The 72,089-nt window shown below is 39.8% G+C and overlaps 1 long non-coding RNA gene and 1 pseudogene across 2 annotated transcripts; one reads left to right on the forward strand and one right to left on the reverse strand.

Annotated features, from left to right (window-relative positions):
* Positions 1-2,532: 2,532 nt before the first annotated feature.
* LOC128095658 (zinc finger protein 54-like) lies at positions 2,533-56,562 on the reverse strand (annotated as a pseudogene).
* On the forward strand, positions 23,721-33,203 carry LOC128095659 (uncharacterized). Of its 2 annotated transcripts, XR_008213287.1 has the most exons (4): positions 23,721-23,911; positions 24,153-24,692; positions 30,192-30,293; positions 32,143-33,203. It is a non-coding gene; the product is annotated as an uncharacterized LOC128095659 (long non-coding RNA). The 2 variants fall into 2 exon arrangements; XR_008213286.1 differs by having other exon boundaries at positions 30,192-33,203.
* Positions 56,563-72,089: the final 15,527 nt, after the last annotated feature.

The raw sequence follows: 72,089 nt of genomic DNA on the forward strand, positions 1-72,089 counted from the left end.
GGCCAGTAATTCACAACCTAGATACTGCATCCTCATGGAGAGTTTATTATAATAGAGAGATGAAGAGAAGGATAGTAAAGAGAGATGCTAGGGGATGTCTTTCTGTATGCTGTGAATGTATGTTGCTCCCATTGGTTAATAAATAAGCTACTTTGGGCTATGGCAAGGCAGCTTAGAGTCAGGTGGGAAAGCCAATGAGAGAGAAAGGAAGGAAAAAGGCCGAATCTAGGGAGACACCATCATTGCCAGGAGAAGCAAGATGTGAAAATATGGTAAGCCATGGCCGCGTGGCAACTTATAGATAGATAGAAATGGGTTAAGTTATAAGAGCTAGCTAGCAAGAAACCTGCCATAGGCCATACAGTTTGTAAATCATATAATCTTCTGTGTGTTTACTTGGGTCTGAGTGGCTGTGGGACCAGGGGTGAGAGAGATTTGTCTTGATTACGGGGGAGGCAGGACCTGAGAAACTTTCGACTACAGAGAGAGACAGAAAGTGAGAGAAGAGGAGGAAGAGGAGGAGGAGGAGGAGGAAGGGGCACACACCTCATGGGAGGAAAAGCATAAGAGAGAGGGGAAGGGGAGGAGTTTTTCCCTAGAATGAGGCTTTTACATCAGGATGCAGGGCAGCACCAAGGGGAGGAGTTTGAAGGAGCAGATCAGAATATTAACAGAGGAGGCTGCTGAAAGGTCACCTCAAATGGAGAGCTCCATGAAGGAGTTGCATGGGAACCTATTTTGCACCTCAAGTAGAAAGTATGAAAGGGTGGTAGAACACATGTGCTATAAATGAATGGGACATTGAATAATGTGTGCTGTGGTGATATTTTATTTGTGCTTTAATAAACAAAAGCTTGCCTGGAGATCAGAGGGAAAAGGCCAGCCATTATAAGTAAACAAAGAAGTCAGGCAGCGGTAGCACACGCCCTTAATCCTGTCACTTGGCAGGCAGGATCTCTGTGTGTTCAAGGCCACATTGGAAACAGCCAGGTGTGGTGCCACATGCCTTAAATCCAAAACTAGTTAACAGTGAGGTCTGGAGGTCTGTACAGACAGACAAGAAGTGACAGAACTGTGTAGGAAAAGGAAGTGATGCAGCTGAATGGAGAGAGCAAATCAGATGGCAGAACAGCAAGGCATATAGCCGTGGGTAGACAGGAAGTGACTTGCGTTTGGAAGCTGTAGAGTTGGTGAGGTAAGGTTGGCTGATGGCTTTCCCTATTCTCCTGATCTCTCTAAGGCTTTCACCCCTATATTTGGCTCCGTGTTTTTTATTTAATAAGATCATTTAGAAATTCATCTACAGTGTGCTAGATGTTTAACTCCAGACGGGGCAGGGAGAAAGGAGAAAGAGTGAGTGGGTTAACCAAAAGTAATGATGTGTGAAGAAGCCTTTATGAAATTCCACTCACTCTCTTACAAGTTAACAGAAAACATGAATTTAAAGAATTAAGGAAGTTCTCACATGGGTAAATAATGCTGCTCCCAGTCACCGGGGCTATTAAGTGAAACTCTCTGTACCAGGTACTGGTTATCTGCCTAGGACTGGTCAGGGAGGCCTCAGAGGCACCCCAAACAAAACAGGTTGTTACCAGTGCTCTTGCGTGGGTACCCTAAGTACATGGAGTTGCTGAAGACATCAAACTCTTTGGTTGCAAGATAGAGAGCAATCTTGAACTTACCAGGAAATTCTCCCAGCTGGCTAGCTTTCACAGCATCGCAAAGAAAAGATGTCAATGGTCTTATCTACCCGTAAATTCTGCATCCTACAATATCAACCTACAAGCCAGGATGTGTGCAATGGTGCAATACTAGCACATATGCTTATGGGTATAACCACCTGTCTTGATTGAATTTGAGGCTTGCTCCATAGAGGGGAATTCATGCCTTCTACGATAATCATGGTCAAAGACCATGGCTTTGGAAGCATAGGCCAAGAGCAGAAGCTACTGATGTTTTGCTAATGATCATGCTAAATAGTCCATCTAAATATTTATTTTTATAATGATCAATTTGTAAAACTCTCAGCCTTAGTGAAAGAAGCCTCTTGCAGTTGGGAGTGGAAATGCAAAGACTCCTAATATTTCAAAACGTACTGAGAACAAGCAATTGTGCAAGACTGGGGTAATTACCATTTCATCACAGCTGAGGGAGGGGCCCACACGTCTCCTTTCACTCTATGAGCCTACTGGCAGTTAAGGGCAGCCATATTATTTTAGAGTTTGGAGTGAATACTTCCCCATTTCCCCTCAGTCATCAAAATTAATTTCTGGATGTATGCTTTTGGTGATTTCTTTTTTATTGTTGTTTGTTTGACACAGGGTTTCCTTAGATAGACCAGGCTGGCTTTGAGCTCAGAGTTCAGCCTGCCTTTGCTGGAATTAAAGACATGAAGGACCACACTCTTAGCCTTTGGAGTTTTGTAAGCTGTATGTGAGCATGCCCATATTGTCACAGTCACAGCCTATCTCTTTACAATTCTCACCTTCTTGCAGTTTTTAAGTTTTTACTCTTGTATGAAGATTTGGAAGGTGAACAAAAGATCAGACTTTATTAGAGAATATTCTTGTTTCTTTCATAACAAATTCTTCCTATGTCTACAATTTCAGAACTAGGTAATGATTTACCAAATTGAACACATTTTGGGAGTGGAATTTCCAGTGAACAGCAATACATGGGAATTCTATATGGTATACCTTCATATGGTTTCTCAGAACTATGAATTTTGTGATGAACAACAAAATTAGAGGGCTCTGTCACATTTTTCATGTTACTACATTTTGTCCTCATTATGTTTATGTAGTCCTGGCTGTCCTAGAACTCACTCTGTAGACCAGGATGGCCTCCGACTCACAGAGATCTTCCTGCCTCTACATTCTAAGTGCTGGGATTAAAGGTGTGCACCACCCCACCTGGCATTATTATGAATTTTTGCATATTGAACAAGATGTTTTTATTACAGCATTTTCTGTGGGAGCCCGTTTTCAGGATCCTCGTGGCTTTACCAGCAGGTCTGCATAGAACATGATTAGGGCACGGGCCTGAGTGCAGGTGTCTGAAATGGTCTGCATTTGGCTGTGCTGGGGGAGGAGGTCTTTTGCTCCACCCCTTGGCGTCTCTATAAATACCCTGGGGCAGGGACAATCAGGGCCAATTGGAATACGTTCCAGGCCCTCTTGAGGCTATTCTTTATTTTCTATCTGTTTATATCCACAATCAAAATCGTTCTATCTAATATTTCCTGCTGCTCACACTCAAGAAAACTCTGGGGAGCTGTGGAGTTGGTGGGTAAACGCCCCACAATTTTCCAGGGGCTGCAGATATGGCTCAGTGGTTAAAAGCAATGGTTGGTCTTACAGAGGACTGGGGTTCAATTCCCAACACACACACAGCAGCTCACAACTTTCTGTTAATCTAGCTTCAGGGATCCAATGACCTCTTCTGGCCTCACAAAACAAATTTGCAGTATACAGAAATATTTGCAGGTAAAGCAACCATATACATTAAGAAAAAACTTTTCCCAGTTACTTTTGCAAAATTTTATTTTAATATAAACCCTGTGATATTTTCTAAGATTTAAACCTTCATTAGAGGCATTCACAAGTTTCTCATCTTTATGTTTTTATTATATATACTGTTGAGATTCATAAGCTGAGAATTTCAGATAAATGCTATATCACATTATTTATAAAGGTATTTTTCTCTCTAGTATGAGTTTTCTAATGTCTTCTAAGACTTGCAATATGGATATAGGACATGTCACAAGTCTTTGCATTTGTAAAGTTTCTTTCTAGTATGAATTTTCTGATGTGCTCTAAGATATTCACACCTACTAAAAGATTTGTCACATTCCTTACAACTGTAAGGTCTCTCTCCACTATGAACTCTCTGATGTGTTCTAAGATGTGAGTCCTGGGTAAAGGATTTGTCACATACCTCACATCTGAAAGGCCTCTCCCCAGTATGGATTCTGTAATGCCTTTTAAGATGTGATAATTCAAGAAAGGACTTACCACATTCTTTGCATTTGTTACGTTTCTCTAGAGAATGAGTTTTCTGATGCCTACTCAGTGATGAATAGTGGGGAAAGGCTCTGTCACACTCATTGCATTTGTAAGGCTTCTCTACAGTACGGAGTTTGTAATGACTTCTAAAGTGTGAAAGCTGATGAAAGACCTTGCCACATTCTTGACAACTATAATGTCTCCCATCTGTATGCATTTTCTGATGTTTCTTAAAACTGGAAGAGTGGGCAAAGGATATGTCACATTCCTTACATCGGTAAGGCTTCTCTCCTGTATGCATTTTCTCATGGCTTTTAAGTGCAGACAACTGAGGAAATGACTTTCCACATTCTTTGCATTTGTAAGGCTTCTCTCCAGTATGGAGTCTTTGATGTGTTTTAAGATTTGTGCACTGGGTAAAGGATCTGTCACAAACGTTGCACTTGTAGGGTTTCTTTCCAGTATGTATTCTCTGGTGTACAGTGAGGCTTGAGGCAGTACTTAAGTATTTCCCACATTTCCCACACTGGTAAGGTTTCTCAGCAATGTAGATTGGTTGTTGTAAGAGACCGTGTGCAGAGCTGAAATCGTCATCATCTTCTCCCTGCCTGTGCTCTTTCTTTGCAGTGTAGAGTCTCTGATCTTGAGTAAGGTTGGAACACAAATTTAAAGATTTCTCACAGTCTTTAGATTTGCAAGGTTCATCTCCAGTGTGCATGCTTTCATGTCTGTCTGGGTTTGATGAGTCAATAGAGGCATCCCTATGGTTACTGCATCTGTAGTTACTGGCATTTTCTGTAGTTTGACCTGTTCTATAAAGTGCACATGTGGAGGGGTCATGAAGCACTTTGCCAAGCTCATTACACTGACAAGACTCCTTTTCAGTCTTCACATGTTGATGGACAGGATCACATTTGCCATAGTTCTCTGAAAATGAGTACAATTTAGATTAATAGGGCTTGTTCCAAGACTAAACATTTGATAAATGACTGTCTCCCTAAGTTCTCTCAAGATAAATCAACCAGCAACTACTTAGAATAGAGTTCTCAGTAGTTGACCTTATTCTTACAGTATAATTACATGGATTTTCATAAAAAGGTGATAGCCTTCAAGGAAGTTGAAACAAGTAATTGTAGAATCAGTAATCCAGGCTTGGGATGGAACTTACTGACTGATTATATTTAGAATACATGTCTCTATTTTTAAATAATCTTTTCTCAGATATTGATGGAGGAGGGTTTAATGCAATCCCAGGTTCACAGTGTTTACTTATTAATATACAGCCATAAAGAATACTGTTCAGAAGACCCAATTCCTCTTAATATTAAAAGTTTACTTAAAAGCATCAAAGTTTTTTTCTTTTCCCCTAAAAAAAAAGTTAGATTCTTCAAAAGTAATGGCTGGAAAGCCAGTATTGTGCCAGACATCAGAAGCTCCAGATCAGTGGTTCTCACTCACTCTGTGGGTTCCCGCTATGAAAATACATACTTCTGATGTTCTTAGGAACTGAGACACCGCTTAGTAGCAAATTTACAGTCAGGAAATAGCAACAAAAATAATTTCATGGGGGCGCTTGAGAGATGGCTCAGTGGTTAAGAGCACTGACTGACTGACTGCTCTTCCAGAGGACCTGAGTTCAATTCCCAGCACCCACATGACATCTCACAACTGTTTGTAACTACAGTTCCAGGTAATCTGGCACCCTCACACACACATACATGCACATAAAATAAAATAAATAAATCTTTAAAAAAGTAATTTTATGGTTGGGGATCACCACCACATAAGAAAGTACATTAAAGGTTGTAACATTACCAAGGTTGTGAACTGCTCTAGACCATTTGAGGCAGGGCTGTCATTGGAAATCATTTCTTATTTCTACCCACTATTGACATACATGCAAGGAAGGTAATTACAGAATAATCCCACTTCATGGACTCACATTAGGCTTAGAATCTGTAAAATTATTCCAATATAGTATCAGCATAGTGAAATAAATATCAGAGGTAATAAGGCACAACATCTTCTAACAGTTACAACCGGCAGGATGCATCCTGGGGCCAGGACACTATACTAACTTAAGTGACCAGGAATCTTTCAAGTGGAATTGAAAACACAAAAGCACTTTCAGCTCTTGAGTTCTCTTTCAATTGATGCTCTCACTTGTCCTGCCCTTTCACTAGCCCACCCTAGTTGTGGCTACTCTCTCCTCTCCACATTCCAGGACAATCTCATTTTCTCTGAACAGGCCTACTTTGCATATAATAATCCATGTGTTCTGTGAGGTAGCCCATGACCCATGCTAGTATTTCAAAAAGAATACAGACGTCTAGCACAGTACTGGGCTCAGTAGATTAAGAAAACACTAAGTAGAGGAATCTAAGAATGATTTCCAATTGCTACTTCCTGTCAGAATCTTCAGCATAATTAGGGAGAATTTTTAGTTTACACATCTTGAGTTTTTCTTACAATTAAAACAATGACAAGTGCAATGATGGACATGGAGCTTTAAGATATGGGTGCAAATATTATACGCTACTAAGTTTCCGAAGTTATCATGGAACCTAAGTGAGGAGTACATAACATCTCTAGAATAGAAAATGGAAAGAAAGATATAAAAACCATGAAAAAGTTCCTTTCCACTACTAAAGTTTCCGTAGTCCCCTGTTGTTTCCAAGATTGCTTAACAAAGAGTTTACAACCTATGACGTAGGTACATACAAAGCCTGAGTTGGGAATTCTACAAGCAAAATGTTCTCACCCACAAAGACCAGGTTGTTATAATTCTCCAACATCACATCAATGTACAAAGACCGCTGAGCAGAGTCCAGGCAATCCCACTCCTCCTGGGAGAAGTCCACAGTCACATCCTGGAATGTCAACAGACCCTGAAATGAAAATTTACAGTTAGACCATGTGGTACCAGACAGAGTGCTTTCCTGGATGTAAGGAGACTTAAGGAAATCAGGGATGTAGATGAGTGAAGACCATTACCCAAAGCGATGACTTCTAACATAGTCACATTGTATAGTGTATTTTCAAGACATAGTGTATTTTCTAACTCCAAAAACAGGATGACATAATAGTCTCAAGCAATATACATAAAATAAGACACACATTTAAGTTCCAGACACAGTTATCTATCTGTTATCGGATGCTGTGTTTATGTTACACAGGATCACAGCAGACATGTCTCAGAAGGAAAATTCATGATGAGGAAATGTGCTTTAAATGCTGTACCTGTAGATCATGCTAAAATACTAACACTGAATCATCCTGTGTGTACTTGGGCCTTACATGACTCAGTTCTACCAAGTTCAGTTGGGATGTTTAGACTCTAGGTCCAAAGCCAAATCATTAAATAGCAAAGGAGTAGGTAAGGAAGGCAAAATTTATGATTGACTCAATAATAGTCAAAGAGTTTGGGATTTTTCCCACAGTAACAGGTAGTGTGACACCGTGCACTGTGAATTTAATGCTAGCATATAAGATCAAGGAGTCTATTGAATTAATTTTATGAGACTATTGGGCCACTACCAAGCAGATAGAAAAATCAGCATCAGCCACATTTGATATAATCCAAAGTTTTCTAAAAATATTCAGAAGCTGACTGAGACAATCAATAATTTCAGACTTTTTAAAGATTTCACTCAAAAAGTTATAAAAATATTGATGGGGGACTAAAGAAATGACTCTCCAGTTAAAAGCACTAACTGATCTTCCAGAGCACCCAGGTTTAATTCCCAGCATCCACATGGCAGCTCATAGCTGTCTGTAAATCCAGTTCCAGGGGATCTGACATCCTCACACAGATATACATGTAGGCAAACATCAATGCACGTGATGTAAAAGTAAGTTGTCAAGTGGTGGTGGTGCACGCCTTTAATCCCAGCACCGGGGAGGCAGTGGCAGGTAGATCTGTGAATCTGAGGCCACCCTGGTCTGTAGAGTGAATTCTAGGACAGCCAACGCTGTCTCAAAACCTGTCTTGAAAAATAAAAGAGAAACAAGTAAATAGTTAACAAAATTAATGATAATCCAAAAATACATTGAACAATGTTTAAGTTACAGCTAAGCATGTACAAGTAAGTGTAGTAACTGTGGATGCCTTCAAAGGTGACATAGATTTCATGTTAATAAATGAATATATTAAATTCTGTGAGAATTATAGTCACTTTTCAGTGTTTTGCACATATAATACAGCACAGAAGAATGGCTCAAGAGAAAATTTGAGCTATTGTGTCTGAGTTTTGTAGTCATCAATATGGTCCTTTTTAATACTTATGCTGTACTATGTAACAGATTTTAGGTTAGTGTACATGTAACGGTCTTATTAAATAAAAAACACAGAGTCAAAGGCAGAGTTAAAAGCCCAAGAGGTCAGAGCAGTAGCTAAGAGCTGAGACTAAAACCACTTTCTTTTCCCTCGCTGCCACTGCCGTCCTTCCTCTGAGAAAGAGAGCTACTTCCTGTGTGTCTGTCTTTTTATTGACTTTCTGTTCTGCCTTCTCATTGGTTGTAAACCCAACCACATGACCTCCTTGTCACTGCCTGTCTACAGAGACCTCCAGGTCTCTATGGTTGGTATTGAAATTAAAGGCGTGTGTCTCCATGCAGGCTATGTCCTTGAACATACAGAGATCTGCCTGTCATGTGATCAGGATTAAGGGCGTGTGCTACCACTGCCAGACTTCCGCTATTGCTTGCTATTAGCTCTGACCCCCAGGCAACTTTATTTATTAACATACAAATAAAATCACATTTCAGCACAAATAAAATATCATCATAGGTTAGTAGTGTTTATGATTCTTCCTTTATTTCTCTAGAAATAGAAATTGATGACATATTCTCTCTGAGCTGTGGGGCATTTACCCACCAACCCCACAGCTCCCCAGAGTTTTCTTCAGTGCAAGCAGCAGGAAATATTGGATAGAAGGATTTATATTGTGGAGATAAATAGAAAATAAAGGATAGCCTCAAGAGGGCCTGGAACCTATTCCAATGGGCCCCGACTGTCTCTGCCCCAGGGTATTTATAGAGACACCAAGGGGGTGGAGCAAAAGACCTCCCTGCTCAATACAGCCAAGTGTAGACCATCTTAGACACCTGCACTCAGGTCCGTGGTCCTAATCATCCTCTCTATGCGGACCTGCTGGGTAAAGCCACGAGGAACCCGAGAACGTGCTCCCACAGGTCCCCCTTTCTTAATGTATAAAAAATAACTCATTATTAAGAGTTCACAGCTGCCGGGCGGTGGTGGCGCACGCCTTTAATCCCAGCACTCGGGAGGCAGAGCCATGCGGATCTCTGTGAGTTCGAGGCCAGCCTGGTCTCCAAAGCGAGTTCCAGGAAAGGCGCAAAGCTACACAGAGAAACCCTGTCTCGAAAAACCAAAAAAAAAAAAAAAAAAAAAAAAGAGTTCACAGCAATCTCCATAGCTGTTATAACTCCCAGTATGGGAGTAGAGGATGATAAAGATGGTATTTCTCTTTTGGATTAGGTCCAAGGTGACTACAGCAGTCTTTAGCTGTATCAAGCCCTTTCTAAACCAAAAACTTAATGCAATCACAAACTTAAAAGAATCTCTTAGCTTCATCATTACCTGTAACAGGTTAACATAACTATTGTTATACATAGTCACAATTCTCCCAATCTTACAACTCAAAGCAAACTCTTAGCAGAACCATATCTGGTGCTATATATAGTTAACAATTTTCTTAGTCTTACAATTCTAACTCTTAATCATTTGAATTTTTTTGCTAACAACATAGGAAAAACTTCGATGTATTCACATCAAACTTAAATATTTCCTTAATTCCACAAAACCATGGTGCATTAATATCAATAGGTTAAACATAATTTCTGCAAACATACATTCAACCTTAATTCACTCATAACTCCTCCTTTTCTTTATAATTTTTTAAACAAAATCTCAAACCTAGTTAGAGGAACTCAAACTTACTCAATTCCTATAAATCCATATTGAAATGCAGTATTCTCAATCTAACCATTAACACTTTGAAAACCTTTAGCAAAATATCCAAAAGCAGTTTCATAATAAAACTCTTTACACTTTAAAAGTAGTCTTAGTATACCCCATTTGCATTTCTTACTAACAAAACATGCCATTAGTCCACTCAAACAACAAGAAAATATTTTTTAAATTAAGTAGACTAAGGAATATTATTTCTCCCTTTTCTTTACAAATTTTTTTTTTTTAAAATTTCAAGCCTAGTTAGAAAACGCAAACTTTTCAATTTAAACAGTCCCATTTGTAACACAAAACCAGTTCCATAAGTAATTCCATTTTTACATAAACAGTTCCACAAAACAACTGTATTTTTAACACAGAACAATTCATGAATATATGCATACACATCTTGACTCTAGGTAGAAACGATAAATTTCTTCATTTAAACAGTTCCATTTTTAACCCAATTCCAGAAAACAGTTCCTAGGTCATTACTATAAGTAAACTCAAAATTGTCCCATTGCAATGAAATCTATTGTTCAGTTCATTAAGTCTCAAAATTCAAATGATAAATTCTGGTACTAGCCTTCCAAATACGAAGAAATCCATAACAAAAATCTGTTTGTAATTTTATCTCATTTTAAGTTCAAAAAGTTCAAAAAAGTAAATTCTGGTATCAGGCTTTCACTTCCAAATATAAAGAGACATTTTACAACCAAAACTTTTTGCAGTTAACAATTTTAGTTCAAACAAGCATCTCTGCAACTTTTTATTCTCAATCCAGAGACCTTTTTAGGTGTAGTAGTATTCTAAAAACCACACCGTTTTTGATGTTAGCTCAGGTTTTTCTGTGTTGCGTTGACTTTCCACAGATCTCAGCTGCAGATGCCTTGTGCTGGTTCTGGCGTCTGCCATTCTTAGCGGCTTTTGGAGCTTTTCAAACCATTCAGACTGCCTACTTTGCAGTCTGCTAGGACACTTCCTTCTGTGTCTCAGGTTCTTTCAACCATATACATTAATAGACTCACACTTAACATTTACACTTTTTTACAAACACACATATAACATATTTTGCCTTGCAAAGCATTTAGACTCACATTCAACATTTACACATTTTTACAAACTCATATATAACATTAACATCTACTTATTTATACTCCTTAAGGAAACTATACAACTACTTTAGCAAATATATTTCTTATTTACTTATTATTTTCAGCTTTTACAATTAGAATCTTTACTTATTTACTTCTTATATTTTTATTCAAACTTACATTTACAAATTCTTATTTAAACTTACATTTACAACTAGCATCTTACAAGCTTATTACTACATGTCTTAAGACTACTTTAGATACTTCTTGCAAGCTTATATTCTTAAAGGAACTCTATATAGATCTATTATACAAACTTGTATAGGGCTACCATTAGCATATATTTAACTTAGCAAACACGTGAAGATTTCTTAACACAGATCTAACAAGACAGAATAACTTCTACAAACTCACATATCTTATTTTCATCTTTTTCTACTGCTTATTCTTAATTATCATCACTATCTCTATCAGAAAGATTCTCTTAGCTAGACAGGAAGCACATACATCATTTCTAAAGTTTAGAAGTTTATAGTCAGCTTTGCTATACAACACTGGGATTTAGTGAGTGTTGTCATTATAGAGTTGTGTTACTTGTTGCTAGGGGACTCTAACATTCTCAGGACGAAGCCACACCTCAAAGTTGCCAAGTTCTCTCAGCCGTTCAGGAACCGGCAGAGATGCACTGTCAGCGGTAAATGGTTTTTAACTAGAGGCTGTCCCTTCACCCAAACTCATAATAGCTCCCCTAAGTGCTTCAATTCAGACAAACGTTTCTATTACAGCAGTACTCTTGGTTTGCTCTACTGAAAAACTTCACTTTAAGCTGAGGGTGAAATTACCATATTTAGCTGCTGTAAAGCTCTTGGTCAAATATGCACAGCTATTAGGTGATATAAAGTATTTTTCTAAAGGAGCTAGTAAAGCCCAAAGCAGCACAGCTCAGAACTCTATTTCCTCACTGTTTGCATTAACTAGTGACAAAACCTCAGAAATACTAATCGAGCCACTTTCATTCTGGTTCCTTTATAGGAACGTCATTGGAGCTGACCTTCCTTAGTTCCACACTCCTTACCAGATGCTCCGGTAACTACTCAGCTTCATTCTCCTCTTGTGAAAAAACACAAACATGTCCTCGACCCCATATTAAAACAGGATCAGGATCCTTCCCTAATACTGGGCAGGGATCTTTCCATTTCACTTGAGCAAAAGTCGCTTGGATGCCACTGTGCCAAAATCTATCTGCAGCAGACTGTTCGTAGACATCCATATTCAAAAAGTTCAGAACAAAAAGAGCATGATTTAATGCATTATGTGGTGATTGAGGGTAAATTCTTCCTCTTTTATTTTTATTTTTTGAAGTTGAGTATTTTAAGACTGCTATGAGCCCTTTCTACAATACCTTGTCCCTGAGGATTATAAGGAATACCTGTTTTATGTATGATTTCCCATTGGGTACAAAATTGTTGAAATGCCTTACTACTATATATCCAGAACCATTATCAGTTTTAATAATTTTTGGTATTCCCATATACGAAAAACACTTCAAGCAGTGCATAATTACATGTTTTGTAGCTTCCCCAGGTTGTGCACTAGTATGAAAAATCCAGAATAAGTGTCAATGGTCACATGGACATATCTTAATTTGCCAAATTCTGCAATATGAGTAACTTCCATTTGCCATAGATGATTGGGAAGAAGACCTTGAGGGTTTAACCCTAAGTGAGGGACAGGAAAATATTTTGGACATATCCCACATCGTTTAACTATTTGACGAGCTGCTTCTTTGGTAAGATTGAATTGCTTTCTTAAGCTTTTGCTATTGTGATGATGAAGAGCATGTGACTGTTGAGCCATTTCCACTTAGGATAATGCTACTATCTTTGTTAACTTATCAGCCATTGCATTACCCTCAGCTAAAGGACCAGGAAGACTGGAGTGAGCTCTAATATGGCCCACAAAGCATGGCAGCTTTCTTTTGTGAATAGCGTCTTGAATTTATTGAAACATTTTGAGTTGATTGTTGTTAGTTCCAATATTTTCACCAAAACTGTTACTATTCAAAGGAGTCAAGAACATAGATGTTCTTTCATGAAACATATCCTTCATTAGCTTACTCTGAGAAAAAGCATTTTCAGGATTTAGTATTTTCACTTCATTAGCTTTAACTCCTGATGTTATTAGCAGCTGTAATGTTTAGCATTGATTTTTTTTTTTTTGTTTTGTTTTGTTTTGTTTGCTTTTTTCGAGACAGGGTTTCTCCGTGTAGCTTTGCGCCTCTCCTGGAACTCACTTGGTAGCCCAGGCTGGCCTCGAACTCACAGAGATCCACCTGGCTCTGCCTCCCGAGTGCTGGGATTAAAGGCGTGCGCCACCACCGCCCGGCTGATTTTTTTATAAGGAACTTTCAGGTGAAGCAACTATTTTTTTTTAAGACAGACTTTTCTGAACTTTGTTTCCTATCTCTAAAGTAGTCATTTCTTTTTTGAATGCTTGTTTCCTTGTCTCCTTATTAGATTTGCAAAGGAATTACTCATTACAAGCAGTTTGTTCAAAAGGCAAAGAACTTTAATTTCAACATAAGTTTCTTCATACCTAAGAAAAAGTTCAGAGTATAAACTGCTTTCTTAAGGATTTTAAAGTGGCTAGTTTGCTCTTATAGGTAGCTTTTTGTCATCCAACTACCGTAAAAATTTGCACAGCTATTAGGTAAATAAGACATTTTACCCATGGTGCCCCAAACTGCGAAGCACCTAGTTCCTTATCCTTTCAGTTTTTCATTGGAACTGACACTTAAACTCTTAGATGATTTTCCTCCTTATTCCTTTAAAAGCTGTATTTTAAGTTTACCATGAACGTATTTTCGAGCTGACAAAAGTGTTTCAGGGCAATGTCGCCATCTTTAGCGGAAAAACTACATTTCCCAGAATGCATTTGCCTTATTGCAAGCTAGCTTTTGGACTTCATTTCCCATAGTTCTTTTCGGGTCTGAGAGTCAACGGGTTCTCTTTCACCAGACTTGTTTACAAATTCTTGCCCAGGATGTTTAAACAAAGTTTTTGCTTTTGCAACGAGAGATTTGAACAAGCATTTTACATTTTCAGCTATGGCACATTGGGAGATTTCTATTCTCTCCTCAGCTGGCTTTAACAGGTGTTTCTCCTTCATTTGACCCTGGCCCGGGATGAGAACTGCACCTGCCTCATTAGCGCGCATTGAGGTGGGCAATTTCTGATAGCAACTTTCCCTGGGGCTTGTGTTTGCCTTAGCCAGTGAGTGAAAAATAAATATTTCTCCCACTGATTTTATTTCTCATTTTGCTTGTTCCTTCCCCGCCCCCCCCGCCCCCCCAGATGCAGAGCTTCAGGTATCTGTCTGCAGCTCTGTACCTCTGCTAGCTGCCTTTGGAGGTAGGGGCTTTTTTTCTCCCCCCGAATCTGCCTCAAATTCTAACAGCTTTTTCAGGTCATGCATTTTCTGGGGAGGATTATGTCCCGTCTCTGTTTCTTCAGAGTCCTTCTCCCAGACAGTTCCCAGTTTGGTCTCAATTTATCCCCTCTACCCCAGAAACATTTCCCAAGGTCACAGTGACAGCTTTTTTTCTTCTGAAGGTAGGGGCTTTAGTCCCTTTCTGTTTTCAGGGTCTGAGGTTTGTGTTCATAAATCAAGCTTAGCAAGGGAGGTTTTTGCCATATCTAAGCTCTCATTAGGACAGGTGTTTTCCCCTCAGGCCTTTCACCTGACCCAGTCCCCCAGTGGGTTGCATTTGCTTGTGTGGGTGCTCAAGGACAGAGCTTATGCCAGAGGCAATCACCCCTTTGGGCTATACTCCCTTATCTCACCGGGAGTCAGTTGAAACAAAGCTTTTTCTCTTAAAGATGCTTTCTCTGATAGAAAAGAAAGCTTTACTCCTGGATAGTTCTGTTCTGCCTTGGCTGGGCTCTTTCCCCAGTGTTCTGACTCAGCAGCACAACTGCTTCAGATACAGTTCAGCTTTACTGTTTTCCCAGAAAGGTCCTTTCTCTGATGCTTTTCTCAGATTTCTTTTTGCAGCTCTGGACCTATCAACCCGGGACTTGTAGGAAAGCAGACCACTGTGCCGTACCCACTGGCTTTAGCTTTGTTCGTTCATTAGCAATCTTCCCCTGGGTCCTGCACCTTCCTGCCTCAGCTCTGTGCTCCAGGAAGTTTACAACTGCAGGAACCCTAGTGTCCCTGAAATGCATTTCAAGTCAGAGACTGACCAGTCACCTCTGGGTTGTTGGTCAGAAGCGAGGATACAATGCTAACAGAGTTTGCATTGCTTCAGGGGATCTTTGCATTAGGACGGTTAGGAGCACCTTTTCATTCTATAATGCTCACTCAGAAACAAAACCCTTGATGCCTCAGCTTGGCTGTAACTGAAAAGCTTGGCTTTTTTGCTTTTCTCAGGTAAAGTTTCCTGCTCTTTTGGGCTCTCTGTAGCTCTTTACCCACACTCTCCCAAGCGTTTCCCTCAGGGAATTTTGACCCACTGTCTTTTACTAGCTTGAAGAGACAGAGCTTAGAAGAGAGGTTTTAGGAACCCCATCCCTGTCTCCTGCATTGCAGGGAGGATTTTAAAGCTTGAAAGAACTTAGGTTTTGCTGTCTTAAGAGGTTTGTTGTTTTCCCTTAGAGCTAATCACAGGTGATTCCCATCCTAATATCTTCAGGTGATTCTAATTTTTGTCCTTTTGTTGTGCCCAGATCATGACCCCCAGAGAGACCACCAAGGACGAGCATACCAGAATGCAAAAGCAAGGTTTATTTCCGTTACAAGTCACCGCACAGCGCAGTGAGGCAGGGAGGAGTTCCTCTTTCTTGGGGAAGTTAGTTTTTATAGGCAAAACCCACAAAATGTCTTAGAGGGGAGGGGGTTAGTATGGGTCCATCCTTGATTGGTCCAGTTTTTCCCGGGCCTGGACTTTGTCTTATTTTAGCTTATCTGTTTGCCCTTTCAGGAGTTTTACAACTCATCTCCGGGGTCTGGTCATGTTATCTCCAGAGAGGGGCATCTCATGGTTAATCAGTCACCACCAGACATCCTGACTTTGTTCTTTTGAAAACACCTGTCTTCACCCTCTCCAGGAAGGGGGAACTGACTCATTTTTAAGATATCTCTTTCCTCAGCTCTTTTGGGTTTCTGGGGAAACTGTGTCTGGGTCTTTTATCTCCAGTGCTGAGATTAAAGGCATGTGTCACCATATTCCCATCCCATTTGGTTTTGAGACAGGATCTCTATAGCCCAAGCTGGCCTGTGTTATGCCCAGATCGAGTTCCCAAAGAAGCCACTGGAGACTTTAGGTACAGAATGCAAGGTGTATTCTAAGTTTACAAGCCTAGGCAGGGAGGCTCATTCCAAATCTTACATGCACAACAGGGAGGTTGGAAGGAGCACTCCCCTTTCTTTGTGAGGCTAGTTCTTAAAGGCACAGACCATATAATTCATTTTCCACAATCTGCTTTTTTAGTCTTTTGGTCGAATATCCTGACTCTGTTTTTTTTTTAAAGTCCCTGTGGCTGACACCGCCACCTGGGAAAAATGGGTCTAAGTTCTTATCTACACTTAGGAATCCTGGTTTAAGCTTCTCTTTGCCTGTAGGGGATAGAGTGTGTGTGTGTGTGTGTGTGTGGGGGGTTTAACTGAGGTTTCACACTTTTGATAAAGTTAAAGGTTTTAGTTTTTAATTTTGAGAGCTTTTGAGAAAGATTAAGGCTTTTTAGAGATGTTTTTCCCCAAAATTTTTCAAGAAATGCTTTTAGTTTAAGAGAAAGATTTTTTTTCCCCCAAGAGAGAAAGACCAACTTTTCCCAAAACTTCTGAACTTTAAACTTTTTGGCTTTTTACACCCCCATTTTTGCCTCAGGGAGAAAAAACTTTCTCCTGCTGCTTGGACTTAGCATTTCAGGTGTCCTTAGGCCAAAAGCTTCCATAGGAAACTTCTTCTTCCCCATAAGCGCAGAGAAGAGCTTTTCTACTACCCGTAAAGCTCAAAGAAAGATTTTTTTTCCCAGTTTGCGTTCATAGCCTCCAAAGTTAGAAAATTGAAGAGTTTTTCTGTCTAGTTGCCTTACTTATTTTTTTCTACACGATCTTACACTTCTAAGTTTTTCCTACACTATATTACTACACTATGCCTTATATTTTTCACAGATAGAAATTGAGAAAGGGATAGAAGATAGAAAATTTTGACAGAAGAGAATTTTGTGCTGCAGCATCAGACATCCTTCCAGTCTCTTTCCTTTTCTCTCGAGGATAAAACCCCTGCCCCTCAATAATATATAATATTATATATATTATTTACCTACTGGGTAAAGCCATGAGGAACCTGAAAACAGGCTCCCACACTGAGCCATGAGTCAGGGATAGAAATGCAAACCTGCAGGTCAGAGCCCATTCCCCAAATCTCCACTTTAAAACACTGCAACTTCAGGATAGAGGAGTCGAGCCACGACTCTCACAGGAACTGACTAGAGCAAGGCAATGAGGAATGTTCTTTCTGCATCAAATATGATGGCTTATGCACATCAATCTGTCAATGCCCCCAAGACATTATTTCAGATGTATCACACATAGTGCTACATAATGTGTCCCAGCCAGAAAGGACTGCACAGTACGATCCTGTTTGGGACAAAACAAACAAGCAAACAAAAACCAACCAAACAAAAAAAGACAAATAAAAAATACTGATCTTTCCAGTTTGAAAAGTTACCACTAAGCATCCTAACCAAGTGAGTGATGTGAGCAGCAATTTTCCTGAGACAAACAGATATCAGGTGTCAACAAACACATAGACACATCATCACTGTTGTGATATTAAACAGCAAAGAGAAATAGAAGTAGACTACAATCTGAATCTACACTCAAGAACATCAGTTTCATGGCAAGATCAAGCCACATGTTCCTGCCATGTTCTGCCCTCGATAGTGTGCTTATTTAGTAATAAGAAACAAGTATTATTGCGCTGGGCGGTGGTGGCACACGCCTTTAATCCCAGCACTCGGGAGGCAGAGCCAGGCGGATCTCTGTGAGTTCGAGGCCAGCCTGGGATACCAAGTGAGTTCCAGGAAAGGCGTAAAGCTACACAGGGAAACCCTGTCTCGAAAGACAAAACAACAACAACAACAACAAAAACCAAACAAACAAACAAAAAGAAACAAGTATTATTTAGTATTAAGATCCAAGATATGTCTCTTTTAATTCCACATATTTCTAAGATGTTGTGCCCACTAGTCCATGTGTTTCAATATATTTTTTGTTTTGTTTTGTTTCCGAGACAGGGTTTCTCTGTGTAGTTTTGGTGCCTGTCCTGGATCTTGCTGGCCTCAAACTCACAGAGATCCGCTTGGCTCTGCCTCCCGAGTGCTGGGATTAAAGGTGTGTGACACCACCGCCCAGCCTCATTATACATTTTTTTTTTTTTGAGCTGAGGATTGAACCCAGGGCCTTGTGCTTACTAGGCAAGCGCTCTACCACTGAGCTAAATTCCCAACCCCCATTATACATTTTTATAAACATGATTCAAGGAAATGGGACAGATCCCACAAATGGAGCCTACATGACACATGGACCCTTACTCAACAGTATATAAAGATATAGTCCATTCTCTACAGCAATTGGGCATCAACATTTTGTTGTTGTTGTTCTGTGAGACCAAAATGAGCCATCTTAGAAATAAGGCCAAAATGCTTTCACCCTAAAACTAAGGCCTAAGATTTCTCCTTTTAGGTACAGGCCATGAGTTACTGGAATAGGCCATGAGTTACTGAAACCAGTCAGTCCAGATTCCAGAAACCAGGAAGTGTAAAAGTACAGAGTCACAAGGTAGTAACGAGTTAATGACTGCCGGACTATGGAATGTCCTCTCCCTGGTTCCCTAGGCAACTGTTTGACCAAAGAATGTTCCAACCCTGGTTTCCAGGGTAACTGACATAAAAGTGTCCCCACCTGAGGGCAGCCAATGAGAAATGGTGGCAGGCCACCACCCCCTTAGAAGTAAGATTAAGCCATGATTTCTAGAAAGTCCCTAGAAATGAGCCAATCAGAATTGTACCAAACTAGCACCCCCAAATGATGTAACCTTGTGGTTTTTGTCTTTAAAAACTGAGCTTGCAAAGAGTTAGACACTTCCTCCAGCCTCCACTGCGTTGGATCTGCTGGACGAAGTCCCTGCCTAGGCTTGTTTTGGTTTTGGATATCCAGAATTAAACCTTGCTTTTGCATTCCAGCATGCTCATCTTTGGTGGTCTCTCTGGGGGTCGCAATCTGGGCACAACAGTTCATGTGTCATAGTGGAAATATTTTCAAAATTACAGATCAAAAGTTCATGTAGGATATTTGCCCTAAAAAAATATGTAGAGAGCAGAATTGAGAACAGCATCATAGGAGATGTGGAATTATGGAAATATATTATATAGCTGTAGTCATAAAGATAGTCTGGTATGGTCATAATAACAGACAGGATAACAGAATGGGATAGAGGACCCAGAAAGAAAACCAGGAAGCTATGCCCTCTTAATATTTGACAAAGAAGAAAACAGAAGCTAGAAAAATATGGTCTTTTCACCAAATGGTGCGGGAAAAACTGGATCTGGCAGGAAAATGAAATTAGATTATCTTTCACCTTGTACAGAAATCCATTCAAAATGGATCAAAAACCTTGTTTAAAACCAGAAAAAACAGAAAGTTGGAAAACTCATAAGGATATTGGAATGGGCAAGCACTTATTGATTAGAAAGAACACCAACACTACAGGAACTAACCCAAGTATCAACACATGGAACTACATGAAAATAAAGAGTTTCTGTACATCAACAGAAACAGTCAGCAGAACATACAGACACCCCACAGAATGGGAGAGAATCTGTACTAGCGACACTTTGGACAAGGGCTCATAGCTAGAATTTACCAAGAATTATAGAAATTAAATTTCAAGGAACTAAAACTGCCAATCAACAAATGGGCAAATGAGCTGAACAGACACTTTGCAAAGACAGAAACAAAAATGGCTGATAAATTTTTGCAAAAAAAATTTTTGTGATCCCTAAAATGTCACCATGGAAATGCAAACGAAAACTACTTTGAAACACTGCCTTAACCCAGTGAATGGCTGCCATCAACCAATCTGATAACAAATGTTAGAGAGGATGTGGAGAGAAAGATACCATTGTTCACTGTTGGGGTGTAAGTGTGCATGATGGTGCAAATTAATACAGCCATTGTGGAAATCAAGTTTGGGATCCAGTACTCAGTAGGCAGAGGCAAGGAAGGGGATTTCTGTGAGTTCAAGGCCATCCTGGTCTACAAAGTGATTTCCAGGACAGTCAGGACAGTTACACAGAGAAACCTTGTCCTGAGAAACCAACAATAAATAAATAAATAAAAATTAAAAATTAAAGATAGAATTAATGTATGAACAGCCTTTTCACTATTGGGCATATACTGGGAACTCCACACCCCAATACAGAGATATTTACACCCCATATTTATTGCTGCCTATTCACCAAAGCAAAGAATTGGCACCAATCTGATTGTCTATCAATAGATGAATGGATAATGATAATGATATACATATATAATGGAATACTATTCAGTTGAAGAGACAAGTATAATAAAAATTTGCAGAAGAATGGTTGGACTTAGAATATGTAATATTAAGTGAGGTCAAAAAGTATCAGAAGGAAGAAACCCTTTCTTTCCCTCATATGCAGAATCTAGCCTATAATATATGTTTTTGGAAACAATATATGTGTGGGCACAGTAAAACATAGAGAAAAGAGAACAAGAAACATTAAATATCAGGGTTGAGGTAGACTCAATGCAGGCAATGAACACCAGCTATGAAAAAGGATGTAAAGCTAATTGCTTTTCTAGTTCTAATTCTGTCACAAGTTTTTTGGTTTTTGATGGTAGATAAATAGATCAAAATATACTGGATATTGACACTATCAAATCTCATGCAAGGCTCCAGAGTTTCTGTTCCCTATGACTAACTGTATAAAAGTACAATGAGTTGTATAGTCTTTGGGTCTGGTAAACTGCAGTGTGTAATTTTGTTTGTTCATTTGTAATATTTTTTATAATATAGTTAAAAATTATCAAGAGCAGAAAATTAAAGACTTCCAATGTCTCAAACTATAACATTTCTAGAAAAAAAAGGGGGACATGACCACTGACCTGGGATCGATGAACTGGAGAATCAGCCATTTCTTTCTCTTTTTCTTCTTTAAGTTTCTCTTTCAGTAACAATAAATAGGTGACTTGCTGCCCTTTCATATTAAGGAGTCAAAAAGAAAAAGCAAAAATTAACACTGAAAGCTGTTAGAGAACAGTGTCAAACCACATGAAAGACCCAAGCAAGCAACAGAGTTCTACCAGGTGTCTGGCCAATGATCCCAAAGTCTTGAAGCTTGAAGAGAAAATCACCATTTCTTATTGCACAAAGAAAACTACTCTCTTAAAACTGATGGGGACATAAGTGCATTTAAGATAGTCACCAATTAATTGATTTCACTAAAGTAGCACTGCAGATAATAAATCAGAGGCAAAACATACACAGGAGAGTCAGAGAATCATCCATGAGAACATGGGAAATAATAAATATCATGTGAAGAATAGAGAAATACAGGAGACCTGGAGTAATCATCTATGGGCAAGACAGCAAACCACTATTTCTCAGACGAAAGAAAATTACAGGGGCTAGAGAGATGGATCAGCAGTCAAGAGCACACCGGCTGCTCTTCCAGAGGACCTGGGTTCAACTCCCAGTACCTACATGGCAGCTCGCAACTGTCTGTGACTCCAGTTCCAGGGGATCCGACCACCTCATACCAACGCACATAAAATTAAATAAGAAAGAAAGAAAAGCCACAAAACCTGTGCTAAGCAGAATCTGCATGTGATTCAATAATAAAAGCCTTTAAAAGTCTGTGGATTTGGCACATGGCTAATGGCACTTAGAAAAAGAAAGAAAGAAAATTATTCTCAATAATTCAACCAGCAAAAACATAAAAAATAAAATAGGGAGTAAAAATCATATCAACAAAAATTCTAGCCACTCTGGAAATCATACAGAGAATCCTTTATTAAATACTTCCTCAAGTTAAATAAATCTAGCACATGATCTAGCTGTTCCATTCCTTGGTATAAGCTCAAAGGACTCAACATCCTACTCCACAGACACTTGCTCAGGCATGTTCATTGCTGCTCTACTCACAATAGCTACAAAATGGAAACAACCTAAATGTCCTTCCACTGACAACTGGGTAGTGAAAGTGTGGTAAATATGCATTATGGAATACTATTCAGCTGTAAAGAAAATTGAAATCATGAGCTTTGCAGGTAAATGGATGGACCTAGAAAAGATCATTTGAGTGAGGTAACCCAGACCCAGAAAGAGACATAGCATGTTCTCTTGCATACGCAGTTCTAAATCTTCAGATGTGAGTACACAACCTGGAGTGACTGCAGTAACCAGAAAAGTAAGAAGAGATCACTGTGGGGTGTGGGGGAGTAATAGAGATGGAGTAACAGGGAACAAGTGATCTGAAGGGGGAAATGGGAAAACAGGGGTGAGGATTTAACTATGCAGAAGGGACAGACATGAACAGAAGAAGGAGGGTACAATAACAGAGTTCCTCTGTGTAGCCCTGACTCTCCTTAAACTCACTCTGTCGATCAGGCTGTCAAGGAACTCCCAGATCCCTCGGCCTCTGCCTCCACAATGCTGGGGTTTAAAGCATGTACCACCACTGCCCCTTGGCTTCTTATGCCTTTTCTAGTCATGAAAACACTGTGACCAAACACCATATTGTGACTTTCCAGGCTCTAAATCCCAACATTAAGAACTTAGCACAAGAAAACACATTTCTTTTTTCTTTTTCTTGTTTTTCTTTTCTTTCCTTACCTGTTGTTTTTGTATTTATTTTATGGATTTTTGAGACAAGGTCTCACTATATGGCTCTGGCTGTCCTGGAGCTCACTATGTAGATCAAGCTGACCTCCAACTCACTGAGATCCACCTGCCTTTGCCTCCCCAGTGTTGGGATTAAAGGCCTGTGCCACCAAGCTTGTCAAAGACACTTTTCAGAATGCTGTATTTACATCACAGAGTGCATATGATGAAAAACTAATGGTGGATAAAAGGTTTACTTGTAAATGTTTATGTTTAAAACCTGTGGGACTTACTATATATACATTTACTTTCGGATTCAGTTAGTATTGAGGGCGTTCCTTTCAAGACTAATACCTAAAAGCTGTCCAGGAATGCCAAGTCCTCAGTTCCATGTGACACTCCCTTGAATAGGGAAGTGATATAACACGGAAGTTCGCGTGGATGGCTGTAAATGTGAAGAGCTTTGTCGTTTCCATCACAGCAAAGAAAACTGTCTGTAAATATCAACAAATAAATTCAAATATTCTACAAGAGTATTTTTATAAGAACATTTTGGCAATCAGAAGATAAATGGGAAAAAAAAAAGATTGGTCCAGTTCATATGGTCTAAAATTTATCCACAAGGGAAAGACATCCACAGCAGAATTTCGGAGCCGGCTTCCTTATGAACAGCAGAGAAACTGCTCGCACCCCCGGTCCCTCCCCTCCCGTGTCCCAGCCCCGCAGCTCCTCTGACCTGGGAGGTTCCAGGGCCGCCGGGCTGCGGTTCCCGCCACTGCGCTGCTGACTGGTGACTTTCCCAGGCCGCCCCGCGCGGCGACTGCGGCTCCGGGGAGGTTTCAGGTCCCCGTGAGATTCCAGCGGGGTCCTCAGCACCCAGGTCTGCACCACGTGGTTCCCCACGCTGCAAGCCCCGGAGCAACAACAGGTAACCGGTACTTGGCACTTCTGAGTTTGGTTTCTCCGTTCGGCTTCCCTGTCCTCACTCATCCGGTGTCTTTCTTAGCTTCCCTTAGCATTTCTAACCCCTCCTCTAACCCCTCCTATTCTCCAAGCTTCCCCTATACCTACCTGAAGTCCAACACCTTCCCAATCTGTTTCCGGGTGAGCGGCCCCGCCCCATCGGGGACCCGTCCCTCCCACTCGGTCTCAGGCCGCCTTCCACACAGCTCCAACCATCAGGCTGCCCTGGACCCGCTCTGCGCAACCTCCCCACATGCTCGCTGCCAGCCTAGACCAGAACTGGATCTAGGAGGACGTTGCACCCCGATGTCTGATCCCTACAGTGAGTCTGAACCCTTCAGATGAAAGACAGGCCGCCTAACCTCGACTTGACTACCAGCCTCCCAGGCTACAACTTACACCAAACTATAACAGACTAAATTCAGAAGCCAGGGACCCATCGCTAACACAACATAACAACCAAAACCAAATACCGCAACTGTGACTTGGGGAGGGACATTTCAGCAACTTGGATTTGGAAGGGAACCGGTGTCTCCAGAAGTCAGTGGTCCGCCCATGGCTAACATGAGTTCATCCCGCGCTGTTCTCACCACTAGATGTTGGCCTTGTCATTTTACTAACTCAGAAACACGTTTTTCTTTTGTAACTCATGCTAAAGGTGCTTTTAAGATAAAATATAGATTTTTTTTTTAATGCAATGGTGAATGCAGAGACTTTTGCTGTCCCAGATGCAGAAAATAAGTAAGGTATGTGGTCCAAGCTCTGGAAACGTCAGTTACACGTTCCTGTCTATGTCTCTGCCTAGGACTTACTGGTCAGGGAGGACCCAAAGGCACCCCAAACATAATCCTGTATGGAGAGCCAAAAATGGACATCATATTCTCCCTGTCTGTGCTCTTTCTTTGCAGTGTGGAATTTCTTTTCTTGAGTAATGTTGGAACATGAAATGTTAAGGGACATGTAGGTTGTTTCCAGTTTCTGGGTATTACAAATGAAGCTACTATGCACGTAGTTGAGCAAGTGCTCTTGTGGTAGGATGGAGCATCCTTTGGGTGTATGCCCAGGAGTGGTCTAGCCGGGTCTTGAGGTAGAGTGATTCTCAATTTTCTAAGGAACCACCACATTGATTTCCAAAATTGCTATACAAGGCTTCACTCCCACAAGCAATAGAAGAATGTTCGCCTTCTTCACCAGAATGAACTGTCACTTGTGTTTTTGATCTTAGCCATTTTGACAGGTGTAAGATGAAAACTCAGAGTCGTTTTGATTTGCATTTCTCCGATTGATAAGGATAGTGAACATTTCTTTAATAGTTTCTCAGCCATTTGAGATTCCTCTGTTGAGAATTCTTTGTTTAAATCAGTATCCCATTTTTGGTTGGATCATTTGGTTTGTTGATGTCTACTTTTGTGAGTTCTCTATATATTTTGGATATTAGCCATCTGTCAGATGTGGAATTGGTCAAAATCAATTCCCATTCTATGCACTCCCATTTTTGTCCTATTGACAGTGTCCTCTGCCTGAGAGAAGCTTTTCAATTTCATGAGGTCCCCTTTATTAATTGTTAATCTTAGTGTCTGTGCTATCAGTGTTCTGTTTAGGCAGTTATCTCCTGTGCCAATGTGTGCAAGACATTTTTGTTCTATTTTTTGTTCTATCAGGTTTAGTGTATCTGGTTTTATGCTTAGGTTTTTCATCTACTTGGACTTGAGTTTTGTGCAGGGTGATAGATATGGATCTGTTTGTATTCTTCTACATATTGACATCCAGTTAGACTATTGTTGAAGATGCTTTTTTCCCCATTGAATATTTTTCACTTCTTTATCAAAAATCAGGTGTCCATATGTGTGTGCATTTACGACTGGGTCTTTGATTTGATTCCATTGATCAATCTGTCTGTTTTTACGCAAATACCATGAGGTTTTTATTACTATAGCTCTGTGATATAGCTTGACATAACAAATGGTGATACCTCCAGCATTTCGTTTATTATACAGGGCTGTTTTAGCTATCCTACATTTTTCTGTCCACATGGAAGTTGTGTACTGTTCTCTCAAGGTCTTTCAAGAATTCTGTTGGTATTTTAATGTGGTCTGTGTTGAATCTGTAGATTGCTTTTGGTAAGACTGTCATTTTTACTGTGTTAATCCTGCTGATCCCTGAGCACGGGAGATAGTTTCATCTTCTGCTATCTTTCTCAATTTCTTTCTTCAAAGACTTGAAGTTCTTGACAGACAAGTCTTTCACTCACTTAGTCAGAGTTGCCCCAAGATACATTATTGGTGGCTCTTGTGGAGGGTGTTGTTTCCCTGGTTTCTTTCTCTGTCCATTTGTCATATATATTTTAGTTGGGAGACTTTTAATGACTGCTTCTATTTCATTTGGTGTTATACATGTATAATAAATGAACTGCTGGACCATTCCTATGTCGAACTAAATTACAAAGCTATAGTAATAAAAACCTCATGGTATTTGCATAAAAATAGACAGATTGATCAATGGAATTGAGTTTATCTATCTGATCTTTGTTTAACTTCAGCAAATGATCATATCTATTGAGAAAATTGCCCTTTTTTTTTAGGTTCTCTAATTTTGTTTGATTTCCATGAGTTTGCAGGCTTTCTGTTGTTGAAATTCAGCTTTAGTTCATGGTAGTCTGATAAGATACAGGGGTTATTTTAATTTTTTTAAATCTATTGAGACTTGCTTTGTGACTGAGTATGTGGTTAGTTTTGGAGCAAGTTCCATGAGATGCTGAGAAGAAAGTATATTCTTTTGTGTTTCGGTGAAATTTTTTTGTACATATCTGTTTGATTCATTTGATTCATAATGCCTGTTTGCTCGATTATTTCTGTTTTCAGTTTTTGTCTGGAAGACCTGTCCATTGGTAAGAGTATGGTATTGAAGCCTCCCACTATTAATGTATATATTTCAATGTATGATTTAAACTTTAGTAAAGTTTCTTTTACAAATATGGGTGCCCTTGCATTTGGGGTATAGATGTTCAGAATTGAGACATCATCTGGGTGGATTTTTTCTATAAGGAGTATGAAGTGTCCTTCCGCATCTCTTTTGATGAATTTATTTGAAGTCTTTTTAGATATTAGAATAACTACACCAGCTTGCTTCTTGGGTCCATTTGCTTAGAAAATATTTTTCCAACTCTTTACTCTGAGGTAATGTCTATCTTCAATGTGTGTTTCTTGTATGTAGCAGAAGAATGGATTCTGTTTTCACATCCATTCTATTAGCCTATGTGATTTTGGGGGGGGGATTGAGTCCATTGACATTGAGAGGTATTAATGACCAATAATTATTAATTCCTGTTATTTTGGTGGTGGTGGTGGTAGTGTGTGTGTATGTGTTTGTGTGCGCACGCACACATGCTTCCTTTCTTTTGGTTTTGCTGGTGTGAGATTATTTATTCCCTGTGTTTCCATTGGTGTAGTTAACCTCATTGGATTGTAGTTTTCCATTTAGTACCTTATTAACCACTGAGTCATCTCTAAAGTCAAGTCGACCAGTGAGGTTTATTGGGTTGACTTACAAGAGTGTGGGTGATGGTTTATTTATAGTAGCACAAAGGACTCAGTGACAGCTGGATCACTCTGTGAGGGTGATGGCTAATGAAGCTGGGAACCTGAGAATCACTGCACAGCCTGCAGGCAGCTCAAGGGAGGTTGGAAGTGTCTTTCAAGCCACTCACTACCTCCTCCAGGCAGCTCGACTGGTGTCTACTTCGTGGCTGCTCTGAGCATCTTCTGTGCATCTCAGCTTGTCTGACAGTGTCAGCAGTTCTTAGTGAATATATATGCTTGAGGCAAGAGGGCACTAGTGAATCTCGCCAGTTTCTGCAACTTCCCAAAGCTATTAAGTTGTCTATTTCTGAGTTTGGGAGTTTCTGTGCAGTACTGAATGTATCACCTCCCATTAGAGCATCCTGTTCCTTTACCTTACTTTTGATAACCTGTTTTAAGGAGCATCTTACAAGACAAAAAGTTTAATCTCAGATACACAGTAACCATTCCTGGGCATGAACTCCAAAGACTTGCCATATTACCAATGAGCATTTGCCTATCATGTTCGTTGCTACTTTATTGACAGCATCTAGGAAATGGAATCACCCTAGATGTCCATCAACTGACACATGGTTAAACAAAAATGTATGTTAGAGCTTCAGACTTTTTGTTTTGTGTTAGGGAATACATGTAGAAGCCAGGAAACTAGAAATGCACAGTTATGCAGAGATGCTGAAAGAGAGGGATGATAGTAGAATCTAGGTGATATGAAATTAGAGAGTGGCTATTCTGGGGTCAGAATGGTTCAAATATGTACTGTAGTGGTGGGGAAGACAAGAGGCTGCTGAAAGGTCATCTCAAATGAGATGTCCATGAAGAAGGTACATGGGAACCTATCATTTTGCAACCCAAGTAAAAAAATATAATGGTGATAGAACACATGTGCTACAAAAGAATGGGGCATTGGATAATACGTGCTAAATGTTTCATTAGGGATGGGGGCAAGAAGAAAGGAGGAAGAGTGGGTGGGTTGATCAACAGTAAGGATATATGAAGAAGCCTCATAAAATCTGTCTTACAAGTTAATTGTAATTTAGGTAAATATGATTTTAAAACTTTGAACAGAGGTTCCCACATGGGTAAATAATGCTGCTCCCAGACAGTAGGGATGTTAAATGAAACTCTCTGTACCAGGTACTGGTTATCTGCCTAGGACTTACTGGTCAGGGACGCCCCATTGTCACCCCAAACAAAACAGGTCATTGCTAGTACTCTTGCTGTAAGTACATGGTGTTGCTGAAGACACCACTTTGGCTGCAAGATAGAGAGCAATCTTGAACTTACCAGGGAACTCTCTCTGCTGGCTAGGTATTGTAGCACTCTAAGTTTCTGTGTGGACTCCTGGTAGGGAAAGGATGTCAATGGTCTTACCACTGTAACCCGCTTTCTATGTGGCAACCTACTAGTCAAGATGTGTGTACTGGTGCAATACTGGCATAACTAACCTGTCTCTTGATAGGATTGACACCAGCTGCAGAGAAGGGAATTCTTGCCTGGTATAGTAAACATGGTCAAAAACCATGGCATGGGAGTCACAGGCCCAAGAGCAGAACCTACTGATGTTTTAATGATCATGTTTGTTAATTTGCCATCTAAGTATTCATTGCACTACTCTCAACCTTGGTGAAAGAAGTCTCCTCTTACAGTTGGTCGTGAGTAATCCAGATTGAAATAGCTGTTCAAAAAGTACTGAGAACAAACAATTGTGGAAGATTGGGACAATTACCATTTCATCATGGTTGAGGGAGGGTCCCAGGAGTCTCCTATCCCTTAGTGAAGGTCTACTGGCAGTTACAGGCAGGTATATTATTTTAGAGTTTGGAGTAGATACTTCTCCATTTTTCTACAGTACTTTCTACAGCAAAATGAATTCTTGCATACCTTCAGGGATTTTTTTTTTCCTAGACAGGGTTTCTTTGTATAACCCGGATTGTCTTGGTATTTGCTTTGTAAACCAGTCTGGCCTTGAATTTAGAGACCCAACTTCTACTTCCAGATGTAGGGATTAAAGGCATGTGCTACTATGCCTTGCCATTGATCTTTTGGATTTTTTAAAATTAATTAATTTTATGTGTAGGGTGTTTTGCTTCCATGTGTCTATGCAGTATCTGCAGACTCCAGAAGGCACTAGATCCCCTGGTCCTAGAGTCACCGACAGTAGAGACCTGCCATGTAAGTGATGTGAATCAAACCAGGGTCCTATGGAAGATCAACCAGTGCTCTTAACCACTGAGCCATCTCTCCAGCCCTGACCTTGGTCATTTATAAGCTATAGATGTGCATGCACATGTTGTCACATTCAGTTTAACTCTAGTTTCTCATCTTGATATTTGTATGGTTTAAGTTGATGTGTGTATAGTTTGAAGATTTTAAAGGTGAGTAACAGATGAGAATTTATTGAAGCATTTTGTGTTTTCTTTCATGATGAATTTTCTTTTATGTCTACAAGGTCAGCATTAGGTAAAGGATTTGTCAAGTTGCATGCATTTGGAAGTTGGAACTTCTGATGAATAGCAAGACATGGTGATTATATATGGTATACATTTATATGGTTTCTCAAAAGCATAAACTTTGTGATGTACAGCAAAATTAGAGGGAAAATTAAATGCTTTATTACTTTTTTGGCACTATATTTTGTCTTTATATATATTTTTTCTTTTTGGACAGGGTTTATGTAGTCCTGCCTGTCCTGAAACTTACTATATGGATCAGTCTGGCCTCAAACTCACAGAGCTTCTCCTGCTTCTATGTCATAAGTGGTGGTTAAAGGTGAGCACCATATTTAATTGGAGCGGTTCGCTTACAGTTCAGAGGTTTAGTCCAGTATCATCATGGTGGGAAGCAAGGCAGCCAGGCAGACATGGTATTAGAGGTGAGAGTCTTTACATCTTGATCCTGTTTTAGTGTCAAAAGCCATAAGCTAACACCAAGATATTGCAAGGCAAAAATGTGTTAATGGCTGGGGTCATATTTTCAGTCTCCCATAGTAGGAGAATGAAAACAGCCCAACTTAAAGGCAGAGTAATCTTTTTATACCAAGCAAGCAAGTGATTAAGAGTGGAATTTTGCAGTTGTTTTTATGATCACGGGAAAGGTACATGTTATGGGTTTATGGTCAAAGAGTTAACAAACCACAAAATGGTCAGTCAATTCTCAGAACAATGGATACAATTTATGATGTGTAATTCACAATGTTATTGAGGAAAAACCACTCAAAAAAGTTAGCCTCTAGTCAAGGACATGATCAAAATCTAATATTGTTCAATTAAAAAGAAAATGGAGTCAGCCATCTTTAACAATCCAAAGGCAACAGAAAGTGAATGATCTCACTTGCCATGGCTTGCACGAAACCTCAAAGCCCACCTCCACAGTGACACCCTTCCTCTAACAAGGCCACACCTCCTAACAGTCCCACTCACTTTGGGGGCTATTTTCTTTCAAACCACCACATTCCATTCCCTGGCTCCCAAAGATTTGTAGCTATATCATAATGCAAAAATGCATTCAGTCCAACTTCAAAAGACCCCACAGTCCATAACAGTTTCAACAATGTTTAAAAGTCCGAAGTTCACAGTCTCTTCTGGGAGTCATGCAATCTCTTTAACTATAATCCCCTATAAAATCAAAAAACAGATCACATACTTCCAACATATAATGACACAGGATATGCATTACCACTCCAAAATGCAGGGAAGGGAGCATGATGAGGAAATACTGGACCAAAGCATGACCAAAAACCAGCTGGATAAACTCCAAACTGCATTTCTATGTCTGATGTGAAAAGGCCATTCAGAGCTGTAACTCCCTTCAGTTTTGTTGACTGCAACACACTTCTCTTGTGCTGGTTTCACTCCCTGTCACCAACTTTCCTCATCAGATATCAGATGGCTCTGGCATCTCTAACATCTTGGGGTCTCCAAAGCAATCCAGGCTTCTCCTTTGCAGCTTCACACAATGACCTCTCTGGGCCTCCATCTAGGCACGCCCTTGAAACATGCCTGGCCTCAGTGGGTTTTCTCACTTGAGAAGGAAGATTCCACACCTTTCTATCCTTGAAGCCAGAATTATGAGGCCAAAGCTGCCACGTTCTCTTGCTTACTGGAGCTGGAGCATGGACCCTTCTTTAAATTACATCTTCACCAGCTTTCTGTTTTCAATAGCTTCCTTAACTGCCTAAGGCTGGCTATTCTGGAACTTGCTACTTAGAGCAGGCTGGCCTCAAACTCAGAGATCTGCCTGCTTCTGCCTTCCCAGTACTGGGATTCAAGGCATGAATCACCACATCACCACTCAAGCTTTAATTCCTTTACACAAGTTGGAAATTTTTTTGGGTGGGATCTTGCCCTGAGGTCACCACTCCCTTTGTTCCATTTCTTAATCTGCTTATTCCCTTCAACACAGAGCTTAACTCCATTACACTGAACTCCATTCCTGGTATTCCTTTTCTCCTCAAATTGTTCTACATTGTATATTTTTTTCCTTGCTCAGCTTATTCTTTTTCATTATAAATATTCATTACAGTTATCACTAATAACCACATGACAGAGCTATATACTGGGCTGTTTTGAGATTTCCTCTGCCGACAGAATTAATCCAAAACTCTTCCCTTTATCCTCAGGCAGAACCTTTGGACAAGGGCAAAAAGTAACAATTCTTCACCAAAATATCACAAGAACGATGTCCAGGCTATATACCAATGTTCTTCACCCAATCCTCTTGTTCCAGGTACTCAAAGTTCAAATCACTCAGTATCACTGTCTTCCATGGTCCTACAAGAATGCCCCATCAATCACAACTTAAAGCGGATAACTGCTTTTCTAATCCACAGTCCGAAGGTCCAGATTCCTTCTAACAAAAGCACGTCAGGCCTATCCCACCAATACCACAGTCCCTGGTACCAACTTTAGTCTTAGTTCAGGCTTCTATTGCTCTTAAGAGACTCCATGGCCATTCAACTCCTACAAAGGAAAATATTTAATAGGAATGTCTTATAGTTCAGAGGTTTAGTCATGGTGGGAAGCAAAGCAGCATGCAGGCAGACATAGTGCTGGAGCTGAGGGTCCTTACATTTTGATCCAAAGGCAACAGGAAGTGGACTCAAGACACTGGGTGGTATCTTGAGCATATATGAGACTTCAAAGCCTGCCTCCACAATGACACACTTCCTCTAACAAGACCAAGCCTACTCCAACAAAGTCACACCTCCTAATAGTGCCACTCCCTTTGGTGGCCATTCTCTTTCAAACCACCACAATCACCATGCCTGGCATTATGAAATTTAGGATATTAAACAAGCTAAATATTTTAACTATAGCTTCTCCCAGGGGGTTGGAGATGGCTTAGTGGTTAAGAGCACTGGCTGTTCTTCCCGAGAACTGAGCTGCAATTGCCAACACACACACAGAAGCTCACAACTGCCTATAATTCCACCTTCAGTGTATCTGATACCCTCTTTTGGCATCCACAGGCAGGAAGCATACATATAATGTACAGACATACATTCAGTCAAAACACCTAGGAATTTAAACAAAAAAAGCTTTTCACACAGGTTTGCAGAATTTTAATTTAATATAAACTCTGTGATACTTTGCTAAGATTTAAAACTTCTTTAAAGGCTTTTACAAGTTTCTTATCTTTATGTTTCTATTATGTATACTGTTGTGGTTTATAAGCATAGAACACCAGATAAATGTTATGTCATTTTATTTACTACAGTATTTTTCTCTTCAGTATGAATTTTCTGATGTGCTCTTAGAGTTGAGCACTTAGTAAAAGACTCGCCACATTGCTTACATATGCAGTCTCTCTCGAGTATGAACTTTGTAATGTGTTCTAAGAGTTGAACACTGGGTGAAGGATCTGTCACAGTCTTTGCATTTGTAAGGTTTCTCTCCAGTATGAATTTTCTGATGTACTTTAAGATATGAGTTGCTAGTAAAAAATTTGCCACATTCCTTACAGAAGTAAGGTCTCTCTTTAGGATGAATTCTTTGATGTATTTTCAGATTTGAATACTGGGTAAAGGATATGTCACAGGTTTTGCATCTGTAAGTTTTCTCTCTAGTATGAATTTTCTGATGTGCTTGAAGAGTTGAGCACTTAGAAAAAGATTTGTTACATTCTTTACATCTGTAAGGTTTCTCTCCAGTATGAACTCTCTGATGTCTTTTAAGATGTGAGCTCTGGGTAAAGGATTTGTCACATTCCCTACATTTGTATGGTTTCTCCCCAGTATGAGTTTTCTGATGTATTCTAAGATTTGAGATCACGTTAAAGGATTTGTCACATACTTCACATTTGTAAGGCTTTTCTCCAGTATGAACTCTCTGATGTCTTTCAAGACTTGAGAAACAGTTAAAGGATTTGTCACAAACATTGCACTTGAAGGGTTTCTCTCCAGTATGAATTCTCTGATGTATAGCGAGGTTTGAGGGGGAGCTGAAGAATTTACCACATTCCTCACACTGGTGCAGTTTTTTTCCGACATAGATTGTTTGTTGCATAAAACTGTGTGCAGAGCTGAAATAGTCATCATATTCTCCCTGCCTGTGCTCTTTCTTTGCAGTGTAGAGTCTCTGATCTTGAGTCATGTTGGAACACAAATGTAAAGATTTCTCACAGTCTTTAGATTTGCAAGGTTCATCTCCAGTGTGCATGCTTTCATGCGTATCTGGGATTGATGAGTCAATAGAGGCATCCCTGTGATTACTGCATCTGTAGTTATTAGAGTTTTCTGTAGTTTGACTTGTTCCATAAAGTGCACATGTGGAGGGGTCATGAAGCACTTTGCCAAGTTCATTCCACTGACAAGACTCCTTTTCAGTCTTCACGTGTTCCTGGACAGAATCACACATCCAATAGTTCTCTGAAAATGAATACAGTTCAGATTAATAGGGCTTATTCCAGACTAAACATTTGATAAATGACTGTCTCCCTAAGTTCTCGCTTAAGATAGATGAACTAGCAACTGTTTAGAATAGAGCTCCCAGTACTAGACCTTTTTTTTCTCACTATAATTATATGGATGCTTACAAAAAGCAGTAATAGCCTTCAAGGAAGATGTAACAAATGATTTAAGAACCAGTAATTAGCCTTGGGATGGAGCTCAGTCACTGATTATATTTAGAATGTTCCCATTTTTATATATTTTTTTCCTCAAAAATTGATGGAGAAGAGTTTAATGCAATCCCAGATTCAGTTTTATATTTACTAATGAACAGAAAGGAAGAATAAGTTCAGAAAACCCAATTCCCTTTAAGATTAAAGGCTTACTTAAAATAATCAAAGGGTTTATTTTTCTTTTTCAGAGACCATGAAAAAGTTTTCCTATTACCAAACTCCCTAGTCTCCTCTTATTTCCATGACAGTTTAACAGAGTTTACAACCTATGAAGTAGGTACACACAAGGCCTGAGTTAGGAATTCTACAAGCCAAATGTTCTCACCCACGGAGACCAGGTTGTTGTAATTCTCCAACATCACATCAATGTACAAAGCCCTCTGAGCAGAGTCCAGGCATTCCCACTCCTCCTGGGAGAAGTCCACAGTCACATCCCAGAATGTCAACAGACCCTGAAACACAAAGTGCAGTTTGACCAGATACAGTTCTTTTTGGATATAAGGAGATTTAAGGAGATTAGGGATGTAGGTGATAAAGATAATTATTCAAAACAATGATTTCTAACATAGTCAAACTATAATGAATGTTCTAACTCTGTGAAAACAGGATGACACAGTATTCTCACAAGCAGTATAAACAAAACAAGAAACACATTTAAGGTCTGGACATGGTTATCTCTATCTGCTATGGGTGCTGTGTTTGTGTCACGAAGGATAAGAGTGTGCATGTCTCAGAAGGAAGCTCTGTGATGAGGAAATGTAATTTTAAATGCTATACCTGTAGATATTATGTTACAATGGATCAAAACATGACTGAAAACCAGAAACAGAGAAACATAAGAGAATGTAGGGAAGAGCCGACAGGACACGGTTGAGCAAGAACTTTTTGAATTGTAAACATACCAACAGCACAGGAACGAACCCCAAGTATCGAGAGATAGGACTACATGAAAATAAAAAGTTTCTGTGTATCAACAGAAACAATCAGCAGAGCACACAGACACCCCACAAAATGAGAAACAATCTCATTTTGACACTTCAGTGACACTTTAGATATGGGCTCATAGCTAAAATTTACCAAAAATTACAGAAATTAAAGTCCAAGGACATAAAACTACAAACCAACAAAAGAGCAAATGAACTGAATAGAGACTTTTCAAAGACAGAGACAAATGGCCAAGAAATGTTGCAGAAAGTGTTCAGGTCCCTAAAATGCCATCATGGAAATGTAAACTAAAAGTACTTTGAAATACTACCCTGGCAGAGAAAGGCTGTCATCAACCGATCTGACAACAAATGTTAGAGAGGATGTGGAGAGAAAGGAACCCTCATAAACTGCTGTGTTGTGTATGTGTGTGTGTGGGGTGGGGGGTGCATATTAATAAACTCAAATGGAAATTAGTTTGAAGATTACTAAAAACTTAAAGCTAGAACTAAAAATGACCCCAGCCCTTTCACTCAAAACTTCACAGCCCACTACAGAGATAATACACCCCATGTTTACTGCTGTCATTCACCATAGCAAAGTACTGGAATCAAACTAATTGCCCATCAACAGATGAATGGATAATGAAAATGGGATACTGGGGGCCTGAGAGATGGCTCAGCGGTTAAGAGCACTGACTAATCTTCCAGAGGTCCTGAGTTCAATTCCCAGCAACCAAATGGTGGCTCACAACCACCTGTAATGAGATCTGGTGCCATCTTCTGGCCTGCAAGGACACATGCAGACAAAATACGGCATACATAATAAATAAATAAACCTAAAAAAAAAGAAAAAGAAAATGGGATAACAGTCAGCTGAAGAGAAAACTATAATAAAAATGTGAAAGAAAATGTGTGGATTTAGAATGTGTAATATGAAGCCATAAAGTGTCAGAAAAAAAATCACATTTTTCCCTCATATGCAGAATCTAGCCAATGATATGTGTATGGAAACAACATACACGTGGGCACAGTAGACATGGAGAAAGAGAACAAGAAAGGTTACATATCAGGGTTTGAGGCAGGACTGAATGCAGATAATGAACATCAGTTATGAAAAAGGATAGAAAGCTAATTGCTTTTCTAGTTCTAATTCCGTCACACTTCTGGTTTGGGGTAGTAGATAATTACATCAAAGTATATTCGAGAGTGAAAACATAAAATCCCATGTGGGGCTCCAGAACATCTGTTCCCAATGACTACTCTAACTATTGAGTTGTATAGTCTGGGTCTGGTTAATTTCAGAATGTGAATTTTTTATTATTTGCAACTTTTTTTTTTATAATAAAGTTAAAAAAGTATCAGAAGCAGAAAATGAAAGGCTTTCAAGTCTCAAAATATAACATTTCCAGAAAAATAATTGACTTGACGAATGACCTGGGACGTATATCCTGGAAAATCAGCCATTTCTTGTTGTTTCTGTTCTTTGAGTTTCTCTTTCAGGAACAATAGATGGCTTGCTGAATAGACGGCTTGCTGCCCTTTCATATAAAGGAATTAAAAAGAAAAAGCAAAAATTAGTAAGGAAAGCTTTTAAATAACAATGTTAAACCACATGAAAATCCCAAGAAACAGAATACTACCAGGTGTCTGGTCAATGGTCCCAAAGCCAAAATAGCATGCATCCACATTTAAAATTTATGGAGAAAAATCACTGTGAACCATATTGCTGCACCCAGAAGAATACTGTCTTAAAATTGATGGAGACAAACGTGCATTTGAAGATCGTCATGAATTAATATTGGACAATTCATTTCATAAAAGCACCAAGCACATAATAAATTTGAGGAAATATATACAGAGGAGAATCGGAGGAATTATCCATGAGAACATGGGAAATAATGAATTTCATATGAAGAATAGATAAATACAGGAGAAATGTGAAGTATTCATCCATGGGCAAGATAGCAAACCACTAATTTTCACACTGAAGGAAAAAAAAATACTCCCCAATAACCCAACCAGTCACAACACCAAAAAACAAAATCACAGGGAATAAAAACCCTAACAACAAACTATCTAGGTACTCTGGAAATCAATATGGAAAATCCTCAGTTAAATAAACAAATAAACCCTCAAGTCAAATAAATCTAGCACATGGCCCAGCTGTTCCACTCCTTGGAATATGCCCAAAGGACTCAACGTCTTACTCCACAGAAACTTGCTCAGCCATGTTCACTGTGCGCTACTCACAACAGCTACAAAAAGGAAACAACCTAAATGTCCCTCGACTGACAAATGGATAATAGAAATGTGGTACATATACACTATGGAATACTATTCAGCTGTAAAGAAAATTGAAATCATGAGCTTTGCAATTAAAAGAATGGACGTAGGAATGAATATATTGAATGAGGTAACCCAGACCCAGAAAGACAGACATAGCATGTTCTTTCTCATAGAAAATTTCCTAGCTCTAAATCTTCAGACGTGAGTACACAAACTGGAGTGACTGAAGTAACTAGAAAAGTAAAAGGAGACCACTGTGGGGTGTGGGTGAGTGAGAGAGACGGGAATAATAGGGAAGGATGAAAAGGGACAGATACGAACACAGAAGAAGGAGGGTAAAATAACTGTAAGGAAGTCTAAAAGTCATAATGTATGATATTATTATCAATCTACTAAAAAAAGTCTATAACATATAAATCTGTGTAAGCATATATATACATTTAGAATATAAATAAAAATGTCCCAACTGGGCTGATAACGCTCCACACAAGTGCCATAGATTTTTTAACAAAACTATCAACACCAGCCATGAGATGCCTTCTATTGTGGGGATTTATTAAGGCAACTCCACATACTTAAAAAGGTTTATTTTGGGGGGTAACGTACAGCTAGTAAAGGGGTTGGTTACAGGATCTGGGAGAGGTGAGGTGCAGTCCAGCTGGGTTCTCTGGAGAACTCCACTCGGTCTACCATCCAGCATCCAGGATCACCAGGAACCAAGAGAGCCAGCACATCCGGCAGAGGCAGGTCATAGGTAGGCATGACAGTTACCGGAAGCCTCCCTAGGGGTAGTACTTCCAGGTCAAAGCTGGAACAGCTAGCTACCCACTACAGCCTTCTTTAAAGTCGTTGGTCACAACTATCTAAGAGACTTCCAAACATAGGCTATTGCTGTTGCCCATGTTGGCCTCCTAGAGGTAGATGCGTCCCTATTGCTTAAGAAGCCATGCACTTCAGACACAGATTCCAGAGGACTTGAGATGGAACTGACCTTAAAGCCTCTGCCCCGGGGACTAGCTTTCATGGTACCAGAAGGCAACATGCAATCTTCCAAAGGAGGGAGCTAGTCAACAGACCTACCCAGCTATGACACCTATGAACCACAACAAAGATCTGCACTGCATGATAGCCCGAAGGGTGCAAGAGTGGTACACAGACCTTGGTGGTAACCAACAGCTTCTTATTGCATTAAGACCCTCTCAACAAGAGGGAAATCATGCCTGGTACTGGAAACCTAGCTAGTTTCCCTAGGGCTAGTGAAGTCAGGGATCTTGGAGAATATACAACCACTATTTTACTAAATACACATAATCCATAAATTCATTCTAAATACTTTCCTTATTCTTACAGACAAACATAGTCCTCATCACTCATCAAAGGAAGTTCTTTATGCAATACAGGGAGATTATAAGAAAAACACAATCAGTCAAAATATAGAGTTGTGGTGTTCAGTTCCAACTGACACATAAGCAACACAACCACTGCACCTCACCCTCAAGGATTATCATTTAGAAAGAGGGGATGTAGCCAGGCGGTGGTAGCACATGCCTTTAATCCCAGCACTTGGGAGGCAGAGCCAGGCGGATCTCTGAGTTTGAGGCCAGCCTGGGCTACAAAGTAAGTTCCAGGAAAGGCGCAAAGCTACACAGAGAAACTCTGTCTCAAAAAACCAAAAAAAAGGGGGGGGGGGGGGGAGGGGGGATGGGAATATTGTATGACCCAGAGGAGCAGGATGTTTGCTATGAGATTGTGTGCCCTAGAAATGACAGAGTAACTATATGCATGAAATCTTACATGGCTGCCTAAACATGAGCAGAACAAGGACAAAGAGACATGCTAACGTGGAAAGAAGAAAGCTCACTATACCTCAACACTAGTCAAATACTAAGGGATTATGAGAGTTTGAACAAGTCTTCCCCATAGAAGAATGCACTATTTGGTTATATAATACCAAATGTTCATCACTGAAAACATTCCGAATCAGTAGGTTGTATTTTTATGTATAGGAATTCATACAAACAACAACAATGAACAAAAAAGTTGTTCAATAATAAATGAGCCGAGTGGTGGTCACACACACCTTTAATCTCAGCAATTGGGAGGCAGAGGCAGGTGGATTTCTGAGTTTGAGGTAAGCCTGATCTACAGAGTGAGTTCCAGAACAGTGAGGGCTACAGAGAGAAACCCTATCTTGAAAAACAAAAACAAAAGAAAACAAAGAGGAAGGAAGAAGGAAGAGAAAGAGAGAGAGAAATAACATATGTCTGTGTAAAATCAAGATTTTGGATCATATAAATGAAAAAACAAATGACCAGAATGGCTTCATAATGTTTTCTATCATTGATAGTCATAGAAGTACATTCAGCAGGGTGCTAAAGAAATGGCTCAGTGGTTATGAGTGCCTGTTGATTTGCAGAGATCCAAATTCCATTCCCAGAATCTATACTGTGCATCCAACTGTCCACAACTATAATTCTAGAATGCATATGATATACAGTCATTCATACAAGTAAAACACTCATATATATAAAATATATAAATTTAATAAACTAAACAGTAAATAAAAATTAGGAGAGAGAGAAAGAGGGAAGATGCAAAATAAAAGTCCTGGAGTAAACTTACTAAGCACATGAAAGGTCTCTACAATGAAGGAACTGAAGAAGATGCTAAGTAGAACATGGAAAGATGTTTTACACAGCTGGAAGGGGACATAATACTGAGAAACACGCAGGTTTTTTTTTTTGTATAGTTAGTTGAAATTCTGTTGCGGGCCACAGGAATATATCATAAGAACTCAGCTGGTTATGCAAAGTCACTAATCTGGAGGGAATTCCTCTAGAGGAAGCCAAATCCCAAGGAGTTTTTGGTGTTATTTGGCTTGTTATATATCAGTTGTATTCTGTTATGAAAATCATGTGTGCCTTCATAGTTTTCCCAGTTGACTTTTCCCTAAGAAGGGCCAACAGTGTGGACTGATCACTCTCTGGACATACACATTCCAGGTATTTGGAGAACAGCCTCAGGAAAGGCTTTCTCTGGAATCAGATATCTCCTTTAGCCACTCTCAAGGACTAACAGTAATAACAAGTCTCCTGATTTAAGATAAATTCCACAAGGAGACACTACCTAGGTCAGGTGGACGTTAAGTAATAGCTTTACACAATTTAGCTCGGACCCTCCTTTCTTACAGCCTTACTAACTTTATAGACCTTTAACTGCTTACCTAACCACTTCTAGGAATATTTAGATAACTTTCTGTGCTGACAACTATGCTCAGCCAGAACCCCAGTTCAAGCGTCCCTGTAATTATCATCATTGGCAGCATCCAGCCAGGTCCATCCTCAGATAGAGGAAAGTACCTTATCAGAGAGAGATACCTCTGTACTCTCTAAGAACAGACTTACACATCCAGGGTACCTGTTTGAGAAGGCCTGGCGGATGTGCCAATTAAGCTTAACTGCCCCCTTTCCCAAATCTTACCTCCAATTCCAGATCTCCCTCTAACTATCCCAAGAGCCATCTAGCTGTACACAGGTTGCCTAGCGACTGAGCACACTTTTCCCCACCCTGCAGAAAAATGGCAGATAGCTTGGACAGATATGAGCCACAGGAAAAAAAAAAGACAGTTTTATTTTCTCCCATTGACCTAGCAACTTATAGATTCTTAACATTTTCTACTAATCACGTTTAAGACTATAGTTGAGCACATAAGATCCCTCTTCTTAGATATTACCCGAATTTAGCCTTTAGTTAATTCATTTCCCCATTGGTCACTTCCCTTTGGGGTTGCAAATGATAATTAACAGTTATTGCCTCTCTATGTGGTTCTTATAACCCCTCCGTTTGATCTGGAAGCCTGGCTTTGCACTGCTAAGGGGTCACTTACTGCTTGTAAGTGTATATATACCAGGATTTCCAGGGCACTGGGGGACAGAAAAAAGAAAAGAGAATGGAAGAACTAGATGGGTAAGAACTTGAGAGGAACAAACTGAGATGAGAAAGAACTAGGTTAAAGAGCTAGAAGAGGGTCCTAGAGAAACGAGATGGAAGATGAGGAAGAGTCAGATGGGGAAGAACAAGATGAGGAAGAAACAGATGAGAGAGGAGGAGAGATGGGAGAGGAGATGATTTGGGAAAGAACTAGATGGATGAGAGAGAACCTAGAAGGGGCAGAACTAGATGAAGGAATTAAGATAGAACCTAGAGGGGACCACAGATAAGTGTAGAGAGAAATCAGACAAGAAATGAGCTAAATATGAGAGCAGAATATAAGCTTGTAACTGACACAGAATAATAAAGTATATGGACTAAGGAGTTTTGTGTACATAGATTCATTTCTTTTCATCAAAGATCAATTATCAGCTGGTTGTAGATTCTTCCCGGACCCTGGGAAGGGACTATCAAGGGGCTGGACCCTCATAGTCCCCGATAAAACTCCATTACATTCAATTTCCTACAACATACTTCACAAAAATAGTAAAGAGAAACCTACAATTTAATGGGTAACAGAGGAATCCTAGTAAATGTAATGCTCAAGCTATCCCAGTGTGATTCCAGGTCAGTCCAATGCAATACAGCAGTAGATCCAGAACATGCCCAAAAGCCATGACCAGGTAAATGTCATCAAAATACCATAAACATGTGTTGCAGACTAGATAGCCTCTCTAAACAGTGATATTGGGTAAAGTATCTATCCACATATAAAAACATGATCCTGCATCCAAGTCTCTCCTACCACACAATGACTCATAGACCTTCATGTACAATCTGAAACAGTGAATCCTGAAGAGTAACATAAAGGGCAACACTTGATATAACAACAGGAATGGAGTACTGTGTAAAATTAAAAACATCCAGGGAAATAATAATTAAAATAGCCTAAACAGCAGAAATATTTATTAGCTATCTTTTTATAGTGAAATGGATGAAAACCCATAATCCATCAAAAAAAATTAGAAAGGAAGCAAATGATAATATAATCAATAAATAAGCAAAAGAATGAACATCCCATGCTCAATAGCAATTGAATGGCCAATAGGTACATATTAAAAAGTTCTACATTGTAGGTCATAAGATAATGTAAATTGAGTATACAGAGATTCCAATTCTTCCTAGTCAGTGTCTACACTCAAGTTCCTAAATAATACCAAATGTATTTCTTTCAGTAATTTCTTAAAATGTAAATAGATATTATTCCCTAAGCTAATCATGTAAAAACCAAAATGACAGCTGAATTTCAAATATATTTTCTACCAATAATTCATTTCATATCTAAAGACACAACAAATTGAGAAAGAAGAAATTTTTTTAAAAATGCCATAAAATGGACAGCAGTAAAGATGACTGATGATCATAATTAAACAGAAAAACCAAGACAAAAGCATCAAAATAGAAAATAAGCAGTATTAGCAAATGATAAAATGGTTCATTAGATAGAAAGTCCTGATCAACATGGCTCTATGTCACATAAACCAGAATACAGACATCCACAGCAGACAGAGAACAGGAGAATACATAAAACATGTGAAAACTGGCACATTGCTTCATGTTTTTTTCAAACATAAGACAACCAAGACAGAGGTCTGTCTTCTCTAAGACTCCAAGCAATTCTTATCACAATCCTATTGCATGTTTTACTGAAAGTACCAAGGAACAGCAAAGAGCCAGAAAATACTAAGAGGATCAAACCTAGAGGTGATCTCACCGTCTGTTACAATTACAGCAATGGAAACCACTTGGAACTGTCATGACCACAGACAACAGGAGATATCCATGGGAAGACAGTACAGTTGGAGTTTAACTGTCTGTAACATATACTTCCTGATTCTTAGCAAAATTCTGTTGGCATTACTTTCAGCAACGGAGACATTAACACTAAAAGTTAGAGAAAGTACTTGAATCCCAAAGTTCCAAAATTCTGAAAACAATAAACCTAGAGGTATTAATTTTCAGTCCTTTTATATTAAAAGCACAGAAATGAAAACCATTTAATATTGGTATGAAGACACGACTGGTGATGTGTATGAATATGGAGAGTATCACTCACATGAATACTCAAATAAAATTTTATTTGCCTCCTAGTATCAATTCTTTTGTCGAATATCTCCTTTCTACATACATACCTGTTCTTCATACTTTATAAGTACATTAGGATAATCATGAGATTTTTCTCAGTAGAAATCTCCAGAATTATTTCTAGTGAAACAGAATGTGGCAAAACTGATTTCATGTCCCACTTCCACCCCTTCCACATCTTCAACAATCTCTCTAAATACCTGGATTCTTAGCTACTGTCTCCTCTCTCTCCATCTTCCAGGCCTCTTTGTTCTGCTGCACAGGTGAGCAGGTCTGGGTAATGAGTGAAACCTGCAAGTGAGAGATTGTTCAGGAAGCACCTGGATTTCTAACACAGTACAGTGCTCAGCAAATGAAGAGAAATCGAAACACAGGATTATACAAATGATTTCCCAACTGTTCTGCAGTGTCAGAATACTGAAAACAATTAGAAAGCATTTTTAATTATGGAAACTGGAATCCCACTTCCAGTCACAGCTCAGTGGAAACTCAGGGGCAGAAACAGAACTGAATGACTGGGAAGAGAATGTTGTACACTAGGTAAGGTTCTGAATTTATCATAGACCCAAGATGATGGAAGCCTCACACCTCCGAAAGGGAGACACAGGAAGAAGAGAAAACATTTCATGAAGATTTTCAATGTTCCTCTGAGGATATCACTTTACTTTGAGATTTTGAGACTCACTCACACAAAGCTCACACACTTGCAGATTAGTTTGTCAAGAAAACTGAGGAGGAGCAAGGGAGACTGCAAGCAAACTGTTCTCACCCAGAGAAACCAGACTGCTGCAATTCTGCAACATCCAGTCTCCATATAAAGCCTTTGGAGTTTTATAAGCTATATATAAGCATGACTGTGACGTCATATGCACATCCTATCTCTTCAGAGTTTCTCATTTTCTTGCTTTATTTTATTTATTTATTTTTTCAAGACAGGTTTCTCTGTGTAGCTTTGAGTCTTTCCTGGAACTCACTTGGTAGCCCAGGCGGGCCTCGAACTCACAGAGATCCGCCTGCCTCTGCCTCCCGAGTGCTGGGATTAAAGGCGTGCGCCACCACTGCCCGGCTTTCTTACTGTTTTTACAGTTTGACTCTAGTATGAAGATTTTGAAGGTGAACAAAGGGTGAAGCTTTATTAGAGCATTTTCTTATTTCTTTCATTATGAATTCTTTTTATGCCTACAATTTCAGCACTAGGGAAAGATTTACCAAGATGAACGCATTTGGGGAGTGGAATTTCCAATGAATAACAACACATGGAGATTATATATACATGGTATACTTTTATATAGTTTCTCAGAACTACAGATTTTCTTTTTTTTTTTTTAAGAAATTTTCTACTCACTCTACATACCACCCACAGATCTCACTTCCTCCCTCTTCCAACCCCCCAGCCCTCCCTCCCAAGCCACCCCCATCCCCACATCCTCCAAATCAAGGTCTCCCATGGAGAATCAGCAGAGCCTGGCACATGGAGCCGAGGTAGGTCCAAGCCCCTCCTGCACCAAGGCTGTGCAAGATGTCACACCACAGGCACCGGGCTCCCAAAAGCCTGCCCATGCACCAGGGATGGATTCTGATCCCCTGCCCGGGTGTTCCCCAAACAGTTCGAGGAAAACAACTGTCTCCCATATCCAGAGGGCCTAGTCCAGTCCCATGGGGGCTCCACAGCCACTAGTCCACAGAACTATGGATTTTCTAATGCACAGCAAAATGAGAAAGTTTTGTCACATATTTTGTTAATACATTTTTTCCTCATTATGACTTTTTGTTCTTGTTGAGACAGTTTATGTAGTCCTGGCTATCACAGAACTCACTACATAGACCATAATGGCCTCTGACTCAGAAATCTTCCTGCCTCTCTCTTCTAAGTACTGGGATTAAAGATGTGCATCACCTCGCCTGACATTATTTTGAATTTTTCGATGCTGAAAAAGATAAATGTTCTTATTACAGCATTTTCCAGGGTCTGGAGATAAGGCTTAGTGGTTAAGAACAGTGGCTGATCTTCCAGAGGATGGGGTTCAATTCCCAACAATTTCTATTAATCCAGCTTCAGGGGATCTGATGCCCTCTTCTGGCCTCAGGCAAGGCCACCATACACATTTAAAAAACAAAACAAAACAAAATCAAAACAACAAAAAATTTTCCAGTTACTTTGCAGAATTTAATTTTAATATAAACCCTGTGATATTTTCTAAGATTTAGACCGCCATTAAAGGCATTCACAAGTCTCTTATCTATATGTTTCTATTATATGTATACTGTTGGGATTCATAAACAGAGAATTCCAGATAAATGCTACATCACATTATTTACAAGGGTACTTTTCTCTCCAGTATGAATTTTCTAATGTACTCTGAGGTAGGAACACCGAGTGAAAGACTTGTCACGTTCCTTACTACTGTAAGGTCTCTCTCCACTATGAAACCTCTGATGTGTTCTAAGATGTGAGTTATAGGTAAAGGATTTGCCACATTCCCTACATTTGTAAACTTTCTCTCCAGTATGCATTTTCTGATGTGCTATAAGAGTTGAGTTCAGAGGAAAAGATTTGTCACATACCTCACATTTGTAAGGTTTCTCTCCAGTATGGATTCTGTAATACCCTTTGAGACTTGACTTTTCAATAGAGGACTTTCCATATTCTTTGCATTTGTAAGGTTTCTCTCCAGTGTGAAGTCTTTGATGTCTTTTAAGATTTGAGCACCAGGTAAAGGATTTGTCACAAATGTTGCACTTGTAGGGTCTTTTTCCAGTATGTACTCTCTGATGTACCCTGAGGTTTGAGGCAGTACTGAAGCATTTCCCACATTCCTCACATTGGAATGGTCTCTCTCTAATATAGATTATTTGCTGCATAAAACTATATGCAGAGCTAAAACAGTCATCATATTCTCCCTGCCTGTGCTCTTTCTTTGCAGAGTAGAGTCTCTTATCTTGGGTAATGTTGGAAAACAAATTTAAAGATTTCTCACAGATTTCAGATTTGCAAGGTTCTTCTGCAGTGTGCATGCTTTCATGTCTATCTGGGATTGATGAGTCAATAGAGGCATCCCTATAGTTACTGCATCTGTAGTTATTAGAGTTTTCTGTAGTTTGACTTGTTCTATAAAGTCCACATGTGGAGGGGTCATGAAGCACTTTGCCAAGTTCATTCCACTGACAAGACTCCTTTCCAGTCTTCATATGTTGATGGACAGGATCACATTTGAAATCGTTCTCTGAAAATGAGTACAGTTCAGATTAATAGGGCTTGTTCCAATAATAAACATGTGATAAATGACTGCCTCCCTAAGTTCTCTTTTAAGAGAAGTCAACCAGCAACTACTGTGAATAGAGTTTGCAGTAGTTAACCTCATTCTGTCACTGTAATTATATGGATTTTCACAAAAATAGAGTGATAGCCTTCAAGGAAGTTGACACAAATAATTGATGAATCAATAATTAGCCTTGGGATGGAGCTCACTGACTATATTTATGTGGTGATATACTGTGTACCCTAATAAATTTGCCTGAAGATCAGAGAACAGAACAAGTCACTAGATTAAACATAGAAGCCAGGCAGTGGCGACACACAACTTTAATCCTAGTACTCAGGAGGCAGAGATCCATCCGGTTTTGAGTTCAAGGCCACCCTGGACTACATGAGATTGACTCAGTCTAGGAGAGAAACAGAGCCAGGCAGTGGTGTCACACACCTTTAATCCCAATACTTGGGAGTCACACGCCTTTATTCCCAGCACTAGGAAAGTTGAGACAGGAAATGATATGGGTGGGCAGAGAAAGGTATATAAGGTGTGAGAAGACAGGAACTAAAGTCTTCTGGCTGAGGAAAACTTTTCAGGATGAGGAGTCCTAGAGGTAAGAGGTGGCTTGCTCCTTTGTCTCTCTGATCTTTCAGTATTTACCCCAATTTCTGGCTCCAGGTTTCTTATAAAAAGACCATTGCCTCTATTTTTAAATATTTTTTTCTCAGAAATTGTTAGAGTATAATCCAATCCTAGGTTCACAGTCTTTTACATTAGTTTACTTACTAATATATAACAATGAAGATTACAGTCAGAAGAACCAATGCCTTGAAAGATTAAAGGCTTACTGAAAAAAAAAGAATCAAAGTGGTTACCCACCCCACCAAAAAACGAAACAAAACAAAAACAAAAACCAAAAAAACCCACATTAGATTCTTCAAAAGTAATGGATGCAAAACAAGGATTCTGCCAAGCATCAGAGGCTCAGATCAGTGGTTCTCAACCTGTGGGTCATGACCATCTGAAAGCACTTATTTCCAATGAGCTCAGGAACTGAGACATAACTTGGTAGCAAAATTACAGCTAATAGGTAGCACTCAAAATAATTTTATGGTTGGGGGTTACCACAAGGTAAGGAAGTGCATTGAAGGGCTGTAACATTGTCAGCACTGACAACCGCTGCTCTGGACCATTTGAGACAGGGCTGTCACGGAAAGCCATTGCTTATTTCTACCCACCATTGACATGTATGCAAGGTAGGCAATTACAGAATAATTCTACTTCATGGACTCCCATTAGGCTTATAACTTATAAAATTATTCCAATCTAATGTCGGCGTACTCAAATGAAGTTGCGTTTTGTACTAGTACTGTCACCATGATTCAGGTGTAATAAGGCACCATGTCTTCTAACATTTGCAACAGGCCACATGCATCCTGGGGCCAGGACAGTACACTAATTTAAATGATCAGGAATCCTTTCAAGTAGAACTGAATAAAGCAAAAAATATTCTCAGCTCTTGCTTTCTCTTTCACTTGAAGCTGTCACTGTTGTCCAGCTTATTCACTAGCCTACCTTGGCTGTGGCTACTCTCTCCTCTCCATATTCCAGGGCAATCTCATTTGCTCCAGGTGACCAAGCCTGCCTTCCAATACAACAATCTATGTGTTCTGTAAGGTAGCTAGAATTTTTAGAAAGAATACAGACATAGTATTCTTCTCATTACATGCGAAGAACACATTGTAGAATAATATAGGAATGATTTCCCAACTGCTATGATTTCCTATCAAAATCTTCAGCATATTTAGGGGGAATTTTAAATTTCCACACCCTTAGTTTTTCTCACAATTAAAACAATGTCAAGTGCAATGATGGACAATGCGCTTTAAGATATGGGTGACAGAGTTTCTGAATGCATCGTGGAACTAAAATGAAGGGTACATGACACCTCTGAAATGAAAAATGTAAAAAAAAAAGCAAAAACAAAAACCAAATACCAAGAAAAAGATCTTTTCTACTTCCAAGCATTCCCTATTCTTCTGTTGTTTCCAAGACAGCCTAACAGAGAGTTCATAACCTATCAAGTCAGCACATACAAAGCCTGAGTTAGGAATTCTACAATCAAAATGTTCTCACCCAGAGAAATCAGGTTGTTGTAATTCTCCAACATCACATCAATATACAAAGCCCGCTGAGCAGAGTCCAGGCATTCCTTCTCCTCCTGGGAGATGTCCACACTCACATCCCTAAATGTCAATAGACCCTGAAACAAAAGGTACAGTTTGATCATGTGAAGCCAGACAGAGTGCTTTCTTGGATGTAAGGAGACTTAAGGAAATTAGGGATGTAGAAGAGTGAAGACAATTACTCAAAACAATGATATAATAACAGTCACACTCTATAATGAATATTCTACCTCTGAAAACAGGATGACATAATAGTCTCACAAGCATGTCCCTGCAACAAGACACACATTTAAGGTCTAGACAGGGTTATCTTTTATGGATGCCGTGTTATGTTGCACAGAATCACAGTGTACACGTCTCAGAAGGGAAATCCTTGATGAGGAAATGTGCTTTTAAATGCTATACCTGAAGATCATGCTACAGTGCTGACACCAAATCAATCCTGTGTGTACGTGGGCCTTACATGACTCTATTCTATCAAGTTCACTTGGGATGTTTAGACTCTAGGTCTAAAGTCACATCATTAAATAGTAAAGGGGTAGATACAGAAGGCAAAATTTATGATTGACTCAATAGTCAAAGAGTTTGGGGTTTTCCCCACAGTAACAAGGAGTGTAACACTGCGTACTGCAAATTTTAAAGTTAATATATAAGATCAAGGAGTCTATAGAATTAATATCATGAGAATTTTGGGCCAATTCTAAGCAGATAGATATCTGCATCAGCCACACTTGATATAATCCAGATTTTTCTAAAAATATTCAGAGGCTGACTTAGATAAACAACAATTTCAGATGTTTTGAAGATTTCACTCACAAAGAATTATAAAAATTGATGGAAGTCCAAAAACACATCTAATAATGTTTAAGTTCACCTAAGCATGTACATGTAAGTATAATAAATTTGTATACATTCGGGAGTGACATAGATTTCCTGTCAGTAAATGAATAGATTCTTATCTTTCACATTGTATAAAAATCCATTCAAACTGGATCAAAAACCTCATTTAAACCAGACACACAGAAACCTAGAAAACATAGGGAATACCCATCAGGACACTGGAATGGGCAAGAACTTATTGATCAGAAAGAATACCAACAGCACAGGAACTAACCCATGTTAGCAACAAACGGGACTACATGAAAATAAAGAGTTTCTGTACATCAACATAAACAACCAGCAGAGTACACGGACACCCCACAGAATGGGAGAGAGTCTGTACCAACAATACTTTGGATAGCAGTTCATACCTAGAATTCCCTGAGAATTACAGATGTTAAACTCCAAGGAAATAAAATTGCAATCACCAAAAGGGCAAATGAATTGAATAGATACTTTTCAAAGACAGAAACACAAATGGCCAATGAACATAGCAAAAAGGGTTCGGGATCCCTGAAATTCCAGAAATGTAAACTAAACTGCTTTGACATACTGCCTCACCCCAGGCAGAATGGCTATTATCAACTAACCTGACATCAAATGTTAGAGAGGATGTGGAGAGAAAGATACCCTTATTTACTGTTGTTGTTGTTGTTGTTGTGTGTGTGTGTGTGTGTGTGTGTGTATGTATGTGTGTGTATGTGTGTGTGTGTGTATGTGTGTGACTGTGTCTGTGCGTGCACGCGCACACACGGGTGGGGATAGGGTATGCAAGTTAATACACTCAAATGGAAATGAAGATTATTAAACAATTACAGATAGAACTAATAAGGCTGGAGAGATGGCTCAGAGGTTAAGAGCGGTGGCTGTTCTTCCAGAGGTCTTAAGTTCAATTACCAGCAACTACATGGTGGCTCACAACAATCTGTAAAGAGATCTGGTGCCCTCTTCTGGCTTGCAGGCATACAAGCAGGCAGAATACTGTATACATAATAAATAACTAAATCTTTAAAAAAAAAAAAATATAGAACTAATGTATGACCCAGCTATTTGACTCCTGACCATATATCCGGGGAACTCCACACCCCACTCTAGAGCTATTTATACCTGATGTTTACTACTACTTAGTGAAAAATTGGAAGTGACCTAATTGTCTATGAACCAATGAATGTATAATGAAAATAGTATACATATATAGTGAAATACCATTAACCTGAAGAGAAAAATAATACAAATATGCAGGAGAATAGTTGGACTTAGAATGTGTAATAGTTAGAGAGGTCATACAGTGTCAGAAAGAAGAAATCACATTTTCCCTCATATACAGAATCTAGCCAATGATATGTGTTTATAGAAACAGTGTCCATGTGGATACAGTAGAACACGTAGAAAAGAGAACAAAAATGTTAAATATGAGGGCTGAGGTAGGACTGAATGCAGGCAATGAACACCGGTTATGAAAAAGGATATAAGGGGCTCTAGAGATGGCTCAGCAGTTAGGAGTACTGGTTGTTCTTCCAGAGGTCCTGAGTTCAATTCCCAGCAACCACATAGTGGCTCACAACCATCTCTATGGGGCCTGATGCCCTTTTCTGGAATAAAGGCATACATGCAGATAGGGCACTCATACACAAAATAAGTAATCTTAAAATAATAAATAAATAAAAGCATATAAAGCTAATTGCTTTTCTAGTTCTACTTCTGTTAAACATTGTTTTGGTTTTGATGGTAGATAAGTAGATCAAAATATACTAGTATTAAAACTATAAAAATCTCATGTGAGGTTCCAGAGCTTCTGTTCCCAGTGACTACTCTAACTGTATAACAGTACATTAAGTTGTATAGTCTTTGAGTCTGGTTAATTTTGCATTTTGTTTGTTTGTATGTTTCCAACATTTTTCACGAGAAAGTTAAAAAAAGTCAGAAGAAGAAAATAAAAGGCTTCCAATATCTCAAATTAATGTTTTCAACATTTTTCATGAGAAAGTTAAAAAAAAGTCAGAACCTGAAAATAAAAGGCTTCCAATATCTCAAACTATAACATTTCCATTAAAAAAAAAAAGGAGCTATGACCACTGACCTGGGGCATGTTTACTGGAGAAACGAGCCATTTCTTCTTCTTCGACTTCGTAAGAGTTTCTCTTTCAGGAACAATGAATAGATGGCTTGCTGCCCTTTAATATTAAGGGATCAAAAAGAAAAAAAAGTTAATACTGAAAGCTATTAAAGAAAAATGTCAAACCACATGAAAAGAGTCAAGAAACAGAATACAACCAGGTGTCTAGTTAATGATGTGAAAGTCAGGAGAGCATGGAAAGATATGTAAAGCTTGTAGAGAAAATTACCATCAACAATACTATTGCACAAAGAAAAACTCTATCTTAAAATCGATGGAGACATGAGTGCATTTTAAGACAGTCAGGAATTAAAACAGTTCATTTCGTTAAAGCAATACTGCTGATAATAAATCAGAGGTAAAACATATACAGGAGGATCAGAGGAATTATTCACAAGAACATGGTGAATAATAAATTTCATGTGAAGAATAGATAAATACTGGAGAACTGGGAAGTAATCATCCATAGGCAAGACAGCAAAACACTAATTCTCACAGAGAAGAAAGAGGAATACTGTGAAGAACTCAATCAGCAATATCAAAAACAAAAGCACAGGGAATAAAAACCTTATGAATAATAAATTTAGCCACTCTGGAAATCAATATGGAGAATTGGTGATATTTTATTTGTATTAAAATGTTATTTGTATGTTAATAAATAAAGTTGCCCGGGGGTCAGAGCTATTAGCAAGCCATAGGAAAGCAGGGCAGTGGTAGCGTACGCTTGTAATTCCAGCACTTGGTAGGCAGAGCTGGGTAAGTCTCTGTGTGTTCAGGGATACAGCCATTATTGGATACACATGCCTTTAATCTTAATACCAATCATGGAAAACCTGGAGGCCTATACAGACAGACTGTGAGGAGGCGGTCATGTGGTTGGGTTTACAACCAATGAGAAGGCAGGACAGGAACTCTATATAAAGACTTTAACACAGGGGTAGCTCTGGTTCGGAGAGGTAGGACCACTGCAGGAGGAAGGGTAAGGTTTTGGCTCTTGGCTCTGACCTCTTGGCTTTCTTCTTTGCATTGGTTCTGTGTTTATTGTTTGATGGGAAGGTTGGATACATCTACAGAGAATCCTCAATTAAATAAACAAACCCTCAAGTTAAATAAATCTAGCACATGACCCAGCTATTCCATTCCTTGGTATAATCTCAAAGGATTCGACATCCTACTCCACAGATACTTGCTCACTCATGTTCATTGCTGCTCTACGCACAATAGCTACAAAAGGGAAACAACCTAAATGTCCTTCAACTGAGGAATGGAGAGTGAAGATGTGGTACATAAACACTATAGAATAGTGTTTAGCTGTAAAGAAAATTGAAATCTTGAGGTTTGCAGATAAATGGATGGACCTAGGAAAGATCATATTGAGTGAGGTAACCCAGACCCAGAAAGACAGACATTGCATGTTCTCTCATAGGAAGTTCCCAGCTCCAAACCTTCAGATGTGAGTCCACAACCTAGAATGACTGCAGTAACCAGAAATTTAAAAGGAGACCACTGTGGGGTGTGGGGGAGTAAGAGAGTAATAGAGAGTAACAGGGAACAAGTAATCTGAAGGGGGAAAGACAATTTTATTTCCCTCCTAGCTTCAAGTCTTCCTTAGAACCTCTTCTCACACCTACATTAGGATAATCCTGAGGAGATTCTCCTCAGTGGGAGTCTCCAGAATTATCTCTAGTGAAACAGAATGTGGCAAAACTGATTTAATGTCCCACTTCCACATTCACTTGATCCCCTTTCCACTCCTTCACCAATGTCTACATGATACCTGCATCCTTACTGTTTCCTCTCTCCTTCCAGGTCACTTTGTTCTGCTGCACAGGTGAGCAGGTCTGGGTGATCAGTGAGCCCTGCAGAAGAGAAAGAGATTGTTCAGAAAGCACCTGGATTTTGGCTGGGCAGTGGTGGCACACGCCTTTAATCCCAGCACTCGGGAGGCAGAGCCAGGTGGATCTCTGTGAGTTCGAGGTCAGTCTGGGCTACAGAGAGAGTTCCAGGAAAGGTGCAAAGCTACACAGAGAAACTCTGTCTCGAAAAACAAAAACAAAAACAAAAACAAAAAAAAAAAGAAAGAAAGAAAGCACCTGGATTTCTAACACAGTACTGTACTCAGCAGATGAAGAGAAAACTAAATACAGAATTATAGAAATGATTCCCCAACTGTCCTGCCATGTCAGACAATTAGAAAGCATTTTTAGTTATGGTAACTGGAATCACACTTCCAGTCAAAACTCAGGGGCAGAAATGGAACTGAATGATTGGGAAGATAATATTATATACTAGTGAGGTTCTGAATTGATCACGGACAAATAATGATGAAGCCTTACACCTCCCAAAGGGATACACACGAAGAAAAGAGAACATTGCATGAAATTTTTTTTTCCTTTGAGGATTTCACTTTACTCTCTCTGTGAGATTTGAGAATCATTCACACAAAGCTCATACACTTGCAGATTAGTTTAAGAAATACTGAGGAGGATCAAGGGAGACATCAAGCAAACTATTCTCACCCACAGAAACCAAACTGCTGCAATTTTGCAGCATCTAGTCTCTGTACAAAGCCCACAGGACAGGGTTCAGGCATTGTTCCTCCTCCTGGGAGAAGTCCACAGTCACAACACAAACTATGAAACCGACTACAAAGTAAAAATTAACGGTTTGAAAGGTTGTGTTGGCGCACACCTTTAATCCTGGCCTCAGGAGACAGGAGTGGGTGGAACCTCTTAGTTCCAGTCCAACCTGTTCTGCATGGTGAGTTTTTGGCCAGAGAGAGCAACACTGTTAGTTTAGGTCTCAAGCAAAGCAAAAACAATAACCAAAAAGTAACAATTTAGAAGTGCGATTCTAATTAGTCTTAACAATATTAGGGTGAGGGCTGGAGAGATGGCTCAGAGGTTAAGAGCACTGACTGCTCTTCTAGAGGTCCTGAGTTCAATTCCCAGCAACCACATGCTGGCTCACAACCATCTGTAACGAGATCTGGTGCCCTCTTCTGGCCTGCAGTCATACATGCTGTACACATAATAAATAAATAAATCTTTAAAAAAAAATATTAGGGTGAAAGTTGAAAGATCAGAGAAGCAGAGCAGCCAGCTTAGGACATCTTACCTCTATGAATTCTCAGACTGAATGAATGGGTGGGAGATCCTGTCTCCACCAGCCTTATATTCCTGACTCCACCTCTCTAGCTCTGGGATTAAAGGCATGCACCACCACTGCCTGGCTGTTTCTTTTAGACTGGATCAATCTCAAGAAGCCCAGGGTGGCCCTGAACTCCTGATCGTCCTGCTTCCTCCTCCCAAGTGCTGGCATTAAAGGTGTATGCCATCATTACCTGGACTCTCTGGCTAATTACTGGCTATCTCTGCCCTCTGATCTCCAGGCAAGCTTTATTTGTCAGAACACACTTAGATGAAAAATTAATGACGGATAAAAAGTTTGCTTGTAAATGTTAATGTATACAACCATACCTGTGGTGGTGGTGGTGGGGGGATATTTTCAGATTCAATCAAATCTGCAAGCATTCCTTTGAGGACTATTATCTAAAAGGACTCTGGGGATGCCAACTCCCCAGGTCCATGTGCCAAGTGGTTTAACATGGCAGTTAGCATGGATGAATGTGAATTTCAACAGCTTTGTCTTATCCACCATAGCAAAGAGTACAGTGTTTGCAAATGTCAACAGATAAATTTAAATATTCTACTAGAGTATTCTTATAAGAATAGTTTGGCGACTAGAAGGTTAATGAAAAAAAACTAGGATTGTTCCAGTTCATATTATCCAAAATTTACCGACAAGGGAAACATCCACAGCAGAACTTCAGAGCCGGCTTCCTTATGAACAGCAGAGAAACTGCTCGCACACCCCGGTCCCTCCCCTCCCGTGTCCCAGCCCCGCAGCTCCTCTGACCTGGGAGGTTCCAGGGCCGCCGGGCTGCGGTTCCCGCCACTGCGCTGCTGACTGGTGACTTTCCCAGGCCGCCCCGCGCGGCGACTGCGGCTCCGGGGAGGTTTCAGGTCCCCGCGACACCCCGCCGTGTCCTCCGCACCCAGGTCTGCACCACGGCACTGCCCACTGTGCAGGACCCGGTGCAACGACAGAGAATGGGCACTTGACACTTCTGACTTTGGCTCCTCAGTCCACTTCCCTGTCCTCATCCACGAGGATTCCCAGCTTCCGCCTACGTCACTCCTCTAAGCCCCCCTCCCCCCTTCCTCTACACCCAGCCAAAGTGTCACAGCCTTCCAAGTTCTGTTTCCGGGTGAGTGTACCCGCCCCAACGAACCGGTTCCTCCCACTCCTTCTCAGGCTGCCCTGGACCCGCTCTGCACAGCCTTCCCACATGCTCGCTGCCAGCCTAGACCAGAACTGCATCTAGGAGGACGCTGCACCCCGGTTATTTGACCATCTTGTCCTGAGTTTTGACCACTTCGGGTTGAAATTGTTCAGTCTAACGCCTCATTTTGGGATTCCAGTTCCTGGTCTATAAATTCATACAGAAAAAGACAACAGTCACCCGAAATCCTGATGCTAGCTTCCATACCCCAAACACAAACAGAGATAAAATATCGCTGCCCCACATCACCATTTCCATAGCTGTGCCCCTAAGGAGACCAAAGTAGATGAAGTATGAGAAACAGCACACAAATACACACACACACACACACACACACACACACACACACACACACATACACACACACACACACACACACACCACAGAAGAATTTTCAATGAAGTTAAAGTACATAAAGAAGCCCCTGACATCAAAGAGGACAGGAACAAAGTGATTGAACAACAAGAAAACACAAGCCAGTGGCTTGTCCTTGAAGAATGAGGACATTTCAGACTATGAAAAGTGAATTCAATAAGGAGTTAGCAACACCAAAGAAAACTCAACAGAAGTGAAACAAGAAGTGAAAAACACAATAAGCATAATAATAAAGCAATGAAAAGCCTCACCACCAGATTAGATTAAGCAGGAGACAGAAGATCAGGGCTTGTAGAAGATCAGGTAAGTCAAAAAGAAAAGTCAAGCTGGGTGGTGGTGGTATGAATTTATAGGACTTTAATCCCAGCACTCCGGAGGCAGAGGCAGGCGGATCTCTTTGAGCTCAAGGCCAGCCTGATCTACAGAGAGAGTTCCAGGACAGCCAGGACTGTCTCACAGAGAACCTCCCCCCCCCCAAAAAAAAAGAACAAAACAAACAAATCAGAAGCTCCATGCAAGTAATACTCGTAAAATGTGAAAGTGAAATTACAGCTGCATCTTCTACATTGATATAAAACATTCTAATAGTTGATGCAGTAACTGTCACCATGGAGAGCATTCCTGGGACGCTGGATAACCATTTCCTTCATGATGCAAATGAAGTGACACTAAGAGCCATCTTTATCCCGAACTCACAGTTCCCCACTATTCACAGCCAAATAGCTGGGTTTCCATGATGAGCAACATCAACTTTGGGTGGGGAAGAAACTTCAGGAACTCTGGATTTAAAAGGAAATAGGTGTCTCTGCAAGTTGCTGGTCTAAACACTACTGACAGGCAAGGCTTGAATTCATCCTGTGCTGTGGGGCTTTTACCACTAGATGATGATCTTTCCATTTTGCTGACTCAAAAACGAGTTTGTCTTCTGGGAATCATGGTATAGGTGCTTTTAGATAAAGCACAGATCTGTGAGCCCATTGCTAAACAAGTCAGTTACACCATCCATCTATGGCCCTGGAAACATCAAGGAAGAGGGGGAAGGAAGGGAATAAGAAAAAGTGTGGAAATGGGCATGATCTACCATTCTGCAGACTCCACACAACTATGGTAATCAGTAACCACAACAAATGGACGCACCTGCACTGGGCTCACTCAACACCAGCCCTAGCCACTATTATTCTAGGACAGGGCGAGACAGAGTCCCACCCTTTACCTCTCAACTGTGATTATGGATAGAATTTAGGAGAAGGGGAAATCACAGCCTTTAGTTGTATCTCTTATGCTGAGCCCACCATGCTTGAGTCCATAGCTCCAAACCCAGTTTCACACATGGCCCTTGTTAGTATCAGTGGATCTCCAAAGAAAATGGATGGATATGAATGAAGCTCTATTCTACTTAATCTTAACAATAAAAACCTGGTGTCAGATATTAGGGTGAAAGGTGAAAGATCAGAGAAGCAGAGCAGCCAGCCATCAAAGACATCTTACCTCTACGAATCCTCAGACTAAATGGGAGATCCTGTCTCCACCCTCCTAGTGCTGGAATTAAAGGCTTGCATCACCATCGCCCAGCTGTGTTTCTCTTGTAGACTGGTTCAATCTTGTGTAGTAGCTCAGGGTGGCCTTGAACTCCCGATCTTTCTGCTTCCTCTTCCCAAGTGCTAGGATTAAAGGTGTGTGTCACCACTGCCTGGCCTCTCTGGTTAACTAGTGGCTGTCTCTGCCCTCTGATCTCCAGGCAAGCTTTATTTGTCAGAACACAAACAAAATATCATACAACGTATGAACACCAGAACGAGATTTGTTGTGAGTATGATTCTGGGTTGCAGCAAGGTAAAAGTGGTTGATATGCTTATATAAGTGAAATTGCAATAGAAAAAGTTTTGTTTTTAATGACAGTTTTATGTGGTGCTGTTTATCCTGTGAGAAAAAGTCAGGAGGCACAACAAAACCCACTATAAGAGTTTATTAGGAGAAGGGAGGGACGGAAAAGAATGTGCTTAGGCCTATTTGGAAGACATGTTTGGAAGGGGGAGGAATCTGTGACCCACTTTTTATGGATTCCCCACACATGCGCATATGGGCTTACATAGCTGTATGATGCATGTACCATAGATTACGTGATCATGCTGTGCACAGGTTACGTGATCACACAGCACACATATTACACAGGATGTAAAGCCCTGGAATGACTAAGCTTCTTGCATGGCTACTGGACAGCGCATGTGCAGTCATGTAGTTGGGGGAGTGGCCAGAAATTCCAACAATGACCAAATGACTGTAATTTCTTTCTTCTTCCTCTCTCTCTGTCTCTCCCTCTCCTCCCCTTCCCCCTCACTTGAGACAGAGTCTCACTATGTGGATCTGGCTGGCTCAGAACTCACTGTTATAGAGTAGGCTGGCTTTGAACTCAGGGAAATCTGCCGGTCTCTGTGTCTTAAGTGCTGCAATCAAAGGTGTGTGCCACCACACCAAGCCAGACTCTAATTCTTTCTTATAGTACATTTCTTACTGAAATGTACTATTATACTTGTATGTTAATAAATAAAGTTTGCCTGGAATTCAGGATCATAGCCAGCCATAAACAGAAGTCAGGCAGTGGTAGCATATACCCTTAATCTGATCACATGGCAGGCAGAGTCTTTGTGTGTTCAAGGACACAGCCAAGCATGGTGATACATGCCTTTAATCCCAGGACCAACCATAGAGACCTGGAGATCTGTATAGACAGGCAGTGATGAGGAAGTGATGTGGCTGGGCTTAGAGACAATGAGAAGGCAGAACAGGAAGGCAATAAAGGCACAGGTTAGACAGGAAGACGCTCTCGTGGGAAGCTACAGCAAGGTAGTAAGCTAAGGTTAGTTAGCGGCTATTGCTCTGATCTCTATGACTTGCACCCCTGTATTTGGCTCTGTGTTTCTTATTTAATAAGACTGTTTAGAAGTCTCTTTATCTAGTTTTGGTATCAGGTAATACTAACTTCATTCAGAGTCTGGAGACTTCCCTTCCTTTTCTACATCAAGTAGATTCAGTATTGGTTATTTTTTGAAGATCTGGGAGAATTCTATGATGTTCAGTCTGCACTGGTCTTTTTGTGGGAGGGACAGGGGAAGCCATTCGTTACTGCTCCCATCACATTGCTGTTTATCATTCTGTTTAAGTTATTTATTTATTCTTGCTTTAATTTTGCTGTGTTTTGCGCAACTTCATTTCTTTTAAAGTTTCCAGTTTAGTTGAATAGAAGTCTTTAAAGTCATTAGACATATGATCCCTTCATACACTCACATCTCCTAGGCAATGTTAGCTTGGGTACTTGTCAAGACATGGTAACAAAAAGTTGTGCATCTATCTATTAGGGAAATGCAGGATAAAACTATTTAAGATTTCATCTCACACCAAATGGTATGGCTATTATCAGGAATACCAGTGATAACAAATGTTAGCATGAGTATGGGAAAAGGAGCACCATCATACACTGCTTGTGTGAGAGTAACCTGGAACACCCAGTCTGGAAATTAGTTTTGATGTTTCTTAAGAACTACAATTAGAACTGTCATATGAGGTAGCTTTGCACTTATATTAGTCAGGATTCACTAAAGAAAGAAAATTAACAGAATGAAAAATACACACACACACACACACACACACACACACACACACACACACTTATTAAAAGGGGATTAGGCCATCTTACAGGATGTGGTTTGGGGAGTCCAACAATGGATGCCACCCAAATGAAGGATAGAGAAGCTGATTGATAGTTTTTATCCCATGAGGCTGGATGTCTCAGCCTGTCACTAGAGAGGTTCTGATCTTCAGTCTTTATTAAAATCCCAAGGTTGATTCTAGTACCAGCAAGGGAATGCCTCAGCAACAGGACAAGAGTGAGGGCAAGCAGGCACAAATCAATCACTCCATTTCCTAGTATCTGTGTTGCCATCAGCAGGTGTGGCCCAGATTCCAGATGGCTCTTTTTGCTTCAAGTAATCTAGTTAAGAAAGTTCCTTATGTCTATGGTCATACCACCAGAAATGTACCTGTTCTCATCTGAGCTTAAAGAGTGCTGTCCAGTAGCTTGGGTTTCTCTTGCTTCTTGTCATCACACCACTGGTATGCAACACTGTTCTTGGGAAGATGACACCCTAGATAGAGAACCAGTGACAGACAGAATTTAGGATCCCACCCAAGTCTCCCTGATAAAACAATGAGTTGCTTTTTTTTATTTAAAATTTTAATTTTACTTATTATATGTAACAGTTGTTTTGCCTACATATATGTCTGCACACCATGTATTTTCCTGGTGACTACAGAGACAAGAAGAGGGCATCAGATCCCCTAGAACTGGAGTTGCAGAAAGGGAAGGAGAAAATATATTACCAAAAATGTAAGCAACCACAACATTAAAAAAAACCCACAGGCAATTAAGGCTCTGTGATAATGAAAATCTTCTCACTAGAAGTAGAAATGTTATGGGAGAAAATTCAACGACACTTCATTACAAAACTCCTAGGGGAATGAGGAACTGTCTCTAACCCCTCCCCCACAAAAAACACACCCAAAACAACAACAACAACAAAACCCAACACACTACTATTATCTCTATACTGAGAGGAAGATGCATGCTCTCTCCAGTCTCATGTAATATAGTTAATTGTTAGAGCAGCCAGACATAATGGTGCACACCCAGCACTTGGGAGGGAGAGGCAGGCTATTCGAGGCCACCCTGGTCTACATAGTGAGTTCCAGGACAGCCAGAGCTAATGAATGAGACCCTGTCTGGAAAAGAAAGAAAGAAAGAAAGAAAGAAAGAAAGAAAGAAAGAAAGAAAGAAAGAGAGATGCAGGTAGAAAAGGATGACATGATCACTTACACGAAACTCCCTATAGACTCCATGAAGAGCTCTTAGACTTGAGAACTGCTTTAAGTGGTGTTGAAGAATACAGAATTAATGCTCAGAACCCACTAGTTTTCTAGGTACCAACAGTGAGGTGTTGAGAAACAAGTTAGAATATTAAACCATTCACAGTAGTTTTAAAAAGACATGGGAGTTAGCCTAACTCATGAAGTAAGGCCCTCATGACATACATGGAAAAAGATATAAAAGAAGGAAATGGAGTTCCATGCACACAGAGTGGGAGAAATGACATGGTGTAAATGACTATAATGTGAAACCTCAGTAAAAACCCCCCACTCTGTCCCCTACAGACAAAGAGAAGCTTAAACCAGGATTCTTAAGTGTAGATAAGAACTTAGACCCCTTTTTCCCAGGTGGCAGTATCAGCTACAGAGACTTAAAAAAACACAGAGTCAGGATAATCGACCATCTGGCAGAAGCTAAGTGGTCATAAAACATCCCAAACTTCCTGAACCCCGGAGACAGCTCGTAAAACTCCTAAACACGGTTGCTGAACAAACGAGAAATAAAGATAACATGAAAGACTAAAAAAGAAAAATGGATACGAACCAAAGGAAGGGAGGCAGGTTGTGGGAAATGAATTATGTGGTCTGTGCCTTTAAGAACTAGCCTCACAAAGAAAGGGCAAGCTCCTCCTGGCCTCACTGCTACTACAGTGAGTGCTTTGGATCCAGCTTCCCTGCCCGCGGCTTGTTAACAGAAATAAACCTTGCTTTTGCATTCTGTACCTAAAGTCTCCAGTGGCCTCTTTGGGGATGCGATCTGGGCACAACAATAGTAGCAACAAAAGTCTTCAAAATCAGTTCGGTCTCCATCATAAAACAATGACATTGTTCACAAAAGTAAAAAACACATTCAAAAAGTCACATAGACATAGGAACATCCAAATATCCGAATCAACTCTAAGAACGAGCAATCCTGGGAGTATTACAGGGCCTGACCTCAAATCATAATGCAGAGCCATAGTGACCAAGGCAACATGGAATTGCATATGAACAAACATTTGGGAAATGAAGAAAAGAGAGAACCCAGAAATGATCCCACATGCCCAAGACCGACAATTTGGGATAAAAAGCATCAAATAGACAGGAAATGAGAGAGCCTTCTGAGCACACTGTGACATCATAATGATTCACTATGTTCAGAATGACATTGGATCCACAGGTCTCACTTTACATAGAAATCAATTCAAACTAGAAGAGGGATCTTCATGTACAAGTTGAGATGGAGAAAGTCTTAGAGGAAAACATGAGTAGGTGCTTTGTGATACAGACATAAGCAAACACTTTCTAAAAGGGTGTCCAACAGCACAGAAAATTGAGCAACTGAAAAGGGATTACATGAATAAAAAAGCTGCAAAGAGCTCAGGACAGTATCAGAAGAACTAATGGTAGTTAAAAGAGTGGGACAAACTATAAGTAGCTTTTGGTCAGACAAGTGTTTAATATATGGAGCATGTAAGGAACTGCTAACTACAAATATCTGAAGCCCAAACCATCTAAAACATGAACGTCTAATCAAAGTCAGGTGTTGTGGCACACGCCTTTTATACTAGCACTTGAGAGGCATAGGCAGGGGAATCTCTGTGAGTTCAAGGCCAGTTGGGTCTACATAGTGAGTTCCAGGACAGCCGGAATTACATAGTTATACCCTCCCTTGAGAAAACAAACAATAAGTTGTGTAGTAAAAAACCAAAAGACATAGTTCTCAAATGAAAAGGCACCACAAACCAGTATATATATATATATATATATATATATATATATATATATATATATATGTATATATATACACACACACACACACACACACACACATATCTATGTATATATGTATATATATGCTTTTAATTTTAAAAATATAATTATATTTGTTTTTTTGCATATGACTATTTGGTCAGCAGGTATGGATGTATACCACGTGAGTATCTGATGCCCATGGAGACCAGAAGAGTGCATTTCATCCCCTGGAAGTGGAATAGCAGACAGTAGTGGAGCACCATTTCGATGCTGGGAAGCAACCTGGGTCCTTGGCAAGAGCCACAAGTACTCTTAACCACTGAGCCACCTCTGCAGCCACCAAAAACACTTTTAAAAGGATTCCTCATCCTTAGTCATGAGAGACTCACAAGTTCAAAGCAAATTTATACTCGTCACCTAGTCAGAATGGCTAATATTAAGAAAACCGATGGAGGAGGCAGGTATAGTGGGCATGCTTTTCATCACACCACTCAGGAGACATGTGAATCTCCGCTAATCCTTGTGAGCCTGGTCTACATAGTGAGTTCCAGGACAATTAGAACTACACAGTGAGACCCTGTCTCAAAACAAACAAACAAACAAACACAACAACAAAGAAAAGAAAGCAAGTGGCCACAAACGCAGTTAAAGAAATGGAAGACTAGAATCCTTAGTTACTCCTCATGGGAATGTGAGCCAGTGAAAACACTGGGAATCACCGTGGAGGCTTCAAAACCCAAAGCCTGAACCATCGTATTCCTCACCACACCAAACACTGAGGAGTATACACAGCTGTCAAAAGCCGACCAGGGAAGGGATCCTTCCACAAACAGAGTTATTGCTACACTGTTTAAAAGAGGTAAGAAATGGAATCAGCCTAAATGCCCAGCAACAGATTACTGGGTCAAGAAAATGGAGTGGATTTACATGAGGGAATCTCACTTTGCAGCAAATAAAACTATAAGCATGATATTTGCACTAAAATAAATAGGAATGAGAATAATATTAATTGAAGTAGTTCCTAATAGGAAAGAAATTTCTGGCAAGTTTTATCCGATGTACTGATTCCATCTTTTATTTTCATACATCTCAGTGTGGATGCAGGTCTTGGGCATAACTCTAGACCAGTGGTTCTCTACCTGGGGGTCGAATGAGCCTTTCATAGTGGTCAAATATCAGATATCCTACATATCAGATATTTACATTACAATTCATAACAGTAGCAAAATTACAGTGATGAAGTCGCAACAAAATAATTTCATGGTTGAGGGTCACCACAAGATGAGGAACTGTATTAATGGGTCACAACACTAAGGACTGGCCACTGGGATTTGACCATGCTCCCATGAGTATATGGGCAATACAAATTGGCCTTGGTGTACTTCTTTCTCCTTATGGAGAAGGCAGCCCTGGAGGAATAAGGTCAGTGTACATTGCATGAAATTCCCAAATACTTAATAAAAACATTATGTTGGGAAAAAATAAACAAATCAGAAAAGAAGGAAGTAAAAATGGGGGTAGGAGGCTGAGAAACACTGCTTAGACAAAGAAACTTTAGAAGGGAACAAGACCTCTTGAGGGAAATAGAAATAAAGGCAAAATAAGGTTTATAATGAGGAAGGGCCTGGAAACTACGATGCGGCCTTGAGGTGGGAGAGTATCACTAGTGAACAATTCAGAACATCACATCTTGCCTATAAGGCATGTTTAGTAACAGCATCACAAGCTCACAGCTTAGGAAAAGGACTGCTTCCATATTGAGAGAAGGCAGGGCCATGCTGTGTGTTCTCAGGACAAACACAGAAATCATCTCCAGTAAGAACATCACAGCCACAACTCCAAATAGGCTGCATCATTAAAGAGAATAAAAACCGGCCGGGCGGTGGTGGCGCACGCCTTTAATCCCAGCACTCGGGAGGCAGAGCCAGGCGGATCTCTGTGAGTTCGAGGCCAGCCTGGACTACCAAGTGAGTTCCAGGAAAGGCGCAAAGCTACACAGAGAAACCCTGTCTCGAAAAACCAAAAAAAAAAAAAAAAAAGAGAATAAAAACCGAAATCAACACAATCAAAAGATAGGCCAAGGATGCACCTTGCAATAAAGATGAGAGCTGGTTATGGTAGGACACAGAAAAAGCCTTTAATCCAGCACTCGGGAGGCAGAGGCAGGCGGATCTCTGTGAGTTCAAGGCTAGCCTGGTCTACAGAGCGAAATCTAGGACAGGCACCAAAACTATACAAACAAACAAAAAAACCAAACAAAAAAGAAGAATATTACAAACAATAAAGTATTCCATTCACTAAAAAGCTATGTGATCAAGATGAACAAAGTTCATGTTTCCAAACACATGAAACAACCACTGGCAGGATAGCAGGAAGAAAACAGACAAGGATGCTGGGAATCTTCAGCATCCATCCATCATTCACTGTTGGATAAAGACAGCAGATAGTAATAAGTCAGAAAGAGGAGCATCAACTGCATAGAAAACTCACTTGACAGCAGAAGATCCACAGTGTTCTCAAACTTCAAGAACAGTCGCCAGCTTGGTCCTGTCTCAGAGGTAGAGCAGGCCTTAAAATTAGAAAAGATAAATAGAAAGTACCTTTTCTGACCAAATTAGAATGTAGATGTCAATCACAAAGAAAACAGAACATTAATAACAGCCATGTGAGCACTGACACACAGTTAGCCTGTTCTCATTCAAACATGGGAAGACAATGGAAAGGGAGATTTGTGCTTTGTAAAGATTCTAAGCAATTCCTATCAAAATCTTCCTAGCATTTTTGTAGAAAGAGAAAACAGTCTTAAAATTTGTGAGAAACAACAGACTTCAAATATTTTGAGAAGAGGATCAAACACAAAGGTAATTTCAAAATATATAAAATTACAGTAATGGAAACCATTGAGTACTATGATGAAGACAGGCAATAGGAGATATCAATGGGAAGACAATGTGAATGGAGTTTAATACTCTACAGAAATACTGAGCAATTCTTATCCAAGTCCCTCTGGAATTATTTTAGGAAATGGAGAAATTAACCCTAAAAGAAACAATCTGAAGGAACTACAAAATTTTCCAAAAGTTCTGACATCATGAAAAAACTTAGAGACATCAATTTTCACAATTTTTCACTGCACTAAAATTAGAGGAATGAGAACCATTTAACATTGGTATGAAAATATGATCAGCAATGTGAGTGGAAGAGGAACAGCATGACACACATACACAGTAAAATGAAATTATACTCCCCCCGCCCCGTTTTAATTTTTATGTGGAAAGTTTTCTAACATCTACAATAGAATAATCCTCAGGAGATTTTTTTCTCAGTGAAATTCTCCAGAATTATTTCTAATGAAGCAGAATGTGACTAAATTGACTTCACCTCCTATTTCCACTGTCACTTGAAGTGCCCCACACCCCTATTCAATACCTCCACCATACCTGAAACCTTTGCTACTGTCTCCTCCCTGGCCGCCTTCCAGGCCCCTTTGTTCTGCTGCACAGGTGAGCAGGTCTGGGTGATCAGTGAGTCCTGCACATGAGAAAGAGGGTGTTCAGAAAGCACCTGAATTTCTAACAGTACTGAGAAAACCAGAGGAATCTGCAAAAGATTCCCTAACTGTCATGTGGTGTCAGAATACTGAAAATACTTAGGGATCATTTCCAGTTAACCTAGCTTGAGTCCTACCACTTCTAATCACAGGACAATCAAAACACAAGGGCAGAAATGGAACGGAATGATTGGTATTATACACTAGAGAGTTTCTGAATTTACGATGGAACAAAAATGAAAGAAGCCTTACACCTCCCAAAAGGACTTTCTTCTGGCAGGATTTCACTTTACACTGTGAGATGTGAGACTCCTTCACACACAGCTCACACACTTGCAGAGTAATTTTCCCAGGAACCCTGGGGAGGAGCAAGCAAACTGTTCTTTACCACAGAACCACAACTGTTGCAATTTTGCACCATCTAATCTCTGTAGAAAGCCCTCTGAGTAGGATCTAGGCGTTGCTGGGGAGACGTCCACAGCCAAAACACTGTATGTCAACAACCTTGAAACAGAAAAGGACCACTCGCCCTGTGTCCACAGGCAGAACAACAGAACTGTGAGAAAAACGTCCCCAAGAGCAGCAGCAGAGAAAGTGATCACATTCCTGGGCCTCTTCCCAGTTCTCAGGCCACCTGGGTGCTGTTCCTGCCACTGCCCTGCTGACTGGTGACTTTCCCAGACCACCCCAGGGGGGTCCTGTAGCTGCAGGGATTTTCACATTCCTGCCAGACCCTGCCAAATGTACTCCCCTCAGGAAGATCACCCAGGAAGTGTTCCCACCCAAAAGTTGCTAAAGTGTCCTTTCCCAAAACCAAGATATTGGTCACAGTCCAGTGCCAGAGAATCAGATCTGTGGTTCTTGTTTTGCTTCTACTGAAGGATAGGAATTAACACTTAACCGAGAAAGAAATTCCCTAGAATTCCAATGGTAAACTTGATGAGGAAACTGTTCAAATGATCATATTTGTGGAGGTCAAAAGTATCACTTTCTCACATTCAACATAAAATATTTCCTTATATAGAATATTAAAAAAAAACCATGAGTTGTGCTATGTTTTGCATGGAGAATGAAATTGAAAACACTTCTTTTACAAATAATATTTCTTCTTTCATATCATGATCATTATCAACTAAATTTTCTTTGGCTCAGATATTGAACAAGAGTAATGTGCTTCTGCTGGATCACGTATAATATGTGGACGAGCGTGGCTAATGACTTTAGTGTTATTAACTTAACACTAAGAATGACATCATCTTGTACATCTGTTGTTATTCATTTACCTTCCAGGAAAAACTTAGCTATAGGCTAACTAATGGATGCTTTGGTAAGAATTTAGGTTTGGACTGTTGAACTGAAATGGTAATGACACTAATGTTGTATTTCTTTGGCATCTACAAAAAAAGTATATTTATAAATACATACATATATAATATGAAGTTATAAATGTTTATTTTTCGAGTTTGATAATATACCTTCTGCTTGTGTTTACCTGTTTTTTGCCTACATGCACATCTGTGCACTACAGATATGCAGCACCTGCAGAGGCCAGAAAAAGGCATGGAATCCCCTAGAGAGAGTTAGACAACTGAAGTTAGCAGCAATGTAGTTGCTGGAAATTGAAACTGGGTGACCTAGAAGAGCAGGCAGTGCTCTCAAACACTGAACCATCTCTTTACACTCCTTCTGCTTGGTGTTTAAATATTACAGCCTATATCACTAGAAATTGAAGAGTAATGAATGAATGAAGTTTTAGCAGCTTAACACATGCATGTGTGTATATTAAATTATTTAGCATTTTAAAGATAGATTTATTATAAGAGCAAATACTTAGATAAGAGAAGTGCTTATCTCACTTCTTTCCAATTCTTTCTCAATGGCACAAAGACAGATTAACATCCATTTAAATGCCTGCACATTATAGCCTTGAAATTTCATTCCTTCTTACACCTAACTCCAGTCATCTTAACTGAGAGGTTTACATTAGAACACTTTAGCACTGTAAGTATTCAGCTCTGGATCAAGGACCTGTATTCCAATACACAGTTCTGCCATATCTGGAGGAATCACTCTTTCTACCTGTATGGCTTTGTTGAGATAGCAGCCTGAGCATCACAAGACTGCCTTTTCCAAAGGAGAGTACTTTACCAAAACACTGCTGCTCCTTCCTCCCTTTTTGGCCCTGTCTCTCAGATTGAAAGAGAAACAGTCATCTGTCTCCTCCCTCCCTGCTGTGAGTGTGATTCTCTCTGGGTAACAGGTACACAGGCCATGTGTATGTGGAATGGATGTGGCCCATAGAGAGGTCACAAAGATAAACATGAATTCGTCTGTGACCTCACCTCGCTACAGAACATAAATGATCATTTCCCTGTGGCATTAATGACACTGAAGTGTTTGCATTGTATTTCTGAAAGTTTCCTGTAATTCCAAATACTCACAAGCAATTAAAAGTTTCTGACTTGTGCCAAGAATCTCTGCAGAGTCATACATGGGACAAGGCATTAGTGTTTCCAGCATCTCTGGGGAAGAGAATGTTCCATTGTAATCAGCACAGAATGAGTGGGTCTGACGCTTTGAGAACTCACATTATAGAACAATAATATCAATTAGGTACATAGTCCCACTGGATTGTGTGCATTTGTGAGAAAGTTTTTGTACTGCAGACTTCCTCCTCTGGTTTGTCACAGTCCCCTAAATTGCACCATTAACAAGGTTATGATTAGGGATATGGAACACCAAGTGAACAGTACAATTAAGAACTCTGTGCCCAGGAGTATTAATCAAAACTGTTACAGAATGTTTATGCCCAAACTATTTGTAAAGTATGTTTGAGGGAAGTAGTTCTAAATTGGGTAAAACACTGGCAACATAGGATCTCTTAATAACTTAATACTTCATGGGAGACCTCACTAAAGGCAGTTTACCATGGAAAGTAAAGATAATATATCACTATAGTTTTTAAAGTACAAATTGGTATGTAGAAAGGTATATACATATAAATATAATATGTTGCATATACAAGCATGTGGACAAATATATGTACAGTTTTAGATATATATAGGACTATGTGTCCATGTATATGTATTTGTGCACATATTTGAGGTATATTTCATAAGTTATATTTAAGAAATGAATAAAAGATAAGAGGAAAATGTATACAAAGACAATCAACTTTTTTTCCCCAGGAGAAATCATATAAGTATATATATTTTAAAATGTCTTTGGGAGACTATGTGCATGTTGGATCCATAGAAATACCTCATCTCTAATTTTCATTGAAAAATCGTGTTACATTTGCCTGAACGTAATTAGACATCAATGCAATCAGAAGTCAAAAAAATCATCAGATATAGTGAATTACATGGCAGTAATGTAAAAATCAAATGGAAATGTTATTGTAACAGGCTCAGAGTATAGAAAACAAGTTTACCATAAATTACAAAGAGAAAAGAAATATATACACATATATGTATGTATATTTTATTAAGTGTAACACAAAGTTTACACTGTAAACCCTAAATCTATGTGTAACATAACATTGCAATTCTGCTAAGCAGTTTAACCAAAAACTTCAAAAAGAATATAAAGCATACTTCATATTTATTAGTAGTAATGAGAAGGAATAGACACCAAAAGCAGGTGTTTTTATTTATTTATTTATTTTTTCATAGAAGGAAGTTTATTTTTGAAGTCGCAGAGCAGGAGTCCCTAATAGTGGGGGAGACATGGCAGCAGGCAGCTTGAGCAGGAAGCTGAGAGATCACATCTTCAACTGAAAACACAAAACAGAGAAGACAGACTGGAAGAGCAGTGGGGCCTTGATCTCCCACATCCTGATCCCAGTGAAATACTTCCTCCTCCAAGGCTCTGCCTCCTAAATGCTTCATCACCTCCCCCAAAGCTTCAGTAGCTGCAGACCAAATGTCCAAATACCTGAACCCATCAGGGGCATTTCTCTTTAAACCTCCACCACCTGGGAGAGCTGGAGCCTGAGCTGCACCCTGCTGGTGCATGTCCCTCCATCTCCTTTCTGCTTCCCTGTTCTTAGCGTTCCTGTCAGAGCTTTCTTGATTCTTGGAGCCCTTCCTCTCTTTCTTTCTCTGTTAAATTTCTTTTTCTTCTATATTGGCAATGTTTTCTAAACGTTTACACTTTTTCTTTCTTTTTAATTTTTTCCTTTCATTGAAAATAGATTTTTTCTCCTATAATATATCCTGATTCTAATTTCCACTCCCTCTACACCTCTCAGCCCCTCCCCATCTGCCCTCTCCACCAGATCCACTCCCTTTCTGTCTTATTGGGAAAGAAGAGGCTTCTAAGAAAAAAACAACTAAATGTGACAAAATAAAATAAAAAGTGAAGAAAAAACCCCCCTATCTTATCAAAGTTAGATGGCAACCCAACAAGAGAGAAAGAGTATTAAGGGCCAGCAGAGTCAGATAATCACTTGTTCTCACACTCAGGAGTCCCATAAAGATACTGAGCTGTAATATGTATGCAGAGGCCCTGTGCTTGCTGCTTCAGTCTGTGAGCTCATACGTGCCTTGATTAGCTGATTCAGAGGGCCTTTGTTCTCCTGGTGTCCTCCATCCCTTTTGCCTCCTACACTATTTCTGCCTCCTCTTCTGTGGGATTCCTTCAGCTCTAAGGGGAGGGATTTATGAAGACCTTCCATGTGGATTCTCTTTCCATGTATGTCTGGCTGTGGGTCTCTATGTCTGTGCCCATCTGCTGAAGGAGGAAGCCTCTCTGATGCTGATTGGAAAAGGCACTGATCTATGAGTATAGCGGGATATCATT

Source organism: Peromyscus californicus, unplaced genomic scaffold, assembly GCF_007827085.1.
Source record: "Peromyscus californicus insignis strain IS unplaced genomic scaffold, ASM782708v3 Scaffold_4__1_contigs__length_199733344, whole genome shotgun sequence".
NCBI lineage: Eukaryota > Metazoa > Chordata > Mammalia > Rodentia > Cricetidae > Peromyscus > Peromyscus californicus.